General features: G+C 42.6%; 1 protein-coding gene, 10 non-coding genes and 1 pseudogene across 11 annotated transcripts; 1 reads left to right on the forward strand and 11 right to left on the reverse strand.

The window, feature by feature from the left end:
* Positions 1-12,480: 12,480 nt before the first annotated feature.
* On the forward strand, positions 12,481-20,523 carry LOC139379117 (claudin domain-containing protein 1-like). Its single transcript, XM_071121947.1, has 4 exons — positions 12,481-13,357; positions 13,496-13,603; positions 14,082-14,219; positions 16,554-20,523. The coding sequence occupies exons 1-4, from the start codon at positions 13,066-13,068 to the stop codon at positions 16,772-16,774; spliced, it is 759 nt and encodes a 252-aa protein (XP_070978048.1). The 5' UTR covers positions 12,481-13,065; the 3' UTR covers positions 16,775-20,523.
* LOC139379244 (N-acyl-aromatic-L-amino acid amidohydrolase (carboxylate-forming) A-like) lies at positions 20,389-23,922 on the reverse strand (annotated as a pseudogene).
* Positions 23,923-30,949: 7,027 nt separating this feature from the next.
* Positions 30,950-31,036, reverse strand: trnay-gua (transfer RNA tyrosine (anticodon GUA)). Its single transcript is given in 2 exon segments — positions 30,950-30,985; positions 31,000-31,036. It is a non-coding gene; the product is annotated as a tRNA-Tyr (tRNA).
* Positions 31,037-32,974: 1,938 nt separating this feature from the next.
* On the reverse strand, positions 32,975-33,061 carry trnay-gua (transfer RNA tyrosine (anticodon GUA)). The gene is given in 2 exon segments: positions 32,975-33,010; positions 33,025-33,061. It is a non-coding gene; the product is annotated as a tRNA-Tyr (tRNA).
* Positions 33,062-35,673: 2,612 nt separating this feature from the next.
* On the reverse strand, positions 35,674-35,760 carry trnay-gua (transfer RNA tyrosine (anticodon GUA)). Its single transcript is given in 2 exon segments — positions 35,674-35,709; positions 35,724-35,760. It is a non-coding gene; the product is annotated as a tRNA-Tyr (tRNA).
* A 1,938-nt stretch (positions 35,761-37,698) lies between these two features.
* trnay-aua (transfer RNA tyrosine (anticodon AUA)) lies at positions 37,699-37,785 on the reverse strand. The gene is given in 2 exon segments: positions 37,699-37,734; positions 37,749-37,785. It is a non-coding gene; the product is annotated as a tRNA-Tyr (tRNA).
* A 2,599-nt stretch (positions 37,786-40,384) lies between these two features.
* On the reverse strand, positions 40,385-40,471 carry trnay-aua (transfer RNA tyrosine (anticodon AUA)). The gene is given in 2 exon segments: positions 40,385-40,420; positions 40,435-40,471. It is a non-coding gene; the product is annotated as a tRNA-Tyr (tRNA).
* Positions 40,472-42,395: 1,924 nt separating this feature from the next.
* On the reverse strand, positions 42,396-42,482 carry trnay-gua (transfer RNA tyrosine (anticodon GUA)). The gene is given in 2 exon segments: positions 42,396-42,431; positions 42,446-42,482. It is a non-coding gene; the product is annotated as a tRNA-Tyr (tRNA).
* Positions 42,483-45,750: 3,268 nt separating this feature from the next.
* Positions 45,751-45,837, reverse strand: trnay-aua (transfer RNA tyrosine (anticodon AUA)). The gene is given in 2 exon segments: positions 45,751-45,786; positions 45,801-45,837. It is a non-coding gene; the product is annotated as a tRNA-Tyr (tRNA).
* A 1,924-nt stretch (positions 45,838-47,761) lies between these two features.
* trnay-gua (transfer RNA tyrosine (anticodon GUA)) lies at positions 47,762-47,848 on the reverse strand. Its single transcript is given in 2 exon segments — positions 47,762-47,797; positions 47,812-47,848. It is a non-coding gene; the product is annotated as a tRNA-Tyr (tRNA).
* A 1,263-nt stretch (positions 47,849-49,111) lies between these two features.
* On the reverse strand, positions 49,112-49,198 carry trnay-gua (transfer RNA tyrosine (anticodon GUA)). The gene is given in 2 exon segments: positions 49,112-49,147; positions 49,162-49,198. It is a non-coding gene; the product is annotated as a tRNA-Tyr (tRNA).
* A 6,582-nt stretch (positions 49,199-55,780) lies between these two features.
* On the reverse strand, positions 55,781-55,867 carry trnay-gua (transfer RNA tyrosine (anticodon GUA)). Its single transcript is given in 2 exon segments — positions 55,781-55,816; positions 55,831-55,867. It is a non-coding gene; the product is annotated as a tRNA-Tyr (tRNA).
* Positions 55,868-60,948: the final 5,081 nt, after the last annotated feature.

Consider the following 60,948-nt stretch of genomic DNA (forward strand, 5'->3'; position numbering starts at 1 on the left):
TCAGGAAAGGCAAAGGTTTGTAAACGGGTCAGAGTCAGGCAGGTACAGAAAGGCAGGCAGGCTCAGGGTCAGGGCAGGCAGAATGGTCAGAACCGGGAAAACTAGGAAACAGAACTTGAAAAAAGCAGGGAGATGGGAAAATACGCTGGTAAGATCTGACAAGATGAACTGGCAACAGACAAACAGAGAATACAGGCATAATTACACTGAGGATAATGGGGAAGATGTGTGACACATGGAGGGGGGTGGAGACAAGCACAAAGACAAGTGAAACAGATCAGGGTGTGACAAATATGGGCCTATCAGAGTGGCCAACCATAAAGAAATATGGAGAAAAAGCATCCCATAATATTTTAACATGTAAATAGCTGTTATTTCATTCAGCCTACAGTAGCATCCAATGTGTGGTGATCGATGTAGGCCTACATTCCATTAGACTTGAAAAAAACATCCAGGCTTGACCTTTAACCTGTTGATCCACTTGTCCTTCAGACAAGGAGGTGACTGAAAATGTTGTTGTGTTGTTTGATGCAAGAAACCACTTTAACAAAATAAAATGCATTATTATTCCCATACCACTATTACGGAGAATCAGACACAATATGCTATTCTCTGCCTATTGGCTACTTAGTTTATTCAAGCCAGTCTCAATATACAACACTGCTCCTTCAAGACAAAGAAAATATTGTTAACTGACTCGCTTTTCAAAGATGTCCAGAAATGTACACGTTTTGTGCTCTTTTCGGAAGCAATCACTCCCCTACTGCTGACTACAAATGATCTAAAGTTGGGCTAATAACTCACTAACTAGCAAAGGATATGAACAAAATGTGCACATGGCTAAATGCAGCTCTCGCTTTGATCTCAAAACAAGCGCATCTACTCACGACCGCTCATGCTGTAAACACAGTCCAGTTCAAAGTAAATGACACAGAACCATATAGGTTAATGGTCTATTTAATTAAAAACAGTACTCTGGCAAAAATGTTTGTTCAGTAAGCCCAAAACATTATCACTGCATAATGGCTTTGCTTGAATAGCCAATGCTGAGCAAATTTTGAATAAAGCTATATAATCACGATGGTAATAGATCAAATCAAATCAAATTTATTTATATAGCCCTTTGTACATCAGCTGATATCTCAAAGTGCTGTACAGAAACCCAGCCTAAAACCCCAAACAGCAAGCAATGCAGGTGTAGAAGCACGGTGGCTAGGAAAAACTCCCTAGAAAGGCCAAAACCTAGGAAGAAACCTAGAGAGGAACCAGGCTATGTGGGGTGGCCAGTCCTCTTCTGGCTGTGCCGGGTGGAGATTATAACAAAACATGGTCAAGATGTTCAAATGTTCATAAATGACCAGCATGGTCGAATAATAATAAGGCAGAACAGTTGAAACTGGAGCAGCAGCACAGTCAGGTGGACTGGGGACAGCAAGGAGTCATCATGTCAGGTATTCCTGGGGCATGGTCCTAGGGCTCAGGTCCTCCGAGAGAGAGAAAGAAAGAGAGAATTAGAGAGAGCATATGTGGGATGGCCAGTCCTCTTCTGGCTGTGCCGGGTGGAGATTATAACAGAACATGGCCAAGATGTTCAAATGTTCATAAATGACCAGCATGGTCAAATAATATTAAGGCAGAACAGTTGAAACTGGAGCAGCAGCACAGCCAGGTGGACTGGGGACAGCAAGGAGTCATCATGTCAGGTAGTCCTGGGGCATGGTCCTAGGGCTCAGGTCCTCCGAGAGAGAGAAAGAGAGAAGGAGAGAATTAGAGAACGCACACCTAGATTCACACAGGACACCGAATAGGACAGGAGAAGTACTCCAGATATAACAAACTGACCCTAGCCCCCCGACACATAAACTACTACTGCAGCATAAATACTGGAGGCTGAGACAGGAGGGGTCAGGAGACACTGTGGCCCATTCCGAGGACACCCCCGGACAGGGCCAAACAGGAAGGATATAACAGATAGATCCGTTGTTGTATTACTTGTGAGGCACAGCTGTGTCAGCATACATTTAAGAACTTAAACATGAACTCATGGAAGAGTGGCGGAGTGGGGGAACATCTCACAGCAATAACAGGCAAATCTGATGGAGTCCATATGGAGGAGATGCACTGCAGTACCTAATGCAGCTGGTGGCCACACCAGATACTGACTGTTACTTTTGATTTTGACCCCTTCTTTGTTCAGGGACACATTTTTCCATTCCTGTTAGTCACATGTCTGTGGAACTTGTTCAGTTTATGTCTCAGTTGTTGAGTCTTGTTATGTTTATACAAATATTTACACATGTTACATTTGCTGAAAATAAATGCAGTTGACAGTGAGAGGACATGTTTCTTTTTTTTGCAGAGTTTGTATTTCATATTGTCAGAACCCAACAATATGTTCTGAGCTATCTTAAGATATGTTATGAATGCTTTCAAACAGGTTTTCATTAAGGATCTGTCTGTACTTTTCTCCATTCATCTTTCCCTTGTTCCTGACTAGTCTCCCTGTCCCTGCCGCTAAAAAACATCCAAACAGCATGATGCTGCTACCACCATGCTTCACCGTAGGGATGGTGCCAGGTTTCCACCATGCTTCAGCGTAGGAATGATATTCGCCAGATGATGAGCGGTGCCTGGCGTGACGCTTAACATTCAGGCCAAAGAGTTAAATCTTGGTTTCAGCAGACCAGAGAATATTGTTTCTCACAGTCTAACAGTCCTTTAGGTGTCTTTTGGCTGAGGAGTGTCTTCCGTCTGGCCACTCTTCCATAAATACCTAATATGTGTAGTGCTGTGGAGATGGTTGTCTATCTGGAAGATTCATCCATCTCCAAAGAGGAACTCTGGAGATCTGTCAGAGGGACCATCGGGTTCTTGATCACCTCCCTTACCAAGGCCCATCTCCCCCGTCTGCTGAGTTTGGCTGGGTGGCCTGCTCTAGGAAGAGTCTTGGTGGTTCCAATCTTCTTCCATTTAAGAATGATGGAGGCCACTGTTTTCTTGGGGACCTTCAATGCTGCAGACATTTTTTGGTACCCTTCCCTAGATCTGTGCCTTGACACAATCCTGTCTTGGAGCTCTACGGACATTTCCTTCGACCTATTGGCTTGGTTTTTGCTCTGACATTCACTGTCAACCATATGGACAGGTGTGGGCCTTTCCAAACCCTGTCCAATCATTTGAATTGACCACAGGTGGACTCCAATCAAGTTGTAGAAACATCTCAAGGATGATCAACGGAAACAGGATTCAACCATCTCAAATTACAACAGATTCTCATACTCCGTCAGATGCAACTGGTTCATCAGAAACAGAGGCCAAAGATGTTACTCATCATGAATCCTCCTCCACTACTACTACGCCAAAGATGTTACTCATCCTGAATCCGCCTCCTCTACCACCACTACCAGATGCTCTTATAACCCCATTATCCCAATATCTTATGGGTAGCATCAATCTCCACCAAAGTCAGAGATTGATTTCTGCAGTGGCAACTACAGATGCCCATAAATCCACAGTATCTAGGGTTCCCACACCCAGTTCTGACGAAAACATGACAAAGCCTTTAGCCTGGACAGAAAAATACTGACTAGTCAACGCTTGTAAATGCCTTGGACACTACACAGGCAAGCAATGCCATCTTGACAGGAGGTGGTAGAATGAACACTGCTATTGTCAACAAAACGTCACAGTGCAACTTTCCCGGCCTTTAGTATATATTTATTTATATTTTTTAAAATAAATCTAACATTAAAACATACAATCTACCTGCAGCGAAGCCACTCAACATTTACACCACATTGTCATCCAACAGACTCCCATCCAGAGTTCGGCAGGCAAGAAAATGGCCTTGCCGAAATCCCCCCCCCCCCTTCTAATTTCCTTAATTTTGTCCCTAGAGTGAAATACTTTATGTGTCACACATCAGAGTCAATTACTTTCTATAGAACAAACTTCACGTTAGGATAGGCAACCGAAATTATATTATAATTATATTATATATCAACACATACACCCTGAACCATGGAATCGGTACATGGAATCGGTACACCAACTATTTTGCAATCTGTATGGCACAACTGTCAACATCCTGGTCCTCGTGTGAAACTGGATGCTATTTTTATTCCTCCACCAGTTTTGTTCCTTTAAATTATGCAGACAGACCAGTTTCCTACCTCCTCCCACTGCCAGCTGCCTCCTCCATTTATAAGCAATGCTGTAATCAATTGGTTGCAATCTTAGATTGATCAGACCTTCACATACAATTCTGATAACTCCATGAAAGACGTAACTTTACCATTCCAATTTACAATATAATTAAAAAACAAAATACCCTTTTCAAACATATTTTCCATAAATAAAAATAAACATAAACATAAAAACACATAAATTCAGCCCCTGGGAATTTGGCAACAGACGATATATCATATCTACAACCTCTGCTTTAAATTCCCAATATCTGCTATTGGTAAATGAAGCTGTCACCGGAGTAATGTGTAATTGTGTTGTTGATTTTTAATCCCCTTTTCAGAAGTCAACTATAGATTTGATCAACTCAAAGTCCAAAACTGCAGACTCTGTGAACACATTAAAAAAAATACAGTCTCCAACATTTTTTGGTATTTTATTATGATCCCCATTAGCTGTTGCAAATGTAGCAGCTACACTACCTGGGGTCTGCACACAAAACATTAAACATGACTTAATACAAAACATTGATACACAAGAACAGCTCAAGGCACACGTAGCCTACATATCAATACATACACACAAACTATCTCGGTCAAATAAGGGAGAGGCGTTGTGCCGTGCGTGAGGTGTTGCTTTATTCGTTTTTTTTATTAAACCAGGTTTGCTGTTTACTTGAGAAATATGAGATGGTAGGGAGTTCCATGCAAAAATGGCTCTATATAATATTGTACTCTTTCTTGAATTTAATCTGGATTCAGGGGCTTTGCAATGGCCCCTGGTGTCATGTCTGCTGGGGTAAGTGTGTGTGTGTCAGAGCTGTGTGTATGTTGACTATTCAGACAATTTGGGATTTTCAAAACATTCATGTTTCTTTTTTTCTTTAATTTGTTTGTTAACATTAATGTTATACAAAGAAGAAGTGATGCAGTCAGTCTCTACCCAACTCTTAGCCAAGAGAGACTGGCATGTATAGTATTTATTTCAGCCCTCGGATTACATTGGGCCAGCTGCAGTTAAACTAGGTCTTTCCTTGCAGCACTCGACCAGACGACTGGACAATAATCAAGATAAGACAAATCTAGAGCTTCCAGAACTTGCTTTTTGGAGTGTGGTGTCAAAAATGCACAGTATCTCTTTATTACGGACAGACCTCTCCCCATCTTACAACCATTGAATCTATATGTTTTGACCATGACAGTTTACAATCTAAGGTTACGCCAAGTAATTTTGTTTCCTCAACTTGTTCAACAGCCACACCACTTATTACCAGATTCAGCTGAGGTCTAGAACTTCGGGAATTATTTTTACCAAATACAATGCTCTTAGTTTTAGAGATGTTCAGGACCAGTTTATTACTGGCCACCCATTCCAAAACAGACCTCAACAGATTTTTAAGCGTTTTAGCGACTCCATTAGCTGTGGTTGCTGATTCATATATGGTTGAATCATCAGCATACATGGACACCCATGCTTTGTTTAATGTCAGTGGCAGGTCATTGGTAAAATCAGAAAAGAGTAGAAGGCCTAGAGACATGCCCTGTGGTACTCCACATTTTACATGTGTGACATTAGAGAAGCTTCCATTAAAGAATGAGCTGGCAGCAAGCTTATAGGTCTGCTTTTAGAACCAGTAAGGGCTGCTTTACCACTCTTGGGTAGCGGAATTACTTTTGTTTCCTCCCAGGACTCTGGACAAAGACATTCCTCTTGGCTCAGATTAAAGATATGACAGATAGGAGTGGCTGTAGAGTCAGCTACCATCCTCAGTAGCTTTCCATGTAAGTCATCAATGCCAGGAGGTTTGTAATTATTGATCGATAACAATAATTTGTCTACCTCTCCCACACTAACTTTACAAAATTCAAACCTGTGACGCTTTTCATTTGTTATTTGTTTATTTATGCATGAATATGATGGCTCACTGTTCGCTGTTGGCATTTCCTGCCTAAGTTTACCCACTTTGTCAATAAAGTAGTCATTAAAATAATTGGCAACATCAAATGTTTTTTTGATGAATAAGCCATCTGATTTGATGAAAGATGGAGTTGAATTTGTCTTTCTGCCCATACGTACTCAAATGTTTTTTTCCCATCATTCTTTATATCATTGATCTTTGCTTCACAATACAGTTTCTACTTATTTTTGTTGAGTTTAGTCACATAATTTCTCAATTTGCAGTAAGTCACCCAGCCAGAATTATTAGCCACTCCTTTTGCCCCATCTCTTTCATCCATACAGGTTTTCAATTCCTCATCAATCCATGGAGCCTTAACAGTTCTAACAGTCAGTTTCTTTAACAGGCGCATGTTTATCAATACTTGGAAGAAGTAATTTCATAAATTCATTAAGTGCAGTGTCTGGATGCTCAGACCAACAAATATTTTTTAACATCATCCACATGAGTCACAGCTAAATCTTTTGTATGATCTCTTGTACACTATTTTAGCTACTGCTGTTGGAATTTTGACTTTCCTGGATATAGCCACTATATTATGGTCACTGTATCCAATGGGTACAGATACAGCTTCAGAACAAAGTTCTACCGTATTAGTAGAAATGTGATTGATATATCTGGATGATCTTGTTTCTGTAGTGTTTGTAAACACCCTGGTAGGTTGATTAATAACCTGAACCAGATTAGAGACACTTGTTAAAGTGAGAAGCTTTGTCTAAGCAGACAGCTTGATGAAAACCAGTCATTATGTAGGTCCCCAAGAAAGTAGACGTCTCGGTTTACATCACATACACTATCAAGCATTTCACACATATTATTTAGATACTGACAGTTCACACTTGGTGGCCTATAGCAACACCCCAAAAGAAAAGGCTTTAAATGTGCCAAGTGAACCTGCAACCACAACACTTCAATAACACTTAAAATAAGATCCCGCTCCTTATCAGACCTCAGGGTAAGACCCAGATAAAGACAGTTCGAAGTGACAAAAGTTTATTACAAAAACAGGGGGCAGGCAAATGACAGATAAAGGGCAGGCAGAGGTCAGTAATACAGAGCAGAGTCCGAAAGGTACAGAACAGTAGGCAGGTTCAGGGTCAGGGCATGCAGGCAGAGCTCAGTAATCCAGGTCTGTGTCACAAGGTACAGGCAGGCTCAGAATCAGGGCAGGGAGAATGGTCAAAACCGGGGAAAAGACTAGAGAGACTAGAGAGAAAACCAGGAGTACAGGAAAAATGCTGGTAGGCTTGATGAGACAAGACGAACTGGCAACAGACAAATCGAAAACACAGGAGATATACGTAACTCCAAATAAGAGCAACACAGTGTCACACCCTGATCTGGTTCACCTGTCCATGTGATTGTCTCCACCCCCTCCAGGTGTCACTTATTATCCCCGGTGTATCCTTGTGTTTCCTGTCTTTCTGTGCCAGTTCGTCTTGTTTGCCAAATCAACCAGCATTTTCCCTTGCTCCTATTTTTCCCAGTCTCTCTTCGTTTCTAGTCCTCCTGGTTTTGGCCCTTGCCTGTCCTGACTCTGAACTCGGCTCCCTGACTACCAGCCTGCCTATCCCCTTCTACTGTTTTTGGACTTGGATCTGGTTTCTGACACCTGCCTGGCCTGACCTCGAGGCTACCTGATGTCTGGTACTGTTTGGAGTCTGACCTGGTTTATGAACTCTGGCCTGTCCCTGACCTGCCTTTGCCTACTCACTTTGTTATAATAAATATCGGAGCTAACATCTGCCTCCTGTGTCTGCATTTGGGTTTCGTCTTGTGCCCTTATAGTACAAACTGGCCATGACAGACCCAGCAGACTTGGACCAGCTCCGTCTCGTTGTTTCCCTGTAGGGAGCCCCCATTGAGAGGCTTGAGGTGCTGCTTCTGGACCTTTTGGAAGGGCTTTGCTCCCTGACAGGAACGCCACGACCAACGGTTCAAGGCGATAATGAAGCAAATCAGTGAAGACGCTCATAGGCAGCACGCCACATCTGAGACCTACCAACCACCCAGTAACCTTCCTACTAGTGGTGGATTGGTTCAACCTACCCCGGCTCCCTGAGAGCCCGAATTACCTCCTCCGGAACGTTATGCAGGTGATTCTGGTACCTGCCAGGCATTCCTTTCCCATTGCTCTCTCATCTTCGATCTCCAGCCCTCTTCATTCCCATCGGACTGATCGAAGATAGTGTATTTAATCATGCTAATGTCTGGAAATGCGCTCTCTTGTGCAACGGCTGTGTGGGAGCAGCAATCCTCTGTGTGCCAGTGCTTGGAGGAATTCATGGTAGCAGTGAGAAAGGTTTTCGATTCTCTGGTGCCCGGGAGGGAGGTGGCTTGAAAACTACTGCAGGTATATCAGAACTCCCGTAGTGTGGCAGACTATGCAGTAGATTTTCGCACATTGGCCGCCGAGAGTTCCTGGAATCCGGAGGCTCTGTTCGACACCTTCCTCCTTGGACTGTCTGTGGCAGAAACTCCATTGACTGAGAGAAAAACAGTTACTTGCAACCCCTATTACCTCTTTGACAAAAATCTCTGCTTTGCCCAAAATGGGGGGGGGGGGGGGGGGGGGTACTAAGCTAAAATATGTAATTGTTTTAAGATGGTGATACCATGTATCATTTAGCTATTTGATTTTGAATTGTAAAACCACTTCAAATATAATTCAACGCGAGCTGCCCAGTGACACGAGCCTACCAGACGGGCTAAAGCACTTCTATGAGGGGTCCGAGGCAAGCAACACTGAAACATGCATGAGAGCACCAGCTGTTCTGGATGACTGTGTGATAACGCTTCCGTAGCCAATGTGAGTAAGACCTTTAAACAGGTCAACATTCACAAGGCCGCAGGACCAGACACATACTCCAACACCATAGTCCCCTCTAAGCTCATCACCAAGCTAAGAACCCTGGGACTAAACACCTCCCTCCCAACACATCTTCGACAGTGATCCTCAACACGGAACCCCTTTAGGGGTGCATGCTCAGTCACCTACTCTACTCCCTGTTCACCCATGACTGCATGGCCAAGCAAGACTCCAACAACATCATTAAGTTTGCCGACGACACAACAATGGTAGGCACAACAATGGTAGTCACCAACAACGACGAGACTATAGAGAGGTCAGAGACCTGGCAGTGTGGTGCAAGGATAACAACCTCTTCCTCAACATGATCAAGACAAAGGAGATGATCATGGACTACAGGAAAACGAGGGTTGAGCACGCCCCCATTCTCATTGACGGGGCTGTAGTGGAGCAGGTTGATAGTTTCACATTCCTTGATGTGCACATCACCAACAAACTAACATGGTCCAAACACACCAAGACAGTCGTGAATAGGGCACAACAAAACCTATTCCCCATCGGGGGACTGAAAATATTTGGCATGGGTCCTCAGATCCTCAAAAGGTTCTACAGCTGCACCATCGAGAGCATCCTGACGGGTTGCATCACTGCCTGGTATAGTAACTGCTCGGCCTCTGACCGCAATACCCTACAAATGGCAGTGTGTACGGCCCAGTACATCACTGGGCCATCCAGGACCTCTATACCAGGCGGTGTCAGAGGATGGCCCAGCCACCCTAGTCATAGACTGTTCTCTCTGCTACCTCATGGCAAGTGGTACCCGAGCGCCAATTCTAGGTCCAAGAGGCTTCTAAAAAACGTCTACCCCCAAGCCAAAAGACTCTTGAACCTCTAATCAAGTGGCTACCCATATTATTTGCATTGATCCCCCCCCCCCACCTCTTTCATGCTCTTGCTACTCTCTGTTTATTATCTATGAATAGTCACTTTAATAACTTTACCTACATGTACATATTACCTCAATTACCTCGACTAACCTATTGCCTCGCACATTGACTCTGTACCGGTACCCCCTGTATATAGCCTCCACATTGACTCTGTACCGGTACCCCCTGTATATAGCCTCCACATTGACTCTGTACCGGTACCCCCTGTATATAGCCTCCACATTGACTCTGTACCGGTACCCCCTGTATATAGCCTCCACATTGACTCTGTACCGGTACCCCCTGTATATAGCCTCCACATTGACTCTGTATCGGTACCCCCTGTATATAGCCTCCACATTGACTCTGTACCGGTAACCCCTGTATATAGCCTCCACATTGACTCTGTACTGGTACCCCCTGTATATAGCCTCCACATTGACCCTGTACCGGTAACCCCTGTATATAGCCTCCACATTGACTCTGTACCGTAATACCCTGTATATAGCCTCGCTATTGTTATTTTACTGCTGCTCTTTAATTACTTATTTGTTACTTTTATTTATTTTTTTATTTAATTTTTTTAGGAAAACTGCCTTGTTTGGTTAAGGTCTTGTAAGTTAGCATTTTACTGTGAGGTCTACTACACCTGAGGTATTCAGCATTTCACTGTGAGGTCTACTACACCTGTTGTATTCAGCATTTCACTGTAAGGTCTACTACACCTGTTGTATTCAGCATTTCACTGTAAGGTCTACTACACCTGTTGTATTCAGCATTTCACTGTAAGGTCTACTACACCTGTTGTATTCGGCGGATATGACAAATACAATTTGATTTGATTTGTATGTGACCAATAAAATTTGGTTTGATTTGATTGGTTTGATTTAGTCCTTCGGAGATTGTTGAATTTATACATCAGGTGATGAAGGAACTGAAAAGAAGACTGGAGAGACACTTTAAATTAGATGCTGCCAACTTTACATTTGTAATGTTTAGTGGATGAATTTGTATTGTAATTTAATACTCATGCCTGGATTCTAGGACATCTGATTTTATACAATAGGTGCAAACTAACTGTGACAAAAGTAGTGTTTTTCATGTGTTACTTTTACATTGTATTTATTGATTGACAACCCTAATGTCACAATATGCTTTCTGTTTTGCTCCAGCCTAATGACTTTGACACGGATGTAGATAACAGGTGCTGGTAGTTAAAAGGAATGCATCAACACGACACCTTAGATATTAGACAAGGAACAGATTGGTCACCATTACCTCATATCACATTACCTTTTAAAAGTGCCCACAGTCAAGATGAATTAATCTAAGGGTGCACCACGGATTCTAAGACAAACTACTCCTGAACTTCTGAATATTGCACTATAGATACTGAATACAGATAACTTGGTGTAGCTCTAGTCATATATGTATTACGAAATTATAAAATCAACCAATAACACATTTCAGAATCAACAGAATTATTTATTTTTACACCTGTATTTAACCAGGCAAGTCAGTTAAGAACAAATTCTTATTTTCAATGACAGCCTAGGAACACTGCCTGTGCAGGGAAAGAACGACATTGTACCTTGGGGATTTGAACTTGCAACCTTCCGGTTACTAGTCCAACGCTCTAACCACTAGGCTACCCTGCCGCCCCTACACTCTAACCACTAGGCTACCCTGCCGCCCCTACACTCTAACCACTAGGCTACCCTGCTGCCCCTACACTCTAACCACTAGGCTACCCTGCTGCCCCTAATAATGGGTAAGTATTTGAATTTTCATTATAATAAGCCACATTTGTACAATTTTTCTTTTTTTTTCTTCTCACTTTGAAATACATTTTCTGTCAATCATATAGAAAAGGGTCCTTATGCATTATTTCAGTACAATACCTTTGAAACGATACATGGTTATTTCATAGAATATGGTTTACCAAGGAAGGTAGTGGTGCTATTATAACAATCAGTTGTGCTTTGCAACTGTTCTCTATTGAATTTACAAGGCATATTCCTAAAGTCACGAGTGACACGTCACACAGCCGCTAAAGGACCCGAAAGGCAACTAATTGCAGCAGTCAGTCCTAAAACTTAAACCCTCACTCTGCAAAATCAACACCAACCTGCATCAGTTCCTAGACAAAAACGTTTTTATTTATTTTGTCATATTTGAGTTGAGGTTAAAGGTAAAATTATTCAATTCAGTTCATATATATATTCAGTTCATATCTCATTTCCATATAGTTATGTGTATCGTAACCTATCTTCTCTATAGGAGTAGGATATTCTATTTTATTCAATAATTTAGATTATTAGACATTTTCAAGAAAATAATTGTAGGTCTAGGCCTAAAAATGTATGGTTTAAACTTGAATTTAAATCATTTACACAAAATGCAAACGGGGCGCATTGGGCGCCGATGACGTAAAACGTCGATTAAGGCAGACCCCCGCACCTCTCTGATGGAGCGGAGTTGGGTTAAATGCGGGGGTGGGTCGACTTTAGTCAACAGTCGGCTTCGTTAGCCTCACTACTCAGACACTGTCTCCGAGCTATGAGTAAAACTATAATACCCAGCATTCCACTGCCGCCTGCCGGAAAAGGAAAACGCATGGATGTATGTGTTTACAATCTTTCTTAACAAGCTTAAGTTCGCAGGTGCTGTTCCTCATGAAACAAGTGTAGGCGATACCGGCAAGAGAAAATAATGACACATTTATTATTTGCTACTGCTCATTTAGTATGATATAACAGTATGTGTTTGTTTTGTACTTGTACAACAGGCGGGGTAGCCAAATAATCTGTCGCATCGTCAGGCCACCCACCCACCATATGCAGCAGTGATTTTTAAGAAGTGGGACAAGCGAACAGATGGCGCATCTAGGCTGCGCGCGACAGGGACACCTACAGTGTTGAAACAGTGTTGGATATGAACAAGGCAGCTAGTAAAGGCGTATTTTATGTAGTCTACATCTATGCCATTTCTGAGTGGATTGGATAATATTACATCGCAGGATTTCCTCCTGAATCGTTGCTTGAGCCTGCCTACTCTACTTTGGCGCGGGTATTGGAAAACACGCAGTGACAGGGCCATCGCCACCGGTAGCTATAATCAGAGAGGAAGAAGCGAAGTGAAGCTTTTGCTATAATCTCCTATTTGACGCCTCTCTCAGTTGGTAAACAATGGTTGACAACCGTTATGCCACGGCTTTGGTTATCAGCTGTGTGCTCAGCGTGCTGGCTACGGTGTACCTGTCTGTAGCGGTTGGGACGCAGCACTGGTACCAGTACACTAGTCCCCCGGTGCGCGGCGAGGCCAACGTATCCGAACTGCGGTCGCTGCATGATGAATTCATGGACGGGGAATTCGATGAGAAGACCTACAGCGACACGCTCTTCCGTCTCAACGGGACCATAGGCCTCTGGTGGCGCTGCGTTCTGGTGCCATCTCATACCCACTGGTACAAGGAGTCGGGTATGTACAACCTAATCTCCTCCCATAAACTCAGTCAACACGGATTTCCTCAAAACAATTTGTTGATCCAATCCATGGTTTTATCAGGGCATGATTTATGCTTTTTTTTTTCTCTCTCAATTTCTTCTTCTGTTTCAGATCCAAAGATGGTGATGAAGTGTGTTAGCTTCACGTTAACACAGCAGTTTACCCCAAAGTACAAAGAGCCAGGGAACCACAACAGTGGAGAGGACATGCTGCGGACCTGTAAGCCTGTATTGATTTATTTTGCAAATTACAATGTATTGATCTGTTACCTCACCCAGCTTCTGTGATATGCTATGCTATGCTCAATGCCTTGTGCCTTAATTATGCTATGCTATGCATGCTCAATGCCTTGTGCCAGGGGTCACCAACTCCAGGCCTGGAAAACAATTGGGGTGTGCAAGCTTTTGTTCCAACACAATATGAACACAATTGATTCACCCGGTATCTCTCCAGAACCGGAGTTGGATCACCCTTTATCTCTCCAGAACCGGAGTTGGTTCACCCTGGTTTATGCCCACATTGTGTGATTTGCATTATGCAATGCATAACTAACTTATACCTGGCGTCTGTGATATTCAATAATAGACACAGTATGATTGTATGCACTTGGATGCTCATGCTTTTCTATCTGAATTGTGTGTGAGAGTTTTAACTGCTTGCCTATTGAGTTCTAACTTGGATCCCTATCTGTGTACAGACCTGTGGAGGTGCCAGTTCCTACTGCCATTAATCTCCTTAGGTCTGGTGGTGCTGGCAGGCTTGATAGGGTTCTGTGCCTGCCTCTGCCACAGTCTCACCCCCACCCTGGGCGTAGGAATGCTCCACCTACTGGCTGGTGAGAGATTTATTAAACATTGTGTTGTTCTTATCATTCTCTTCTTAAGCAATAAGGCCCATGTGGGTGTGGTATATGGCCAATATACCACGGCTAAGGGCTGTTCTTAGATACGATGCAACGCGGAGCCTTTGCCGTGGTATATTGGCCGTATACCGCAAACCCAGAGGTGCGTTATTGCTATTATAAAGTGATTACCAATGTAATTAGAGCAGTACAAATAAATGTTTTGTCATACCTGTGGTATACGGTCTGATATACCACAGCTGTCAGCCAATCAGCATTCAGGGCTTGGACCACCCAGTTTATAATAAGTTGTACTCTTCTTCATTGTTTCCAGAAGGGCATTTCAGTGCTAGGCACCATGGCTATTGACCACAACTTTGCTCTACTATAGTGGAATAGTGAATTCTATAGCTGTCGCATACACTAGTCCAGCTTTTCCCAAACTCGGTCCTGGGGACCACATCGTTGTGCACGTTTTGGTTTTTGCCTTTGCACTACACAGATGATTCATATAACTGACTGTTCATCGTCTATTTCTAACAGAAATTTGTTTCCTGTGGCACTAATTCCAAAATGTTTTGGGACACTGTAAAGTCCATGGAGAATGAGAGCACCTCCTCCCAGCTGCCCACTGCACTGAGGACAGGAAACACTGTCACCACTGATAAATCTACGATTATCAATAATTTCAATAAGCATTTTTCTACGGCTGGCCATGCTTTCCACCTGACTACACCTAACCCAGCCAACATCTCAGTACTCCCTGCAGTAACTTGCCCAATCCTTTTTTGCAACAAATCCTCCTTCACTCATGCTGCCAAACTTACCCTAGTAAAACTGACTATCCTACCAATCCTTGACTTCAGCGATGTCATTTACAAAATAGAAAACTCTACTAAGCAAACTGGATGTAGTCTATCACAGTGCCATCCGTTTTGTCACCAAAGCCCCATATACAGTGCCTTGCGAAAGTATTCGGCCCCCATCATTGATTGATGGGAAGATGGATGGAGCCAAATACAGGACCATTCTGGAAAAAAACCTGATGGAGTCTGCAAAAGACCTGAGACTGGGACGGAGATTTGTCTTCCAACAAGACAATGATCCAAAACATAAAGCAAAATCTACAATGGAATGGTTCAAAAATAAACATATCCAGGTGTTAGAATGGCCAAGTCAAAGTCCAGACCTGAATCCAATCGAGAATCTGTGGAAAGAACTGAAAACTGCTGTTCACAAATGCTCTCCATCCAACCTCACTGAGCTCGAGCTGTTTTGCAAGGAGGAATGGGAAAAAATGTCAGTCTCTCGATGTGCAAAACTAATAGAGACATACCCCAAGCGACTTACAGCTGTAATCGCAGCAAAAAGTGGCGCTACAAAGTATTAACTTAAGGGGGCTGAATAATTTTGCACGCCCAATTTTTCAGTTTTTGATTTGTTAAAAAAGTTTGAAATATCCAATAAATGTCGTTCCACTTCATGATTGTGTCCCACTTGTTGTTGATTCTTCACAAAAAAATACAGTTTTATTTCTTAATGTTTGAAGCCTGAAATGTGGCAAAAGGTCGCAAAGTTCAAGGGGGCCGAATACTTTCGCAAGGCACTGTACAACACCCACCCGTAGCATGGGCTCCAGCAGGTATATTTCACTGGTCAGCCCCAAAGCCAGCACTTCTTTTGGCCGCCTTTCCTTCCAGTTCTCTGCTGCCAATGACTGGAACTAATTGCAAAAATCACTGAAGCTGGAGTCTTATATCTCCCTCTCTAACTTTAAGCATCAGCTGTCTGAGCAGCTTACCGATCACTGAACCTGTACACAGCCAATCTGTAAATAGCCCACCCGACTACCTCATCCCCATATTGTTATTTACCCTCTTGCTATTTTGCACCCCAGTATCTCTACTTGCACATCATCATCTGCACATCCATCACTCCAGTGTTAATGCTAAGTTGTAATTATTTCACCTCTATGGCCTACCTCCCTACTCTTCTAAATTTTCCAACACTGTACATATATTTTTCTGTAGTGTTATTGACTGTACGTTTGTTTATGTGTAACTCTGTGTTGTTTTTGTGCTGCTTTGCTTTATCTTGGCCAGGTCGCAGTTGTAAATGAGAACTTGTTCTCAACTAGCCTACCTGGTTAAATAAAAGTGGGGAAAAAACCAACATGCAGCTTTCCTTGAGATCATGTTTTAAGACTCACCATTGATACTGCAATAGTTGAAGGAAAAAGTCATCCTTGATTTCTTTTAGAAATATACAACAATTGCATATACCTGACCCCCACCCCTCCTCCCTCTCTTCCTCCTGCTCTCCCTGAAGGGCTGTGTACTCTAGCCACAGTGTGCTGTTACCTGGCAGGAATGGATCTCCTCCACAGGGTCTCTGTGCTGCCAGACAAGGTGGACGGCTCCCTGGGCTGGTCGCTCTACCTGGCCCTCATCTCATCCCCACTGCACATGATGGCTGCCGCTCTCCTGGTGTGGGCGGCACGCAGCCACAGTCAGAACTACTACCGCATGACTGCCTACAGGGTAGCATAGAGACCAGGCCTGCTGGTGCCTGACTATCTGTTTTTATATAGGCACATTTCCAAATCAAAACCATAATTCCAACCACATGATACTTGTTGATCTTGAAATAACTGAATAAGAATATAGAAAATGCTAATCTTTGCCCTCTGATAGGCTACTGGGATTTTCACCCTATTGCTTTTCACACAGTTGCTTATCCAATCATTTCAGATCTATTAAAGTGCCTAGTGTAAGGGTGAGGGAGTTGAAATTGGGAAACAGTGTGACCCAGAACAAAATGTACCATTGGTTAGACCAACAAGCATATAATTGTTTATAATAGACTTTCCAAACCGTAACCAGCCACAGTCAGAGATGCTTCCATTCGACTTTCATATGTACTAGCAAGAGATATTATTGGCCCATGTTTGGAAAACCAAACCGTTCTGAAAGAAATATGTTTATGGTGATTTTAGTCCAAACATTTGATTACAGTACCAGTCAAAAGTTTGGTCACACCGACTCATCCCAGGGTTTTCTTATTCTACATTGTAGAAAAATAATGAAAACATCAAAACTATCAAATAACACATATGGAATCATGTAGTAACCAAAAAAGTGTTAAAACAAATCAAAATATATTTTCAATTTTAGATTCTCAAAAGTAGCCACCCTTTGCCTTGATGACACCTTTGCACACTCTTGGCATTCTCTCAACCAGCTTCACCTGGAATGCTTTTTAAACAGTCTTGAAGGAGGTCCCGCATATGCTGAGCAGTTGTTGGCTGCTTTTCCTTCACTCTGCGGTCCAACTCATCCCAAACCATGTCAATTGGTTTGAGGTCAGGTGATTGTGGAGGCCAGGTCATCTGACGCAGCACTCCATCACGCTCCTTCTTGGTCAAATAGCCCTTCACAGCCTGGAGGTTGTGTTGGGTCATTGTCCTGTTGAAAAACTAATTATACTCCTACTAAGCTCAAACCAGATGGGATGGCGTATCGCTTCAAAATGCTGTGGTAGCCATGCTGGTTAAGTGTGCCTTGAATTCTATATCAATCACAGTGTCACCAGCAAAGCACCACCACACCTCCTCCTCCATGCTTCACGGTGGGAACCACACATGCGGAGATCATCCGATCACCTACTCTGCGTCTCACAAAGACATGGCGCTTGGAACCAAAAACATTTGGACTCATCAGACCAAAGGACAGATTTCCACCGGTCTAATGTCCATTGCTCGTGTTTCTTGGCCCAAGCAAGTCTCTTCTTATTATTGGTGTCCTTTAGTAGTGGTTTCTTTGCAGCAATTCAACCATGAAAGCTTGATCCACATGGTCTCCTCTGAACAGTTGATGTGTAGATGTATCTGTTACTTGAACTCTGTAAAGCATTTATTTAGGCTGCAATTTCTGAGGCTGGTAACTCTAATGAACTTATCCTCTGCAGCAGAGGTAACTCTGGGTCTTCCTTTCCTGTGGTGGTCCTCATGAGAGCCAGGTTCATCATAGTGCTTGATGGTTTTTGGTTTTCGGATTTACTGACCCTCATATCTTAAAGTAATGATGGACTGTCGTTTCTCTTTGCTTATTTGAGCCGTTCTTGCATAATATGGACTTGGTCTTTTACCACATAGGGCTGTCTTCTGTATACCACCCCTACCTTGTCACAACTGATTGCCTCAAACACATTAATAAGAACAGAAATTCCTCAAATAAACTTTTATGGCACACCTGTTAATTGAAATGCATCCCAGGTGACTACCTCATGATGCTGGTTGAGAGAACGCCAAGAGTGTACAAAGCTGTCATCAAGGCAAAGGGTAGCTGCTTTGAAGAATATCAAATATGTTTTCAACACTTTTCTGGTTACTACATGATTCCATATGTGTTATTTCATAGTTTTGATGTCTTCACTATTATTCTACAATGTAGAAAAATAGTAAAAAAATAAATAAAAACCCTTGAATGAGTAGGTGTGTCCAAACTTTTGACTGGTACTGTATTTCAAATTGTATTTCAACCTTAGAAGAACCTGGACATAGCCAGGACAAATGGAAAAATATAAGCTACAAATATTTCCTTTTGAGTGACAATCTATAGAAAGTTACATATTGTTTGTAGTGGTTGTGTTTGGATATTTTGTAAGTCATTTGTTGATTTTTTTTTAAGAGATTTGTTTTGTTTAGTCTTTTTATCAGGAGTATTATTTTGATTGATTTGTAAGATTCTGCAGAACTTCATAGGAATGTATTACCCCCACCTTACAGCTAGGTTAATAGTGGACAATGTCACTTTGTTACGAAGGTTCTGTTTTGTACACATGACGTTACATTCCGTTGTAGACTATTGCTCACTATTGACTAGATGTGGTTACTTTGATTTATGTTGCATTTTTACATAGTGTTACTTTTTTTTGTTATTTATGTTTTTTTGGGTTTTACTTAATTTATTCATTTTTACATCACCTACAAATGCCACTTCTAATGGCATAGGTTTGTATTTATAATCTCAAAGAAATGCGAAGATTAAACTGTGAACTGTTAATACTAATTTATTATGTCAAGAATGTATTTAATGTCGTATGAAAAAATGGTAATGATCCTTTTTCTTCGAATACTAGTTATTTTTGGATCCTATTTTTAAATGCTTTGCAACGAATGAATTATTCATAGGCCTGGGTATTTAATCTGTATTTGGTCTACAATGTTTTAATTAACTGTTTGCAAGTGTATATTAATGTCTGACAAATACCCTGATCAACCCTTGACCGTCAAGAAGAATAGAGTAGTTGTAAACATGTTCATTTAAATTGTGTGTCCATAAGGTCTGCATGTATTCATATACATGATATGACAGCAGTCAATGTTTCATGAAAACGTATGCGTTATGAAAGGTAAGATTTATGAAAGAATGTGGACTTAAAAGTAGCTGATGAGTCAAGCTTTTTTCAAAATGATGTCGATTCTTTCTTTCTTTTTTTTCAATATTTAAAACAAATGGTTCTAACCATATTTTCTGCCTGGCAAATGCAAATCAAACAAATGTTTTTTTTCTCCCATCTTCCCTGCCTCAAATGTAGTTCATATGGCAAATTACATGGTATGTATGTGCTTCAGTAAATCTATTGTGAATGTATTTTTTTTTATCTCCCAAGAGATATCCTGGAGTAGCGAGCAAGTGTGGAAAATGTTGAATTGTGAGCTGATGATGTCATACTAAGTTAGTGTGTGTGCTTGTGTATTGAAGCGTTTATCAGCAAATGCTGTCGTTTCAGTAAAGGATTTTATTTTTACACTTTGGAAGTTCATAACAGTTGAACAATGTGTCTCACTTGACCTTATTCCTGAGGTGTGTTTTGAATCTACTGTTCATATCAATAACTTGAAATTAGCTCCGATTTGTATTGTCCGTTTGGTTAGTCACTCTCCTCTCCATATTCCATTAGCTTCTGATAGCCTTCGTCCATCTCCTCTTCCTCCTCAATTTCTTCCTCTTTCTTCTGGCGCACTTTTTCCACTTTCCCTTATTCTATTTCACTCTCCAACCAGATGGACGGTATCCCCACACTTCTCTGTCTTGCCAGGGAGAGAGCTATGCCCTTCTCATAGTATGCACATTCATTAATGAAGAATGGATAGAGAGGCTCAGTACTTTCGTGTCTCTCCGGAGGAAACCTTGAACAAAAGGTCAAGTTAAACAATTTAAAGGCAAAACTACCAAATTATAATTATGTGTATGTGAACTTCTGACCCACTGGGAATGTGATGAAATAAATAAAAGCTGAAATAAATCTTTCTCTCTTACTATTATTCTGACATTTCAGGTTCTTAAAATAAAGTGGGGATCCTAACTGACCTAAAACAGGGAATATTTACTAGGATTAAATGTCAGGAATTGTGAAAAACTGGGTTTAAATGTATTTGGCTAAGGTGTATGTAAACTTCCGACTTCAACTGTAGCTCCAACAGTGCAGTAATACCTAACAATACAAGACGATACACACAAATCCCCCCCCCCTCCCCTTAAGAAATTAAGAAATACCAGAAGGAGCTATCACAACATTGACATACAGAGAGATGCCACCAGACCACTAAGGCTGTTTGACCACCCTGGCAGTAAAGAAGGCCACCTCCTTATTTACTCACCAAAGCCGTCCTTGCCTACAGACGAGAGAGAGAGAGAGAATACTCTTCCTTGAGGGTCGAAGTGAATGACCCTCACAGGGATGTAAGACATCTTTTTTTTCCCTCTGTGAAAAAAAAAACCAATGTGTCAATCCCAACAGTGGTAAGCCTGACAGAAATCACCTCAGCATTACAATGTGGGTGAGATCATAGGAATCTCAGATCTTATTTCTACTGTGATTGTGTGTATCAACAAAATATATCTGGTTCAAAGCACAATGAAGGCTACTATCCAAATTGTTGGAGACAGAGTTAATAAGGGCCAACCTCTTGTTCTACTCTACTGAGTTAAAATATCAAAGGTATCCCTCGTCACCTTTCCTTTATCCATATTGATAGTTTAGAATAGGATATAACTATCCCGTCTTTTCAATCAGCGCAGATCTACTCCAATGAGAAAATGCATTACAAACGATTTGTCTCCATCTCCTCTTTGAGTATCTGTTGAGGATCATTTGCTCTGATACCCTGCAGGTATCTGTAGACGTGAAGAAAGATCCAATCGCAGTCCGAGTAGGCGATGAGGCACAGGCCCATGTTAGCGGTAGTGTTGTGAAGGTCAAACACCAGGTCCATTGACTCTGGACTGCCTTTAGGACTTAGCAAGGAGTTTAGCTCCTGGGACCTCATAGGGGGTTTTGTCTGTCACAGGGCCACTAAGAGGGAGAGAAGCAGGATGAATCAGGGCCTAGCCTTTTGGGGCCCCAATGCACCTCACAGCAAAACATTATTTCCTACATAATTTCTTAAATTTCTACCCATTTTGAACCAGTGTTCATTGCTATGCTGGTTGCCTGGCTCTATTTTACCTCGTAGAGAACGAGGGAAGTTCTAGTTCTATTTCATCTCATAAACGTTCGATCAGTCCGCGCAAAATTATTACCTCAGAATTGCTCTCCAGGGACAGTGTTTTTGACGATAACAACCTGCTGACTACCTTCAGAGGATCGAAAAAAATGGAAAGTGAACACTCTTTCTTTGCCATATATTTGTCTTTATATAAGTAAATATTGTTAAATAGAAAGAAATCATTTTAACTGTTTTTAGATTGACGTTGCTACTGTACTTATTTAACTCAGCCTGCCTAGTCAGCTAGCCAGCTCGCTAGCCAGACAGAATTTTTTAGGTAACGGTAACTAGCTAACGTATATACTGTAACTGTTATTGTAGCTTTCTGTTTGTATCTTGCTTACACTTCAATGGCATCCCTCGAGGAGATTTTTTTTAAATCTTTCCATCCAGGCAAAGTACTATGAAGGCACTACTGATCTCGACAGGCGCAACATTCAGAGAAATTCACAATACAGGGTAATGTTAACTTTTATAATAAACTGAGTGGTTAGAGCCCTGAATGCTGACTCGCTGACAGCCGTGGTATATCAGACGGTATACCACGGGTATGACAAAACATTTATTTTTACTGCTCCAATTACGTTGATAACCAGTTTAATAATAGCAATAAAGCACCTCCTGGGTTTGTGGTATACGGCCCATATACCATTACTAAAGGCTGTGTCCAGGCACTCTGCGATGCGTTGTGCATAAGAACCTTTAACCGTGTTATATTGCTTTATTGCTTAATTAGAAAACTGGAAGGATTTAACTACGTATGTACAACAATTTTTTCAAAAAACATTTTCCATCTAGCTAGTTGGTAACCTACATTTTGCTAGCTATACATCTAGTTCAGTGGGGGCTACTGAGGGGAGGACGGCTCATAATAATGTCTGGAGTAAATGGAGTGGTATCAAACACGTGGTTTCCATGTTGATACCATTCCATTGACTCCATTCCAGCCATTATTATGAGCTGTCCTCCCCTCAGCAGCCTCCACTGGTGTAGTTACATGTCTATCATATTGAGGTATTGTTACAGGAATTATATTAGTATATTAGTTTTAATACCCAATTAAAATTAAACACGGTCAATTCCTAAGACTTTGTAAGACTCTTATTTGCATAAAATGGACAGAGACCAGTCTCAAAATCTATCAGCAGCGTTTATTCTCGAGAGTACTGCCCATGATACATTTTACCACAGGTTATAAACTGAAAATGACGTCATTAGTTTTCGTACTACCCCGTCTCATCTCCGCTCCAGTACAATGTCTGTATGGTTCTAAAGATTTATGACCAGAGCCAAGGTCTGCCTGTGTAGATAAGCATTCTAGCCAGTCATTTCTACCAAGGAACAGACAGTCATTGACAGTCATTGTTCTAATTCTTGATTATATTTACACACATTATACTCAGTACTAGGATTATAAAGAAAATTCATACATATACAGTAACATAATAGTATTCTGATTAGTCAGTCCTGATTGAAATGTATACATAATTAGTCATTATTGATAAAAATTCCCTTAACAGGTACAGTGCCTTGCGAAAGTATTCGGCCCCCTTGCACTTTGCGACCTTTTGCCACATTTCAGGCTTCAAACATAAAGATATAAAACTGTATTTTTTTGTGAAGAATCAACAACAAGTGGGACACAATCATGAAGTGGAACGACATTTATTGGATATTTCAAACTTTTTTAACAAATCAAAAACTGAAAAATTGTGCGTGCAAACAGAGATTCAGATCTGTCTCCATGTATCTCTGACATTGCTGAACGGTCACGGGTTGTACATCACGGTCACCACAGACACATGATCGTCCTCCTCAACTTTCGTCTTCCTCTTCGGCCGCTGTCTCACCAGGTACACTCCTGACAGCTCGTTTGCAAGGGTACCACCACACACTGCAACGCGGGACACAGTCAGCAACACCAACTCCCTTCCTTCCGTCTAAAGGATGGCAGAATTACATTATAACAAATTACTTAAAATATCATTTTAACAGCATCAACCACACTTAGAAATGTCACCTGTACTATCAGTATCCTGTTTCTTGATACTGTAGCTCACTAGCTTGGTGTTACAGTTACAGACTAGTGCAAATATATTCGGCTGCCTTGTACCCACACCTCACAGTGAATTCTAGTTCTGTCATTCCCGCCTGTTAGTTGTTCTCCAGTGGGAGGTATCAAAGACAAAAGCTTGGTGACGTAGCAGGTAAACAATACCAACAAACAGTATAGCGGCAGAAATCCATAAGAAATCATGGGTTCAAATTCTCACCTTGGCTTCCTTTCCTGTCCTGCGGCAAGGTGTTGGGCCAACTACTCTCACCGTGAATGTTTAACCTTTGAACTTTCCCTATAATTAAATCCCCAAACACTGAATGGTTTGAAATTAAGTGAATGTCTGGAAGGGCTGAATCTTGATTGAGATTTACAGATATTGAAACCTTACATAATACGTAAACCGGTGTGTAGATCCGTCCTTCACAAAGATACATTTAACTATTCTTTTTTTTAAAGGATTTCACACTTCTTACCCTTGCTGTTATTTTTCCCTTCCCTCTCTCCTTTGGTTCACCACTCCCACCCTCTCTCTGGCTGTCATGCAGTTTCACTGATTCAGCACTCATCCCTCCCTCTCTCACTCTCCCTATCAATGGTAATGTACAGACTGCGCCGGCCTGTATTATGTTGTGAAATAAATTCATTAAAAATCCTACTATGTGATTTACTGGATTTTTTTCCCTCATTTTGCTAAATACAACTGTAAAGCAACTCGTAAATAATTGATTCGTGTAGAGATAATGGCATATGATACAATGGTGAAGAAAATACAATCATTATATTTTTAGACAGTACAGTGGGGCAAAAAAGTATTTAGTCAGCCACCAATACTTATTTTCCACCATATTTTGCTAATAAATTCATAAAAAATCCAACAATGTGTTTTTCTGGATTTTTTTTCTCATTTTGTCTGTCATAGTTGAAGTGTACCTATGATGAAAATTACAGGCCTCTCTCATCTTTTTAAGTGGGAGAACTTGCACAATTGGTGGCTGACTAAATACTTTTTTGCCCCATTGTATATTCTCACCCATCTACACACAATACCCCATAATGACACAGTGAAAACATGTTATGTAATTTTTGGGGCAAATTTAGAGAAATTTGAATATAGAAATAACAAATTTAGATAAGCATTCTCACCCCTGAATCCATACATGTTAGAATCACCTTTGTCCAGCATTGAGTCTTTCTGGGTAAGTCTCTTAAAGCTTTGCACACCTGGATTGTACAATATTTGCACGTTATTCTTAAAAAAAATCTAGATTGACATTTTCAAGTCTTGCCATAGATTGTCAAGACGGTTTAAACAGTGAGGTACCATCACCAAATTGACATTCTGAAATCAACCCCAATGAGCGATGGAGAGGAACCAGAATCTGTCACGTTCTGACCATAGTTCTTGTGTGTTTTCCTTGTTTTAGTGTTGGTCAGGACGTGAGCTGGGTGGGCATTCTATGTTGTATGTCTAGTTTGTCTTTTTCTTTGTTTGGCCTGATATGGTTCTCAATCAGAGGCAGGTGTTAGTCATTGTCTCTGATTGGGAACCATATTTAGGTAGCCTGTTTTGTGTTGGGTTTTGTGGGTGGTTGTTTCCTGTCTTGTGTTCTCTGCACCAGATAGGACTGTTTTTTTTTTTTTTTTTTGCCACGTTTATTGTTTTGTAGTGTGTTCATGTTGAGTTGCTGTCATTAAATAACCATGGACACTTACGACGCTACGCTTTGGTCCTCTACTTCCCAGGAAGAAAGCCGTTGCAGAATCACTGCCTGGCCATCCCGATGTCATCGGGCCAGTCAATTTCGCATTCCTGCAGTATTTTTGAGCATGTCAAAATCATGATGGTAAATGCTGTGCATTTGCAATATGATTCAACAGTGAAAAACATCACCAAATGGACATGATGAAATCAACACAATGATCGATGGAGAGGAACCACTATCACTGCCCTGCCATCTCGAGTTCATCAGGCCAGTCAATTTTGCATTTCGGTGGTATTTTTGAGCATGACAAATTCGTGATGGTAAATGCCCATTGAAACATATTGCAAATGCACAGTGCATTTGCAATATGATTCATTAGTGAAAAAACATCACCAATTATGAAGTTAATCTGCTGAGTTAAATGGTTTTGTGGGGATTGAACCCAGGTCTACCTACATGAAACAAACACTCTCTTCCGCTGAGTTACATCCCCTTAGATTGGAAGTAGTTGCGTTTGGGAATAGAGAAAGAGTGAGCCGAGGGTGAAGAATGCTGTTTAGCCCCCTCACTACAAGCTGGCTTTTGATCTCTCCCAGTGGTCTATTGGTTAGGATTTGATGCTCTGACTGCTGCACCACGGAATCGATTCCCGGTCAGGGAATTAATTGCTTTTGGGCAAACATAAGGCAAACATCAAAATCTTGAACCAGCAGCCTAAGTACTACCACAATTTCACCTACAGTCCTCCACTCTACCAACTGAGCTATCGAAGGTTGACAGATGCTTCCTAAAGCCATCACCTAGATGGTCAGAAGTTCAGCAGAAGCATATGTTCCCTTTAATAAGTTAATCTGCAGAGTTTGGTGGTTTCGTGGAGATGTGGGAATTCAACCCGGTCTTCCTACCTGAAACAAAGGCTCTCTTCCATTAAACTACATCCCCTGAGATTGCAAGTAGTTGCCTTTGGGAATAGAGAAAAAGTGAGCCGAGGGTGAAGAATGCTCTTTAGCCCCCTCACTGCAAGCTTGCTTTTGATCTCTCCCGGTGGTCTATTGGTTAGGATTTGATGCTCTGACTGCTGCACCACGGAATCGATTCCCGGTCAGGGAATGAATTGCTTTTGGGCAAACATAAGGCAAACATCAAAATCTTGGCACAACTGCAGAAAAAGTTATCCTTGTGTGAACCAGTGACCTTAAGATTGCTGCAATTTCAAGTACTCTCTGCTGCTCTACCAACATTCCTATCGAAGGTCAACAAGTGAAGATTTCAGCTCTCAGGCAATGATCATTTGTTTGTCAAGCACATGTCAAAGTGCACTGCTGTCAAAAAGTTGGCGTAAACCACAAGAAAATATGCAATGCTTCAAGCAGGATTTGAACCAGCAGCCTAAGTATTACCACAATTTCACCTACAGTCCTCCACTCTACCAACTGAGCTATCGAAGGTTGACAAATGCTTCCTAACGCCATCACCTAGATGGTCAGAAGTTCAGCAGAAGCATATGTTCCCTTTAATAAATTAATCTGCAGAGTTTGGTGGTTTCGTGGAGATGTGGGAATTGAACCCGGTCTTCCTACCTGAAACAAAGGCTCTCTTCCATTAAACTACATCCCCTGAGATTGCAAGTAGTTGCCTTTGGGAATAGAGAAAAAGTGAGCCGAGGGTGAAGAATGCTCTTTAGCCCCCTCACTGCAAGCTGGCTTTTGATCTCTCCCGGTGGTCTATTGGTTAGGATTTGATGCTCTGACTGCTGCACCACGGAATCGATTCCCGGTCAGGGAATGAATTGCTTTTGGGCAAACATAAGGCAAACATCAAAATCTTGGCACAACTGCAGAAAAAGTTATCCTTGTGTGAACCAGTGACCTTAAGATTGCTGCAATTTCAAGTACTCTCTGCTGCTCTACCAACATTCCTATCGAAGGTCAACAAGTGAAGATTTCAGCTCTCAGGGAATGATCATTTGTTTGTCAAGCACATGTCAAAGTGCACTGCTGTCAAAAAGTTGGCGTAAACCACAAGAAAATATGCAATCCTTCAAGCAGGATTTGAACCAGCAGCCTAAGTATTACCACAATTTCACCTACAGTCCTCCACTCTACCAACTGAGCTATCGAAGGTTGACAAATGCTTCCTAACGCCATCACCTAGATGGTCAGAAGTTCAGCAGAAGCATATGTTCCCTTTAATAAATTAATCTGCAGAGTTTGGTGGTTTCGTGGAGATGTGGGAATTCAACCCGGTCTTCCTACCTGAAACAAAGGCTCTCTTCCATTAAACTACATCCCCTGAGATTGCAAGTAGTTGCGTTTGGGAATAGAGAAAAAGTGAGCCGAGGGTGAAGAATGCTCTTTAGCCCCCTCACTGCAAGCTGGCTTTTGATCTCTCCCGGTGGTCTATTGGTTAGGATTTGATGCTCTGACTGCTGCACCACGGAATCGATTCCCGGTCAGGGAATGAATTGCTTTTGGGCAAACATAAGGCAAACATCAAAATCTTGGCACAACTGCAGAAAAAGTTATCCTCGTGTGAACCAGTGACCTAAAGATTGCTGCAATTTCAAGTACTCTCTGCTGCTCTACCAACATTCCTATCGAATGTCAACAAGTGAAGATTTCAGCTCTCAGGGAATGATCATTTGTTTGTCAAGCACATGTCAAAGTGCACTGCTGTCAAAAAGTTGGTGTAAGCCACAAGGAAATATGCAATTCTTCTAGCAGGATTTGAACCAGCAACCTAAGGATTCCCACAATTTCAGCTACAGTTCTCCGCTCTACCAACTGAGCTATCGAAGGTTGACAAATGCTTCCTAACGCCATAACCTAGATAGTCATAAGTTCAGCAGAAGCATATGTTCCCTTTAATAAGTAAAACTGCAGAGTTTGGTGGTTTCGTGGAGGTGTGGGAATTGAACCCGGTCTTCCTACCTGAAACAAAGGCTCTCTTCCATTAAACTACATCCCCTGAGATTGAAAGTAGTTGCGTTTGGGAATAGAGAAAAAGTGAGCGGAGTGTGAAGAATGCTCTTAAGCCCCCTCACTGCAAGCTGGCTTTTGATCTCTCCCGGTGGTCTATTGGTTAGGATTTGATGATCTGACTGATGCACCACGGAATCGATTCCCGGTCAGGGAATGAATTGCTTTTGAGCAAACATAAGGCAAACATCAACATTTTGGCACAACTGCAGAAAAAATAATCCTTGTGTGAACCAGTGACCTTAAGATTGCTGCAATTTCAAGTACTCTCTGCTGCTCTACCAACATTCCTATCGAAGGTCAACAAGTGAAGATTTCAGCTCTCAGGCAATGATCATTTGTTTGTCAAGCACATGTCAAAGTGCACTGCTGTCAAAAAGTTGGCGTAAGCCACAAGAAAATACGCAATCCTTAGAGCAGGATTTGAACCAGCGACCTAAGGATTACCACAATTTCAGCTACAGTCCTCCGCTCTACCAACTGAACTATCGAAGGTTGACAAATGCTTCCTAACGCCATAACCTAGATAGTCATAAGTTCAGCAGAAGCATATGTTCCCTTTAATAAATTAATCTGCAGAGTTTGGTGGTTTCGTGGAGATGTGGGAATTCAACCCGGTCTTCCTACCTGAAACAAAGGCTCTCTTCCATTAAACTACATCCCCTGAGATTGAAAGTAGTTGCGTTTGGGAATAGAGAAAAAGTGAGCGGAGGGTGAAGAATGCTCTTAAGCCCCCTCACTGCAAGCTGGCTTTTGATCTCTCCCGGTGGTCTATTGGTTAGGATTTGATGCTCTGACTGATGCACCATGGAATCGATTCCCGGTCAGGGAATTAATTGCTTTTGGGCAAATATAAGGCAAACATCAACATTTTGGCACAACTGCAGAAAAAGTTATCCTCTTGTGAACCAGCGACCTTAAGATTGCTGCAATTTCAAGTACTCTCTGCTGCTCTACCAACATTCCTATCGAAGGTCAACAAGTGAAGATTTCAGCTCTCAGGCAATGATCATTTGTTTGTCAAGCACATGTCAAAGTGCACTGCTGTCAAAAAGTTGGCGTAAGCCACAAGAAAATATGCAATCCTTAGAGCAGGATTTGAACCAGCGACCTAAGGATTACCACAATTTCAGCTACAGTCCTCCGCTCTACCAACTGAACTATTGAAGGTTGACAAATGCTTCCTAACGCCATAACCTAGATAGTCATCAGTTCAGCAGAAGCATATGTTCCCTTTAATGAATTAATCTGCAGAGTTTGGTGGTTTCGTGGAGATGTGGGAATTCAACGCGGTCTTCCTACCTGAAACAAAGGCTCTCTTCCATTAAACTACATCCCCTGAGATTGAAAGTAGTTGCGTTTGGGAATAGAGAAAAAGTGAGCGGAGGGTGAAGAATGCTCTTAAGCCCCCTCACTGCAAGCTGGCTTTTGATCTCTCCCGGTGGTCTATTGGTTAGGATTTGATGCTCTGACTGATGCACCACGGAATTGATTCCCGGTCAGGGAATGAATTGCTTTTGGGCAAACATAAGGCAAACATCAACATTTTGGCACAACTGCAGAAAAAGTTATCCTCGTGTGAACCAGTGACCTTAAGATTGCTGCAATTTCAAGTACTCTCTGCTGCTCTACCAACATTCCTATCGAAGGTCAACAAGTGAAGATTTCAGCTCTCAGGCAATGATAATTTGTTTGTCAAGCACATGTCAAAGTGCACTGCTGTCAAAAAGTTGGCGTAAGCCACAAGAAAATATGCAATCCTTAGAGAAGGATTTGAACCAGCGACCTAAGGATTACCACAATTTCAGCTACAGTCCTCCGCTCTACCAACTGAACTATTGAAGGTTGACAAATGCTTCCTAACGCCATAACCTAGATAGTCATCAGTTCAGCAGAAGCATATGTTCCCTTTAATGAATTAATCTGCAGAGTTTGGTGGTTTCGTGGAGATGTGGGAATTCAACGCGGTCTTCCTACCTGAAACAAAGGGTCTCTTCCATTAAACTACATCCCCTGAGATTGAAAGTAGTTGCGTTTGGGAATAGCGAAAAGTGAGCGGAGGGTGAAGAATGCTCTTAAGCCCCCTCACTGCAAGCTGGCTTTTGATCTCTCCCGGTGGTCTATTGGTTAGGATTTGATGCTCTGACTGATGCACCACGGAATTGATTCCCGGTCAGGGAATGAATTGCTTTTGGGCAAACATAAGGCAAACATCAACATTTTGGCACAACTGCAGAAAAAGTTATCCTCGTGTGAACCAGTGACCTTAAGATTGCTGCAATTTCAAGTACTCTCTGCTGCTCTACCAACATTCCTATCGAAGGTCAACAAGTGAAGATTTCAGCTCTCAGGCAATGATCATTTGTTTGTCAAGCACATGTCAAAGTGCACTGCTGTCAAAAAGTTGGCGTAAGCCACAAGAAAATATGCAATCCTTCGAGCAGGATTTGAACCAGCGACCTAAGGATTACCACAATTTCAGCTACAGTCCTCCGCTCTACCAACTGAGCTATCGAAGGTTGACAAATGCTTCCTAACGCCATAACCTAGATAGTCATAAATTCAGCAGAAGCATATGTTCCCATTAATAAATTAATCTGCAGAGTTTTGTGGTTTCGTGGAGATGTGGGAATTCAACCCGGTCTCCCTACCTGAAACAAAGGCTCTCTTCCATTAAACTACATCCCCTGAGATTGAAAGTAGTTGCGTTTGGGAATAGAGAAAAAGTGAGCGGAGGGTGAAGAATGCTCTTAAGCCCCCTCACTGCAAGCTGGCTTTTGATCTCTCCCGGCGGTCTATTGGTTAGGATTTGATGCTCTGACTGATGCACCACGGAATCGATTCCCGGTCAGGGAATGAATTGCTTTTGGGCAAAAATATGGCAAACATCAACATTTTGGCACAACTGCAGAAAAAGTTATCCTCGTGTGAACCAGTGACCTTAAGATTGCTGCACTTTCAAGTACTCTCTGCTGCTCTACCAACATTCCTATCGAAGGTCAACAAGTGAAGATTTCAGCTCTCAGGCAATGATCATTTGTTTGTCAAGCACATGTCAAAGTGCACTGCTGTCAAAAAGTTGGCGTAAGCCACAAGAAAATATGCAATCCTTAGAGCAGGATTTGAACCAGCGACCTAAGGATTACCATAATTTCAGCTACAGTCCTCCGCTCTACCAACTGAACTATTGAAGGTTGACAAATGCTTCCTAACGCCATAACCTAGATAGTCATCAGTTCAGCAGAAGCATATGTTCCCTTTAATGAATTAATCTGCAGAGTTTGGTGGTTTCGTGGAGATGTGGGAATTCAACGCGGTCTTCCTACCTGAAACAAAGGCTCTCTTCCATTAAACTACATCCCCTGAGATTGAAAGTAGTTGCGTTTGGGAATAGAGAAAAAGTGAGCGGAGGGTGAAGAATGCTCTTAAGCCCCCTCACTGCAAGCTGGCTTTTGATCTCTCCCGGTGGTCTATTGGTTAGGATTTGATGCTCTGACTGATGCACCACAGAATTGATTCCCGGTCAGGGAATGAATTGCTTTTGGGCAAACATAAGGCAAACATCAACATTTTGGCACAACTGCAGAAAAAGTTATCCTCGTGTGAACCAGTGACCTTAAGATTGCTGCAATTTCAAGTACTCTCTGCTGCTCTACCAACATTCCTATCGAAGGTCAACAAGTGAAGATTTCAGCTCTCAGGCAATGATCATTTGTTTGTCAAGCACATGTCAAAGTGCACTGCTGTCAAAAAGTTGGCGTAAGCCACAAGAAAATATGCAATCCTTCGAGCAGGATTTGAACCAGCGACCTAAGGATTACCACAATTTCAGCTACAGTCCTCCGCTCTACCAACTAAGCTATCGAAGGTTGACAAATGCTTCCTAACGCCATAACCTAGATAGTCATAAGTTTAGCAGAAGCATATGTTCCCTTTAATAAATTAATCTGCAGAGTTTTGTGGTTTCGTGGAGATGTGGGAATTCAACCCGGTCTTCCTACCTGAAACAAAGGCTATCTTCCATTAAACTACATCCCCTGAGATTGAAAGTAGTTGCGTTTGGGAATAGAGAAAAAGTGAGCAGAGGGTGAAGAATGCTCTTAAGCCCCCTCACTGCAAGCTGGCTTTTGATCTCTCCCGGTGGTCTATTGGTTAGGATTTGATGCTCAGACTGATGCACCACGGAATCGATTCCCGGTCAGGGAATGAATTGCTTTTGGGCAAACATAAGGCAAACATCAACATTTTGGCACAACTGCAGAAAAAGTTATCCTCTTGTGAACCAGTGACCTTAAGATTGCTGCAATTTCAAGTACTCTCTGCTGCTCTAACAACATTCCTATCGAAGGTCAACAAGTGAAGATTTCAGCTCTCAGGCAATGATCATTTGTTTGTCAAGCACATGTCAAAGTGCACTGCTGTCAAAAAGTTGGCTTAAGCCACAAGAAAATATGCAATCCTTCGAGCAGGATTTGAACCAGCGACCTAAGGATTACCACAATTTCTCCTACAGTCCTCCGCTCTACCAACTGAGCTATCGAAGGTTGACAAATGCTTCCTAACGCCATAACCTAGATAGTCATAAGTTCAGCAGAAGCATATGTTCCCTTTAATAAATTAATCTGCAGAGTTTGGTGGTTTCGTGGAGATGTGGGAATTCAACCCGGTCTTCCTACCTGAAACAAAGGCTCTCTTCCATTAAACTACATCCCCTGAGATTGAAAGTAGTTGCGTTTGGGAATAGAGAAAAAGTGAGTGGAGGGTGAAGAATGCTCTTAAGCCCCCTCACTGCAAGCTGGCTTTTGATCTCTCCCGGTGGTCTATTGGTTAGGATTTGATGCTCTGACTGATGCACCACGGAATTGATTCCCGGTCAGGGAATTAATTGCTTTTGGGCAAACATAAGGCAAACATCAACATTTTGGCACAACTGCAGAAAATGTTATCCTCGTGTGAACCAGTGACCTTAAGATTGCTGCAATTTCAAGTACTCTCTGCTGCTCTACCAACATTCCTATCGAAGGTCAACAAGTGAAGATTTCAGCTCTCAGGCAATGATCATTTGTTTGTCAAGCACATGTCAAAGTGCACTGCTGTCAAAAAGTTGGCGTAAGCCACAAGAAAATATGCAATCCTTCGAGCAGGATTTGAACCAGCTACCTAAGGATTACCACAATTTCAGCTACAGTCCTCCGCTCTACCAACTAAGCTATCGAAGGTTGACAAATGTTTCCTAACGCCATAACCTAGATAGTCATAAGTTCAGCAGAAGCATATGTTCCCTTTAATAAATTAATCTGCAGAGTTTTGTGGTTTCGTGGAGATGTGGGAATTCAACCCGGTGTTCCTACCTGAAACAAAGGCTATCTTCCATTAAACTACATCCCCTGAGATTGAAAGTAGTTGCGTTTGGGAATAGAGAAAAAGTGAGCGGAGGGTGAAGAATGCTCTTAAGCCCCCTCACTGCAAGCTGGCTTTTGATCTCTCCCGGTGGTCTATTGGTTAGGATTTGATGCTCTGACTGATGCACCACGGAATCGATTCCCGGTCAGGGAATGAATTGCTTTTGGGCAAACATAAGGCAAACATCAACATTTTGGCACAACTGCAGAAAAAGTTATCCTCTTGTGAACCAGTGACCTTAAGATTGCTGCAATTTCAAGTACTCTCTGCTGCTCTAACAACATTCCTATCGAAGGTCAACAAGTGAAGATTTCAGCTCTCAGGCAATGATCATTTGTTTGTCAAGCACATGTCAAAGTGCACTGCTGTCAAAAAGTTGGCGTAAGCCACAAGAAAATATGCAATCCTTAGAGAAGGATTTGAACCAGCGACCTAAAGATTACCACAATTTCAGCTACAGTCCTCCGCTCTACCAACTGAACTATTGAAGGTTGACAAATGCTTCCTAACGCCATAACCTAGATAGTCATCAGTTCAGCAGAAGCATATGTTCCCTTTAATGAATTAATCTGCAGAGTTTGGTGGTTTCGTGGAGATGTGGGAATTCAACGCGGTCTTCCTACCTGAAACAAAGGCTCTCTTCCATTAAACTACATCCCCTGAGATTGAAAGTAGTTGCGTTTGGGAATAGAGAAAAGTGAGCGGAGGGTGAAGAATGCTCTTAAGCCCCCTCACTGCAAGCTGGCTTTTGATCTCTCCCGGTGGTCTATTGGTTAGGATTTGATGCTCTGACTGATGCACCACGGAATTGATTCCCGGTCAGGGAATGAATTGCTTTTGGGCAAACATAAGGCAAACATCAACATTTTGGCACAACTGCAGAAAAAGTTATCCTCGTGTGAACCAGTGACCTTAAGATTGCTGCAATTTCAAGTACTCTCTGCTGCTCTACCAACATTCCTATCGAAGGTCAACAAGTGAAGATTTCAGCTCTCAGGCAATGATAATTTGTTTGTCAAGCACATGTCAAAGTGCACTGCTGTCAAAAAGTTGGCTTAAGCCACAAGAAAATATGCAATCCTTCGAGCAGGATTTGAACCAGCAACCTAAGGATTACCACAATTTCACCTACAGTCCTCCGCTCTACCAATTGAGCTATCGAAGGTTGACAAATGCTTCCTAACGCCATAACCTAGATAGTCATAAGTTCAGCAGAAGCATATGTTCCCTTTAATAAATTAATCTGCAGAGTTTGGTGGTTTCGTGGAGATGTGGGAATTCAACCCGGTCTTCCTACCTGAAACAAAGGCTCTCTTCCATTAAACTACATCCCCTGAGATTGAAAGTAGTTGCGTTTGGGAATAGAGAAAAAGTGAGTGGAGGGTGAAGAATGCTCTTAAGCCCCCTCACTGCAAGCTGGCTTTTGATCTCTCCCGGTGGTCTATTGGTTAGGATTTGATGCTCTGACTGATGCACCACGGAATCGATTCCCGGTCAGGGAATTAATTGCTTTTGGGCAAACATAAGGCAAACATCAACATTTTGGCACAACTGCAGAAAAAGTTATCCTCGTGTGAACCAGTGACCTTAAGATTGCTGCAATTTCAAGTACTCTCTGCTGCTCTACCAACATTCCTATCGAAGGTCAACAAGTGAAGATTTCAGCTCTCAGGCAATGATCATTTGTTTGTCAAGCACATGTCAAAGCGCACTGCTGTCAAAAAGTTGGCTTAAGCCACAAGAAAATATGCAATCCTTCGAGCAGGATTTGAACCAGCGACCTAAGGATTACCACAATTTCACCTACAGTCCTCCGCTCTACCAACTGAGCTATCGAAGGTTGAGAAATGCTTCCTAACGCCATCACCTAGATGGTCAGAAGTTCAGCAGAAGCATATGTTCCCTTTAATAAATTAATCTGCAGAGTTTGGTGGTTTCGTGGAGATGTGGGAATTCAACCCGGTCTTCCTACCTGAAACAAAGGCTCTCTTCCATTAAACTACATCCCCTGAGATTGAAAGTAGTTGCGTTTGGGAATAGAGAAAAAGTGAGCGGAGGGTGAAGAATGCTCTTAAGCCCCCTCACTGCAAGCTGGCTTTTGATCTCTCCCGGTGGTCTATTGGTTAGGATTTGATGCTCTGACTGATGCACCACGGAATCGATTCCCGGTCAGGGAATGAATTGCTTTTGGGCAAACATAAGGCAAACATCAACATTTTGGCACAACTGCAGAAAAAGTTATCCTCGTGTGAACCAGTGACCTTAAGATTGCTGCAATTTCAAGTTCTCTCTGCTGCTCTACCAACATTCCTATTGATGGTCAACAAGTGAAGATTTCTGCTCTCAGGGAAAGATCATTTGTTTGTCAAGCACATGTCAAAGTGTACTGCTGTCAAAAAGTTGGCGTAAGACACAAGAAAATATGCAATCCTTCGAGCAGGATTTGAACCAGCTACCTAAGGATTGCCACAATTTCAACTACAGTCCTCCGCTCTACCAACTGAGCTATCGAAGGTTGACAACTGCTTCCTAACGCCATCACCTAGATGGTCAGAAGTTCAGCAGAAGCATATGTTCCCTTTAATAAGTTAAACTGCAGAGTTTGGTGGTTTCGTGGAGATGTGGGAATTCAACCCAGTCTTCCTACCTGAAATAAAGGCTCTCTTCCATTAAACTACATCCCCTGAGATTGAAAGTAGTTGCGTTTGGGAATAGAGAAAAAGTGAGCGGAGGGTGAAGAATGCTCTTAAGCCCCCTCACTGCAAGCTGGCTTTTGATCTCTCCCGGTGGTCTATTGGTTAGGATTTGATGCTCTGACTGATGCACCACGGAATCGATTCCCGGTCAGGGAATGAATTGCTTTTGGGCAAACATAAGGCAAACATCAACATTTTGGCACAACTGCAGAAAAAGTTATCCTCGTGTGAACCAGTGACCTTAAGATTGCTGCAATTTCAAGTACTCTCTGCTGCTCTACCAACATTCCTATCGAAGGTCAACAAGTGAAGATTTCAGCTCTCAGGCAATGATCATTTGTTTGTCAAGCACATGTCAAAGTGCACTGCTGTCAAAAAGTTGGCTTAAGCCACAAGAAAATATGCAATCCTTCGAGCAGGACTTGAGCCAGCGACCTAAGGATTACCACAATTTCACCTACAGTCCTCCGCTCTACCAACTGAGCTATCAAAGGTTGACAAATGCTTCCTAACGCCATAACCTAGATAGTCATAAGTTCAGCAGAAGCATATGTTCCCTTTAATAAATTAATCTGCAGAGTTTGGTGGTTTCGTGGAGATGTGGGAATTCAACCCGGTCTTCCTACCTGAAACAAAGGCTCTCTTCCATTAAACTACATCCCCTGAGATTGAAAGTAGTTGCGTTTGGGAATAGAGAAAAAGTGAGCGGAGGGTGAAGAATGCTCTTAAGCCCCCTCACTGCAAGCTGGCTTTTGATCTCTCCCGGTGGTCTATTGGTTAGAATTTGATGCTCTGACTGATGCACCACGGAATCGATTCCCGGTGAGGGAAGGAATTGCTTTTGGGCAAACATAAGGCAAACATCAACATTTTGGCACAACTGCAGAAAAAGTTATCCTCGTGTGAACCAGTGACCTTAAGATTGCTGCAATTTCAAGTACTCTCTGCTGCTCTACCAACATTCCTATCGAAGATCAAAGAGTGAAGATTTCAGCTCTCAGGCAATGATCATTTGTTTGTCAAGCACATGTCAAAGTGCACTGCTGTCAAAAAGTTGGCGTAAGACACAAGAAAATATGCAATCCTTCGAGCAGGATTTGAACCAGCGACCTAAGGATTACCACAATTTCAAATATAGTCCTCCGCTCTACCAACTGAGCTATCGAAGGTTGGCAAATGCTTACTAACGCCATCACCTAGATGGTCAGAAGTTCAGCAGAAGCATATGTTTCCTTTAATAAGTTAAACTGCAGAGTTTGGTGGTTTCGTGGAGGTGTGGGAATTGAACCCGGTCTTCCTACCTGAAACAAAGGCTCTCTTCCATTAAACTACATGCCCTGAGATTGAAAGTAGTTGCGTTTGGGAATAGAGAAAAAGTGAGCGGAGGGTGAAGAATGCTCTTAAGCCCCCTCACTGCAAGCTGGCTTTTGATCTCTCCCGGTGGTCTATTGGTCAGGATTTGATGCTCTGACTGATGCACCACGGAATCGATTCCCGGTCAGGGAATGAATTGCTTTTGGGCAAACATAAGGCAAACATCAACATTTTGGCACAACTGCAGAAAAAGTTATCCTCGTGTGAACCAGTGACCTTAAGATTGCTGCAATTTCAAGTACTCTCTGCTGCTCTACCAACATTCCTATCGAAGGTCAACAAGTGAAGATTTCAGCTCTCAGGCAATGATCATTTGTTTGTCAAGCACATGTCAAAGTGCACTGCTGTCAAAAAGTTGGCGTAAGCCACAAGAAAATATCAAATTCTTCGAGCAGGATTTGAACCAGCTACCTAAGGATTACCACAATTTCAACTACAGTCCTCCGCTCTACCAACTGAGCTTTCGAAGGTTGACAAATGCTTCCTAACGCCATAACCTAGATAGTCATAAGTTCAGCAGAAGCATATGTTCCCTTTAATGAATTAATCTGCAGAGTTTGGTGGTTTCGTGGAGATGTGGGAATTCAACCCGGTCTTCCTACCTGAAACAAAGGCTCTCTTCCATTAAACTACATCCCCTGAGATTGAAAGTAGTTGCGTTTGGGAATAGAGAAAAGAAGAATGCTCTTAAGCCCCCTCACTGCAAGCTGGCTTTTGATCTCTCCCGGTGTTCTATTGGTTAGGATTTGATGCTCTGACTGCTGCACCACGGAATCGATTCCAGGTCAGGGAATGAATTGCTTTGGGGCAAACATAAGGCAAACATCAACATTTTGGCACAACTGCAGAAAAAGTTATCCTTGTGTGAACCAGTGACCTTAAGATTGCTGCAATTTCAAGTTCTCTCTGCTGCTCTACCAACATTCCTATTGATGGTCAACAAGTGAAGATTTCTGCTCTCAGGGAAAGATCATTTGTTTGTCAAGCACATGTCAAAGTGTACTGCTGTCAAAAAGTTGGCGTAAGACACAAGAAAATATGCAATCCTTCGAGCAGGATTTGAACCAGCTACCTAAGGATTACCACAATTTCAACTACAGTCCTCCGCTCTACCAACTGAGCTATCGAAGGTTGACAACTGCTTCCTAACGCCATCACCTAGATGGTCAGAAGTTCAGCAGAAGCATATGTTCCCTTTAATAAGTTAAACTGCAGAGTTTGGTGGTTTCGTGGAGGTGTGGGAATTGAACCCGGTCTTCCTACCTGAAACAAAGGCTCTCTTCCATTAAACTACATCCCCTGAGATTGAAAGTAGTTGCGTTTGGGAATAGAGAAAAAGTGAGCGGAGGGTGAAGAATGCTCTTAAGCCCCCTCACTGCAAGCTGGCTTTTGATCTCTCCCGGTGGTCTATTGGTTAGGATTTGATGCTCTGACTGATGCACCACGGAATCGATTCCCGGTCAGGGAATGAATTGCTTTTGGGCAAACATAAGGCAAACATCAACATTTTGGCACAACTGCAGAAAAAGTTATTCTCGTGTGAACCAGTGACCTTAACATTGCTGCAATTTCAAGTACTCTCTGCTGCTCTACCAACATTCCTATCGAAGGTCAACAAGTGAAGATTTCAGCTCTCAGGCAATGATCATTTGTTTGTCAAGCACATGTCAAAGTGCACTGCTGTCAAAAAGTTGGCTTAAGCCACAAGAAAATATGCAATCCTTCGAGCAGGACTTGAGCCAGCGACCTAAGGATTACCACAATTTCACCTACAGTCCTCCGCTCTACCAACTGAGCTATCAAAGGTTGACAAATGCTTCCTAACGCCATAACCTAGATAGTCATAAGTTCAGCAGAAGCATATGTTCCCTTTAATAAATTAATCTGCAGAGTTTGGTGGTTTCGTGGAGATGTGGGAATTCAACCCGGTCTTCCTACCTGAAACAAAGGCTCTCTTCCATTAAACTACATCCCCTGAGATTGAAAGTAGTTGCGTTTGGGAATAGAGAAAAAGTGAGCGGAGGGTGAAGAATGCTCTTAAGCCCCCTCACTGCAAGCTGGCTTTTGATCTCTCCCGGTGGTCTATTGGTTAGAATTTGATGCTCTGACTGATGCACCACGGAATCGATTCCCGGTGAGGGAAGGAATTGCTTTTGGGCAAACATAAGGCAAACATCAACATTTTGGCACAACTGCAGAAAAAGTTATCCTCGTGTGAACCAGTGACCTTAAGATTGCTGCAATTTCAAGTACTCTCTGCTGCTCTACCAACATTCCTATCGAAGATCAAAGAGTGAAGATTTCAGCTCTCAGGCAATGATCATTTGTTTGTCAAGCACATGTCAAAGTGCACTGCTGTCAAAAAGTTGGCGTAAGACACAAGAAAATATGCAATCCTTCGAGCAGGATTTGAACCAGCGACCTAAGGATTACCACAATTTCAAATATAGTCCTCCGCTCTACCAACTGAGCTATCGAAGGTTGGCAAATCCTTACTAACGCCATCACCTAGATGGTCAGAAGTTCAGCAGAAGCATATGTTTCCTTTAATAAGTTAAACTGCAGAGTTTGGTGGTTTCGTGGAGGTGTGGGAATTGAACCCGGTCTTCCTACCTGAAACAAAGGCTCTCTTCCATTAAACTACATGCCCTGAGATTGAAAGTAGTTGCGTTTGGGAATAGAGAAAAAGTGAGCGGAGGGTGAAGAATGCTCTTAAGCCCCCTCACTGCAAGCTGGCTTTTGATCTCTCCCGGTGGTCTATTGGTCAGGATTTGATGCTCTGACTGATGCACCACGGAATCGATTCCCGGTCAGGGAATGAATTGCTTTTGGGCAAACATAAGGCAAACATCAACATTTTGGCACAACTGCAGAAAAAGTTATCCTCGTGTGAACCAGTGACCTTAAGATTGCTGCAATTTCAAGTACTCTCTGCTGCTCTACCAACATTCCTATCGAAGGTCAACAAGTGAAGATTTCAGCTCTCAGGCAATGATCATTTGTTTGTCAAGCACATGTCAAAGTGCACTGCTGTCAAAAAGTTGGCGTAAGCCACAAGAAAATATCAAATTCTTCGAGCAGGATTTGAACCAGCTACCTAAGGATTAGCACAATTTCAACTACAGTCCTCCGCTCTACCAACTGAGCTTTCGAAGGTTGACAAATGCTTCCTAACGCCATAACCTAGATAGTCATAAGTTCAGCAGAAGCATATGTTCCCTTTAATGAATTAATCTGCAGAGTTTGGTGGTTTCGTGGAGATGTGGGAATTCAACCCGGTCTTCCTACCTGAAACAAAGGCTCTCTTCCATTAAACTACATCCCCTGAGATTGAAAGTAGTTGCGTTTGGGAATAGAGAAAAGAAGAATGCTCTTAAGCCCCCTCACTGCAAGCTGGCTTTTGATCTCTCCCGGTGGTCTATTGGTTAGGATTTGATGCTCTGACTGCTGCACCACGGAATCGATTCCAGGTCAGGGAATGAATTGCTTTGGGGCAAACATAAGGCAAACATCAACATTTTGGCACAACTGCAGAAAAAGTTATCCTTGTGTGAACCAGTGACCTTAAGATTGCTGCAATTTCAAGTTCTCTCTGCTGCTCTACCAACATTCCTATTGATGGTCAACAAGTGAAGATTTCTGCTCTCAGGGAAAGATCATTTGTTTGTCAAGCACATGTCAAAGTGTACTGCTGTCAAAAAGTTGGCGTAAGACACAAGAAAATATGCAATCCTTCGAGCAGGATTTGAACCAGCTACCTAAGGATTACCACAATTTCAACTACAGTCCTCCGCTCTACCAACTGAGCTATCGAAGGTTGACAACTGCTTCCTAACGCCATCACCTAGATGGTCAGAAGTTCAGCAGAAGCATATGTTCCCTTTAATAAGTTAAACTGCAGAGTTTGGTGGTTTCGTGGAGATGTGGGAATTCAACCCGGTCTTCCTACCTGAAACAAAGGCTCTCTTCCATTAAACTACATCCCCTGAGATTGAAAGTAGTTGCGTTTGGGAATAGAGAAAAAGTGAGCGGAGGGTGAAGAATGCTCTTAAGCCCCCTCACTGCAAGATGGCTTTTGATCTCTCACGGTGGTCTATTGGTTAGGATTTGATGCTCTGACTGTTGCACCACGGAATCGATTCCCGGTCAGGGAATGAATTGCTTTTGGGCAAACATAAGGCAAACATCAACATTTTGGCACAACTGCAGAAAAAGTTATCCTCGTGTGAACCAGTGACCTTAAGATTGCTGCAATTTCAAGTACTCTCTGCTGCTCTACCAACATTCCTATCGAAGGTCAACAAGTGAAGATTTCAGCTCTCAGGCAATGATAATTTGTTTGTCAAGCACATGTCAAAGTGCACTGCTGTCAAAAAGTTGGCTTAAGCCACAAGAAAATATGCAATCCTTCGAGCAGGATTTGAACCAGCGACCTAAGGATTACCACAATTTCACCTACAGTCCTCCGCTCTACCAACTGAGCTATCGAAGGTTGACAAATGCTTCCTAACGCCATAACCTAGATAGTCATAAGTTCAGCAGAAGCATATGTTCCCTTTAATAAATTAATCTGCAGAGTTTGGTGGTTTCGTGGAGATGTGGGAATTCAACCCGGTCTTCCTACCTGAAACAAAGGCTCTCTTCCATTAAACTACATCCCCTGAGATTGAAAGTAGTTGCGTTTGGGAATAGAGAAAAAGTGAGCGGAGGGTGAAGAATGCTCTTAAGCCCCCTCACTGCAAGCTGGCTTTTGATCTCTCCCGGTGGTCTATTGGTTAGGATTTGATGCTCTGACTGATGCACCACGGAATCGATTCCCGGTCAGGGAATGAATTGCTTTTGGGCAAACATAAGGCAAACATCAACATTTTGGCACAACTGCAGAAAAAGTTATCCTCGTGTGAACCAGTGACCTTAAGATTGCTGCAATTTCAAGTTCTCTCTGCTGCTCTACCAACATTCCTATTGATGGTCAACAAGTGAAGATTTCTGCTCTCAGGGAAAGATCATTTGTTTGTCAAGCACATGTCAAAGTGTACTGCTGTCAAAAAGTTGGCGTAAGACACAAGAAAATATGCAATCCTTCGAGCAGGATTTGAACCAGCTACCTAAGGATTACCACAATTTCAACTACAGTCCTCCGCTCTACCAACTGAGCTATCGAAGGTTGACAACTGCATCCTAACGCCATCACCTAGATGGTCAGAAGTTCAGCAGAAGCATATGTTCCCTTTAATAAGTTAAACTGCAGAGTTTGGTGGTTTCGTGGAGATGTGGGAATTCAACCCGGTCTTCCTACCTGAAACAAAGGCTCTCTTCCATTAAACTACATCCCCTGAGATTGAAAGTAGTTGCGTTTGGGAATAGAGAAAAAGTGAGCGGAGGGTGAAGAATGCTCTTAAGCCCCCTCACTGCAAGCTGGCTTTTGATCTCTCCCGGTGGTCTATTGGTTAGGATTTGATGCTCTGACTGATGCACCACGGAATCGATTCCCGGTCAGGGAATTAATTGCTTTTCGGCAAACATAAGGCAAACATCAACATTTTGGCACAACTGCAGAAAAAGTTATCCTCGTGTGAACCAGTGACCTTAAGATTGCTGCAATTTCAAGTACTCTCTGCTGCTCTACCAACATTCCTATCAAAGGTCAACAAGTGAAGATTTCAGCTCTCAGGCAATGATCATTTGTTTGTCAAGCACATGTCAAAGTGCAATGCTGTCAAAAAGTTGGCGTAAGCCACAAGAAAATATGCAATCCTTCGAGCAGGATTTGAACCAGCGACCTAAGGATTACCACAATTTCACCTACAGTCCTCCGCTCTACCAAGTGAGCTATCGAAGGATGACAAATGCTTCCTAACGCCATCACCTAGATAGTCATAAATTCAGCAGAAGCGTATGTTCCCTTTAATGAATTAATGGGTTCGTGGAGATGTGGGAATTCAACGCGGTCTTCCTACCTGAAACAAAGGCTCTCTTCCATTAAACTACATCCCCTGAGATTGAAAGTAGTTGCGTTTGGGAATAGAGAAAAAGTGAGCGGAGGGTGAAGAATGCTCTTAAGCCCCCTCACTGCAAGCTGGCTTTTGATCTCTCCCGGTGGTCTATTGGTTAGGATTTGATGCTCTGACTGATGCACCACGGAATCGATTCCCGGTCAGGGAATTAATTGCTTTTCGGCAAACATAAGGCAAACATCAACATTTTGGCACAACTGCAGAAAAAGTTATCCTCGTGTGAACCAGTGACCTTAAGATTGCTGCAATTTCAAGTACTCTCTGCTGCTCTACCAACATTCCTATCAAAGGTCAACAAGTGAAGATTTCAGCTCTCAGGCAATGATCATTTGTTTGTCAAGCACATGTCAAAGTGCACTGCTGTCAAAAAGTTGGCCACAAGAAAATATGCAATCCTTCGAGCAGGATTTGAACCAGCAACCTAAGGATTACCACAATTTCACCTACAGTCCTCCGCTCTACCAACTGAGCTATCGAAGGTTGACAAATGCTTTCTAACGCCATCACCTAGATGGTCAGAAGTTCAGCAGAAGCATATGTTCCCATTAATAAGTTAATCTGCAGAGTTTGGTGGTTTCGTGGAGATGTGGGAATTGAACCCGGTCTTCCTACCTGAAACAAAGGCTCTCTTCCATTAAACTACATCCCCTGAGATTGCAAGTAGTTGCGTTTGGGAATAGAGAAAAAGTGAGCGGAGGGTGAAGAATGCTCTTAAGCCCCCTCACTGCAAGCTGGCTTTTGATCTCTCCCGGTGGTCTATTGGTTAGGATTTGATGCTCTGACTGATGCACCACGGAATCGATTCCCGGTCAGGGAATGAATTGCTTTTGGGCAAACATAAGGCAAACATCAACATTTTGGCACAACTGCAGAAAAAGTTATTCTCGTGTGAACCAGTGACCTTAACATTGCTGCAATTTCAAGTACTCTCTGCTGCTCTACCAACATTCCTATCGAAGGTCAACAAGTGAAGATTTCAGCTCTCAGGCAATGATCATTTGTTTGTCAAGCACATGTCAAAGTGCACTGCTGTCAAAAAGTTGGCTTAAGCCACAAGAAAATATGCAATCCTTCGAGCAGGACTTGAGCCAGCGACCTAAGGATTACCACAATTTCACCTACAGTCCTCCGCTCTACCAACTGAGCTATCAAAGGTTGACAAATGCTTCCTAACGCCATAACCTAGATAGTCATAAGTTCAGCAGAAGCATATGTTCCCTTTAATAAATTAATCTGCAGAGTTTGGTGGTTTCGTGGAGATGTGGGAATTCAACCCGGTCTTCCTACCTGAAACAAAGGCTCTCTTCCATTAAACTACATCCCCTGAGATTGAAAGTAGTTGCGTTTGGGAATAGAGAAAAAGTGAGCGGAGGGTGAAGAATGCTCTTAAGCCCCCTCACTGCAAGCTGGCTTTTGATCTCTCCCGGTGGTCTATTGGTTAGAATTTGATGCTCTGACTGATGCACCACGGAATCGATTCCCGGTGAGGGAAGGAATTGCTTTTGGGCAAACATAAGGCAAACATCAACATTTTGGCACAACTGCAGAAAAAGTTATCCTCGTGTGAACCAGTGACCTTAAGATTGCTGCAATTTCAAGTACTCTCTGCTGCTCTACCAACATTCCTATCGAAGATCAAAGAGTGAAGATTTCAGCTCTCAGGCAATGATCATTTGTTTGTCAAGCACATGTCAAAGTGCACTGCTGTCAAAAAGTTGGCGTAAGACACAAGAAAATATGCAATCCTTCGAGCAGGATTTGAACCAGCGACCTAAGGATTACCACAATTTCAAATATAGTCCTCCGCTCTACCAACTGAGCTATCGAAGGTTGGCAAATCCTTACTAACGCCATCACCTAGATGGTCAGAAGTTCAGCAGAAGCATATGTTTCCTTTAATAAGTTAAACTGCAGAGTTTGGTGGTTTCGTGGAGGTGTGGGAATTGAACCCGGTCTTCCTACCTGAAACAAAGGCTCTCTTCCATTAAACTACATGCCCTGAGATTGAAAGTAGTTGCGTTTGGGAATAGAGAAAAAGTGAGCGGAGGGTGAAGAATGCTCTTAAGCCCCCTCACTGCAAGCTGGCTTTTGATCTCTCCCGGTGGTCTATTGGTCAGGATTTGATGCTCTGACTGATGCACCACGGAATCGATTCCCGGTCAGGGAATGAATTGCTTTTGGGCAAACATAAGGCAAACATCAACATTTTGGCACAACTGCAGAAAAAGTTATCCTCGTGTGAACCAGTGACCTTAAGATTGCTGCAATTTCAAGTACTCTCTGCTGCTCTACCAACATTCCTATCGAAGGTCAACAAGTGAAGATTTCAGCTCTCAGGCAATGATCATTTGTTTGTCAAGCACATGTCAAAGTGCACTGCTGTCAAAAAGTTGGCGTAAGCCACAAGAAAATATCAAATTCTTCGAGCAGGATTTGAACCAGCTACCTAAGGATTAGCACAATTTCAACTACAGTCCTCCGCTCTACCAACTGAGCTTTCGAAGGTTGACAAACGCTTCCTAACGCCATAACCTAGATAGTCATAAGTTCAGCAGAAGCATATGTTCCCTTTAATGAATTAATCTGCAGAGTTTGGTGGTTTCGTGGAGATGTGGGAATTCAACCCGGTCTTCCTACCTGAAACAAAGGCTCTCTTCCATTAAACTACATCCCCTGAGATTGAAAGTAGTTGCGTTTGGGAATAGAGAAAAGAAGAATGCTCTTAAGCCCCCTCACTGCAAGCTGGCTTTTGATCTCTCCCGGTGGTCTATTGGTTAGGATTTGATGCTCTGACTGCTGCACCACGGAATCGATTCCAGGTCAGGGAATGAATTGCTTTGGGGCAAACATAAGGCAAACATCAACATTTTGGCACAACTGCAGAAAAAGTTATCCTTGTGTGAACCAGTGACCTTAAGATTGCTGCAATTTCAAGTTCTCTCTGCTGCTCTACCAACATTCCTATTGATGGTCAACAAGTGAAGATTTCTGCTCTCAGGGAAAGATCATTTGTTTGTCAAGCACATGTCAAAGTGTACTGCTGTCAAAAAGTTGGCGTAAGACACAAGAAAATATGCAATCCTTCGAGCAGGATTTGAACCAGCTACCTAAGGATTACCACAATTTAAACTACAGTCCTCCGCTCTACCAACTGAGCTATCGAAGGTTGACAACTGCTTCCTAACGCCATCACCTAGATGGTCAGAAGTTCAGCAGAAGCATATGTTCCCTTTAATAAGTTAAACTGCAGAGTTTGGTGGTTTCGTGGAGGTGCGGGAATTGAACCCGGTCTTCCTACCTGAAACAAAGGCTCTCTTCCATTAAACTACATCCCCTGAGATTGAAAGTAGTTGCGTTTGGGAATAGAGAAAAAGTGAGCGGAGGGTGAAGAATGCTCTTAAGCCCCCTCACTGCAAGATGGCTTTTGATCTCTCACGGTGGTCTATTGGTTAGGATTTGATGCTCTGACTGTTGCACCACGGAATCGATTCCCGGTCAGGGAATGAATTGCTTTTGGGCAAACATAAGGCAAACATCAACATTTTGGCACAACTGCAGAAAAAGTTATCCTCGTGTGAACCAGTGACCTTAAGATTGCTGCAATTTCAAGTACTCTCTGCTGCTCTACCAACATTCCTATCGAAGGTCAACAAGTGAAGATTTCAGCTCTCAGGCAATGATAATTTGTTTGTCAAGCACATGTCAAAGTGCACTGCTGTCAAAAAGTTGGCTTAAGCCACAAGAAAATATGCAATCCTTCGAGCAGGATTTGAACCAGCGACCTAAGGATTACCACAATTTCACCTACAGTCCTCCGCTCTACCAACTGAGCTATCGAAGGTTGACAAATGCTTCCTAACGCCATAACCTAGATAGTCATAAGTTCAGCAGAAGCATATGTTCCCTTTAATAAATTAATCTGCAGAGTTTGGTGGTTTCGTGGAGATGTGGGAATTCAACCCGGTCTTCCTACCTGAAACAAAGGCTCTCTTCCATTAAACTACATCCCCTGAGATTGAAAGTAGTTGCGTTTGGGAATAGAGAAAAAGTGAGCGGAGGGTGAAGAATGCTCTTAAGCCCCCTCACTGCAAGCTGGCTTTTGATCTCTCCCGGTGGTCTATTGGTTAGGATTTGATGCTCTGACTGATGCACCACGGAATCGATTCCCGGTCAGGGAATGAATTGCTTTTGGGCAAACATAAGGCAAACATCAACATTTTGGCACAACTGCAGAAAAAGTTATCCTCGTGTGAACCAGTGACCTTAAGATTGCTGCAATTTCAAGTTCTCTCTGCTGCTCTACCAACATTCCTATTGATGGTCAACAAGTGAAGATTTCTGCTCTCAGGGAAAGATCATTTGTTTGTCAAGCACATGTCAAAGTGTACTGCTGTCAAAAAGTTGGCGTAAGACACAAGAAAATATGCAATCCTTCGAGCAGGATTTGAACCAGCTACCTAAGGATTACCACAATTTCAACTACAGTCCTCCGCTCTACCAACTGAGCTATCGAAGGTTGACAACTGCTTCCTAACGCCATCACCTAGATGGTCAGAAGTTCAGCAGAAGCATATGTTCCCTTTAATAAGTTAAACTGCAGAGTTTGGTGGTTTCGTGGAGATGTGGGAATTCAACCCGGTCTTCCTACCTGAAACAAAGGCTCTCTTCCATTAAACTACATCCCCTGAGATTGAAAGTAGTTGCGTTTGGGAATAGAGAAAAAGTGAGCGGAGGGTGAAGAATGCTCTTAAGCCCCCTCACTGCAAGCTGGCTTTTGATCTCTCCCGGTGGTCTATTGGTTAGGATTTGATGCTCTGACTGATGCACCACGGAATCGATTCCCGGTCAGGGAATTAATTGCTTTTCGGCAAACATAAGGCAAACATCAACATTTTGGCACAACTGCAGAAAAAGTTATCCTCGTGTGAACCAGTGACCTTAAGATTGCTGCAATTTCAAGTACTCTCTGCTGCTCTACCAACATTCCTATCAAAGGTCAACAAGTGAAGATTTCAGCTCTCAGGCAATGATCATTTGTTTGTCAAGCACATGTCAAAGTGCAATGCTGTCAAAAAGTTGGCGTAAGCCACAAGAAAATATGCAATCCTTCGAGCAGGATTTGAACCAGCGACCTAAGGATTACCACAATTTCACCTACAGTCCTCCGCTCTACCAACTGAGCTATCGAAGGTTGACAAATGCTTCCTAACGCCATCACCTAGATAGTCATAAATTCAGCAGAAGCGTATGTTCCCTTTAATGAATTAATGGGTTCGTGGAGATGTGGGAATTCAACGCGGTCTTCCTACCTGAAACAAAGGCTCTCTTCCATTAAACTACATCCCCTGAGATTGAAAGTAGTTGCGTTTGGGAATAGAGAAAAAGTGAGCGGAGGGTGAAGAATGCTCTTAAGCCCCCTCACTGCAAGCTGGCTTTTGATCTCTCCCGGTGGTCTATTGGTTAGGATTTGATGCTCTGACTGATGCACCACGGAATCGATTCCCGGTCAGGGAATTAATTGCTTTTCGGCAAACATAAGGCAAACATCAACATTTTGGCACAACTGCAGAAAAAGTTATCCTCGTGTGAACCAGTGACCTTAAGATTGCTGCAATTTCAAGTACTCTCTGCTGCTCTACCAACATTCCTATCAAAGGTCAACAAGTGAAGATTTCAGCTCTCAGGCAATGATCATTTGTTTGTCAAGCACATGTCAAAGTGCACTGCTGTCAAAAAGTTGGCCACAAGAAAATATGCAATCCTTCGAGCAGGATTTGAACCAGCAACCTAAGGATTACCACAATTTCACCTACAGTCCTCCGCTCTACCAACTGAGCTATCGAAGGTTGACAAATGCTTTCTAACGCCATCACCTAGATGGTCAGAAGTTCAGCAGAAGCATATGTTCCCATTAATAAGTTAATCTGCAGAGTTTGGTGGTTTCGTGGAGATGTGGGAATTGAACCCGGTCTTCCTACCTGAAACAAAGGCTCTCTTCCATTAAACTACATCCCCTGAGATTGCAAGTAGTTGCGTTTGGGAATAGAGAAAAAGTGAGCCGAGGGTGAAGAATGCTCTTAAGCCCCCTCACTGCAAGCTGGCTTTTGATCTCTCCCGGTGGACTATTGGTTAGGATTTGATGCTCTGACTGATACACCACGGAATCGATTCCCGGTCAGGGAATGAATTGCTTTTGGGCAAACATAAGGCAAACATTAACATTTTGGCACAACTGCAGAAAAAGTTATCCTCGTGTGAACCAGTGACCTTAAGATTGCTGCAATTTCAAGTACTCTCTGCTGCTCTACCAACATTCCTATCGAAGGTCAACAAGTGAAGATTTCAGCTCTCAGGCAATGATCATTTGTTTGTCAAGCACATGTCAAAGTGCAATGCTGTCAAAAAGTTGGCGTAAGCCACAAGAAAATATGCAATCCTTCGAGCAGGATTTGAACCAGCAATTTAAGGATTACCACAATTTCACCTACAGTCCTCCGCTCTACCAACTGAGCTATCGAAGGTTGACAAATGCTGCCTAACGCCATAACCTAGATAGTCATAAGTTCAGCAGAAGCATATGTTCCCTTTAATGAATTAATCTGCAGAGTTTGGTGGTTTCGTGGAGATGTGGGGAATTGAACCCGGTCTTCCTACCTGAAACAAAGGCTCTCTTCCATTAAACTACATCCCCTGAGATTGAAAGTAGTTGCGTTTGGGAATAGAGAAAAAGTGAGCGGAGGGTGAAGAATGCTCTTAAGCCCCCTCACTGCAAGCTGGCTTTTGATCTCTCCCGGTGGTCTATTGGTTAGGATTTGATGCTCTGACTGATGCACCACGGAATCGATTCCCGGTCAGGGAATGAATTGCTTTTGGGCAAACATAAGGCAAACATCAACATTTTGGCACAACTGCAGAAAAAGTTATCCTCGTGTGAACCAGTGACCTTAAGATTGCTGCAATTTCAAGTACTCTCTGCTGCTCTACCAACATTCCTATCGAAGGTCAACAAGTGAAGATTTCAGCTCTCAGGCAATGATAATTTGTTTGTCAAGCACATGTCAAAGTGCACTGCTGTCAAAAAGTTGGCGTAAGCCACAAGAAAATATGCAATCCTTCGAGCAGGACTTGTACCAGCGACCTAAGGATTACCACAATATAACCTACAGTACTCCGCTCTACCAACTGAGCTATCGAAGGTTGACAAATGCTTCCTAACGCCATAACCTAGATAGTCATAAGTTCAGCAGAAGCATATGTTCCCTTTAATAAATTAATCTGCAGAGTTTGGTGGTTTCGTGGAGATGTGGGAATTCAACCCGGTCTTCCTACCTGAAACAAAAGCTCTCTTCCATTAAACTACATCCCCTGAGATTGAAAGTAGTTGCTTTTGGGAATAGAGAAAAAGTGAGCAGAGGGTGAAGAATGCTCTTAAGCCCCCTCACTGCAAGCTGGCTTTTGATCTCTCCCGGTGGTCTATTGGTTAGGATTTGATGCTCTGACTGATACACCACGGAATCGATTCCCGGTCAGGGAATGAATTGCTTTTGGGCAAACATAAGGCAAACATCAACATTTTGGCACAACTGCAGAAAAAGTTATCCTCGTGTGAACCAGTGACCTTAAGATTGCTGCAATTTCAAGTACTCTCTGCTGCTCTACCAACATTCCTATCGAAGGTCAACAAGTGAAGATTTCAGCTCTCAGGCAATGATCATTTGTTTGTCAAGCACATGTCAAAGTGCACTGCTGTAAAAAAGCTGGCGTAAGACACAAGAAGATATGCAATCCTTCGAGCAGGATTTGAACCAGCAACCTAAGGATTACCACAATTTCACCTACAGTCCTCCGCTCTACCAACTGAGCTATCTAAGATTGACAAATCCTGCCTAACGCCATAACCTAGATAGTCATAAGTTCAGCAGAAGCATATGTTCCCTTTAATAAATCAATCTGCAGAGTTTGGTGGTTTCGTGGAGATGTGGGAATTCAACCCGGTCTAACTACCTGAAACAAAGGCTCTCTTCCATTAAACTACATCCCCTGAGATTGAAAGTAGTTGCGTTTGGGAATAGAGAAAAAGTGAGCGGAGGGTGAAGAATGCTCTTAAGCCCCCTCACTGCAAGCTGGCTTTTGGTCTCTCCCGGTGGTCTATTGGTTAGGATTTGATGCTCTGACTGATGCACCACGGAATCGATTCCCGGTCAGGGAATGAATTGCTTTTGGGCAAACATAAGGCAAACATCAACATTTTGGCACAACTGCAGAAAAAGTTATCCTTGTGTGAACCAGTGACCTTAAGATTGCTGCAATTTCAAGTACTCTCTGCTGCTCTACCAACATTCCTATCGAAGGTCAACAAGTGAAGATTTCAGCTCTCAGGCAATGATAATTTGTTTGTCAAGCACATGTCAAAGTGCACTGCTGTCAAAAAGTTGGCGTAATCCACAAGAACATATGCAATCCTTCGAGCAGGATTTGAACCAGCGTCCTAAGGATTACCACAATTTCACCTACAGTCCTCCGATCTACCAACTGAGCTATCCAAGGTTGACAAATGCTTCGTAACGCCATAACCTAGATAGTCATAAGTTCAGCAGAAGCATATGTTCCCTTTAATAAATTAATCTGCAGAGTTTGGTGGTTTTGTGGAGATGTGGGAATTCAACCCGGTCTTCCTACCTGAAACAAAAGCTCTCTTCCATTAAACTACATCCCCTGAGATTGAAAGTAGTTGCGTTTGGGAATAGAGAAAAAGTGAGCGGAGGGTGAAGAATGCTCTTAAACCCCCTCACTGCAAGCTGGCTTTTGATCTCTCCCGGTGGTCTATTGGTTAGGATTTGATGCTCTGACTGATGCACCACGGAATCGATTCCCGGTCAGGGAATTAATTGCTTTTGGGCATACATAAGGCAAACATCAACATTTTGGCACAACTGCAGAAAAAGTTATCCTCGTGTGAACCAGTGACCTTAAGATTGCTGCAATTTCAAGTACTCTCTGCTGCTCTACCAACATTCCTATCGAAGGTCAACAAGTGAAGATTTCAGCTCTCAGGCAATGATCATTTGTTTGTCAAGCACATGTCAAAGTGCACTGCTGTCAAAAAGTTGCCTTTAAGCCACAAGAAAATATGCAATCCTTCGAGCAGGATTTGAACCAGCGTCCTAAGGATTACCACAATTTCACCTACAGTCCTCCGATCTACCAACTGAGCTATCCAAGGTTGACAAATGCTTCCTAACGCCATAACCTAGATAGTCATAAGTTCAGCAGAAGCATATGTTCCCTTTAATAAATTAATCTGCAGAGTTTGGTGGTTTTGTGGAGATGTGGGAATTCAACCCGGTCTTCCTACCTGAAACAAAGGCTCTCTTCCACTAAACTACATCAGCAGTGCACTGCTGTCAAAAAGTTGGCGTAAGCCACAAGAAAATATGCAATCCTTCGAGCAGGATTTGAACCAGCTACCTAAGGATTACCACAATTCCACCTACAGTCCTCCGCTCTACCAACTGAGCTATCGAAGGTTGACAACTGCTTCCTAACGCCATAACCTATATAGTCATAAATTCAACAGAAGCATATGTTCCCTTTAATGAATTAATCTGCAGAGTTTGGTGGTTTCGTGGAGATGTGGGTATTTAACGCGGTCTTCCTACCTGAAACAAAGGCTCTCTTCCATTAAACTACATCCCCTGAGATTGCAAGTAGTTGCCTTTGGGAATAGAGAAAAAGTGAGCCGAGGGTGAAGAATGCTGTTTAGCCCCCTCACTGCAAGCTGGCTTTTGATCTCTCCCGGTGGTCTATTGGTTAGGATTTGATGCTCTGACTGCTGCACCACGGACTCGATTCCCGGTCAGGGAATGAATTGCTTTTGGGCAAACATAAGGCAAACATCAACATTTTGGCACAATTGTATAAAAAGTTAACCTTGTGTGAACCAGTGACCTTAAGATTGCTGCAATTTCAAGTACTCTCTGCTGCTCTACCAACATTCCTATTGAAGGTCAACAAGTGAAGATTTCAGCTCTCAGGGAAAGATCATTTGTTTGTCAAGCACATGTCAAAGTGCACCGCTGTCAAAAAGTTGGCCACAAGAAAATATGCAATCCTTCTAGCAGGATTTGAACCAGCGACCTAAGGATTCTCACAATTTCACCTACAGTCCTCCACTCTACCAACTGAGCTATCGAAGGTTGACAAATGCTTTCTAAAGCCATCACCTAGATGGTCAGAAGTTCAGCAGAAGCATATGTTCCCTTTAATAAGTTAATCTGCAGAGTTTGGTGGTTTCGTGGAGATGTGGGAATTGAACCCGGTCTTCCTACCTGAAACAAAGGCTCTCTTCCATTAAACTACATCCCCTGAGATTGAAAGTAGTTGCGTTTGGGAATAGAGAAAAAGTGAGCGGAGGGTGAAGAATGCTCTTAAGCCCCCTCACTGCAAGCTGGCTTTTGATCTCTCCCGGTGGTCTATTGGTTAGGATTTGATGCTCTGACTGATGCACCACGGAATCGATTCCCGGTCAGGGAATGAATTGCTTTTGGGCAAACATAAGGCAAACATCAACATTTTGGCACAACTGCAGAAAAAGTTATCCTCGTGTGAACCAGTGACCTTAAGATTGCTGCAATTTCAAGTACTCTCTGCTGCTCTACCAACATTCCTATCGAAGGTCAACAAGTGAAGATTTCAGCTCTCAGGCAATGATCATTTGTTTGTCAAGCACATGTCAAAGTGCAATGCTGTCAAAAAGTTGGCGTAAGCCACAAGAAAATATGCAATCCTTCGAGCAGGATTTGAACCAGCGACCTAAGGATTACCACAATTTCACCTACAGTCCTCCGCTCTAGCAACTGAGCTATCGAAGGTTGACAAATACTGCCTAACGCCATAACCTAGATGGTCATAAATTCAGCAGAAGCATATGTTCCCTTTAATAAATTAATCTGCAGAGTTTGGTGGTTTCGTGGAGATGTGGGAATTCAACCCGGTCTTCCTACCTGAAACAAAGGCTCTCTTCCATTAAACTACATCCCCTGAGATTGAAAGTAGTTGCGTTTGGGAATAGAGAAAAAGTGAGCGGAGGGTGAAGAATGCTCTTAAGCCCCCTCACTGCAAGCTGGCTTTTGATCTCTCCCGGTGGTCTATTGGTTAGGATTTGATGCTCTGACTGCTGCACCACGGAATCAATTCCCGGTCAGGGAATGAGTTGCTTTTGGGCAAACATAAGGCAAACATCAAAATTTTGGCACAACTGCAGAAAAAGTTAACCTTGTGTGAACCAGTGACCTTAAGATTGCAGCAATTTCAAGTACTCTCTGCTGCTCTACCAACATTCCTATTGAAGGTCAACAAGTGAAGATTTCAGCTCTCAGGGAAAGATCATTTGTTGAGCGGAGGGTGAAGAATGCTCTTAAGCCCCCTCACTGCAAGCTGGCTTTTGATCTCTCCCGGTGGTCTATTGGTTAGGATTTGATGCTCTGACTGATGCACCACGGAATCGATTCCCGGTCAGGGAATGAATTGCTTTTGGGCAAACATAAGGCAAACATCAACATTTTGGCACAACTGCAGAAAAAGTTATCCTCGTGTGAACCAGTGACCTTAAGATTGCTGCAATTTCAAGTACTCTCTGCTGCTCTACCAACATTCCTATCGAAGGTCAACAAGTGAAGATTTCAGCTCTCAGGCAATGATCGTTTGTTTGTCAAACACATGTCAAAGTGCACTGCTGTCAAAAAGTTGGTGTAAGCCACAAGAAAATATGCAATCCTTCGAGCAGGATTTGAACCAGCGACCTAAGGATTACCACAATTTCACCTACAGTCCTCCGCTCTACCAACTGAGCTATCGAAGGTTGACAAATGCTTCCTAATGCCATAACCTAGATGGTCAGAAGTTCAGCAGAAGCATATGTTCCCTTTAATAAGTTAATCTGCAGAGTTTGGTGGTTTCGTGGAGATGTGGGAATTCAACCCGGTCTTCCTACCTGAAACAAAGGCTCTCTTCCATTAAACTACATCCCCTGAGATTGCAAGTAGTTGCCTTTGGGAATAGAGAAAAAGTGAGCCGAGGGTGAAGAATGCTCTTTAGCCCCCCACTGCAAGCTGGCTTTTGATCTCTCCCGGTGGTCTATTGGTTAGGATTTGATGCTCTGACTGCTGCACCACGGAATCGATTCCCGGTCAGGGAATTAATTGCTTTTGGACAAACATAAGGCAAACATCAAAATCTTGGCACAACTGCAGAAAAAGTTATCCTCGTGTGAACCAGTGACCTTAAGATTGCTGCAATTTCAAGTACTCTCTGCTGCTCTACCAACATTCCTATTGATGGTCAACAATTGAAGATTTCAGCTCTCAGGGAAAGATCATTTGTTTGTCAAGCACATGTCAAAGTGCACTGCTGTCAAAAAGTTGGCGTAAGACACAAGAAAATATGCAATCCTTCGAGCAGGATTTGAACCAGCGACCTAAGGATTACCACAATTTCACCTACAGGCCTCCGCTCTACCAACTGAGCTATCGAAGGTTGACAAATGCTTCCTAACGCCATCACCTAGATGGTCAGAAGTTCAGCAGAAGCATATGTTCCCTTTAATAAGTTAAACTGCAGAGTTTGGTGGTTTCGTGGAGATGTGGGAATTCAACCCGGTCTTCCTACCAAAATAAGAATATATTCTTAACTGACTTGCCTAGTTAAATAAAGGGTTCAATAAATTACAAAATAAAAGACAAGATATGGGCCGTGTATTACTTTTCCGTATGGGGCTGTTGTCCCCGACGCAACCACTAGATGGCGCTTTAGGTCTACTTCATCTAGCCACAACGGTACAAACATTAACAAACTGTCTGTTGCAACAGATCATCAATATCAAAGTGTTGTAAAAAGGCATCGGTGCACTTTGAAAACACACAACCCTCCCGGTTTTTCAACTGGTCATTCAGTACAGCACCGTATCCGTTCAATTGAACATTTTCTTATGTTTTTTTTATTTTTTTGTGTACTGAACGCAGCCCTGTTGTTCATTCGCGTATGTGCCCACTCATTGGCTGGAATGGTCCCAGCTGATCTTGCCTGCCTTCCATTGTTAGATCGGTCACGCGACCAGTGGTGTACCATTATTAAGGGCAGTGTTTTGAGCCCCAAATTTTGGCATAAAAAGAATATATATAGAATATAGAATATATATATATATGTATTTATTATTTTGGGGTGGGCGGTGGGGCTTACCTGTTTTGCATGTTATTTTGGCATTAAATAAAAGTTCAATGTTTATGGCCAAATCCCCACAACGCTACGTAAACAACTCTGAATCATGGATTACAGTTTATCCTGGCCCATGGACTACTTTCAGGGTAAGGTGTAAAAAAAAGTTAACTATCCCTTAATTGAATTTACAAATCAATCATTGCAATTAGGGCATTAATCAATCAATCAATTAGGGCATCAATCAATTAGGCCACCAATCAATCAATGAGGGCTTCAATCAATCAAGTATGGCACCAATCAATTAATTAGGGCACTAATCAATCAATTAGGGCATTATTAGGATTTATTATTAAACTGAATCTGATAAGCTTTTGACATTGAGGATTTTTCCTTTTTTTATTTATTTTTTTACTTTGAGCCCAAATCCAACCCCTGACTGTTCTATGCACTCTTTATCTTCTAGTTGTTGCTTTCCCTCCACAGATGCTGTCATGAAGCGCTTCCTGGGTGAAACACAGGAATAAGTGGGAACGGCTTAAAACAGTAAAATGGCTGAATTGAGAAGCGATGAGATAAAAAAAAGATATATAATAATGAATAGGATAAAATTTAAGTTTAGTGCTTTGTGTCATTTGTTGTTTTATTACCATGACTACAAGTACACTATATACAGTATACAAAAGTATGTGGACACCCCTTCAAATTAGTGGATTCAGCTATTTCAGCCACACCATAGCTGACAGGTGTATAAAATCGGGCACACAGCCATACAATCTCCATAGACAAACATTGGCAGTAGAATGAAGAGCTCAGTAACTTTCAACGTGGCACCGTCATAGGATGCCACCTTTCCAACAAGTCAGTTCAAATTTCTGCCCTGTTAGAGCTGCCCCGGTCAACTGCTGTTATTTTGAAGTGGAAACATCTAGGAGCAACAACAGCTCAGCCGCGAAGTGGTAGGCCATACAAAATCACAGAATGGGACCGCCGAGTGCTGAAGCGCATGGTGCGTAAAAATCACCTGTCATCAAAATCATCACACTCCAAACTGCCTCTGGAAGCAACGTCAGCACAATAACTGTTTCTTCGGGAGCTTCATGAAATGGGTTTCCATGGCCGAGCAGCCGAACACAAGCCTAAGACCATCATGCGCAATGCCAAGCATTGGGGTGTAAAGCTCGCTGTTGGATTCTGGAGCAGTGAAAACGCGTTCTCTGGAGTGATGAATCACGCTTTACCCTCTGGCAGTCCGACGGACCAATCTGGGATTGGCGGATGCCAGGAGAACGCCTGCCCCAATGCATAGTGCCAACTGTAAAGTTTGTGGAGGACGAATAAGGGTCTGGGGCTGTTGTTCATTGTTTGGGATAGGCCCCTTAGTTTCAGGGAAAGCATCTTAATGCTACAGCATACAATGACATTCTAGATGATTCTGTGCTTCCATGGACACCTGCTCGTCAAACAGCTCATTCCAAAACCATGGCCATTAATATTGAGTTGGTCCGACCTTGGCTGCTATAACATCCTACAGTCTTCTGGGAAGGCTTTCCACTAGATGTTGGAACATTGCTGCAGGGACTTGCCCCATAAAATGCCTGTAATTTGATAAACGGCATCGGGCACATGGATTGGAACATGTGCTTTGGTCAGATGACATGAAAATAGAGTTCTTTGTCCACGCACAGAAGTGGTGGGTTTGGCTTTGAAATTAGAACGCATGAGCATTCTCTCTATGCTTCAAACACTAGTACTGCCAATGGGGGCGGTGTTGCAATCTACTGGATAGCCTGCAGAGTTCTGTCTTACTATCCAGGTCTGTATCCAAACAGATCGAGCTTCTACTTTTAAAAATGCACCTTTCCAGAAACAAGTCTCTCACCGTTGCCGCTTGCTATAGACCACCCTCTGCCCGCAGCTGTGCCCTGGACACCATATGTGAATTGATTGCCCCCCATCTATCTTCAGAGCTCGTGCTGCTAGGTGACCTAAACAGGGACATGCTTAACACCCTGGCCATCCTACAATCTAAGCTTGATGCCCTCAATCTCAAACAAATTATCAATGAACCCATCAGGTACAACCCCAAATCCGTAAACACGGGCACCCTCATAGATATCATCCTAACCAACTTGTCCTCCACCACCAAAACCAAGTCTTCCTTTGGTCACCTTTCCTTCCAGTTCTCTGCTGCCGATGACTGGAACAAACTGCAAAAATCACTGAAGCTGGAGACTCGTATCTCCCGCACTAGCTTTAAGAACCAGCTGTCAAAGCAGCTCACAGATTACTGCACCTGTACGTAGCCCATCTGTAAATAGCCCATCCAAATACCTCATCCCCATACTGTATTTATTTATCTTGCTCCTTTGCACCCCAGTATCTCTACTTGCACATTAATCTTCTGCACATCTACCATTCCAGTGTTTAATTGCTATATTATAATTACTTCGCCACCATGGCCCATTTATTGCCTTACCTCCCTTATCCTACCTCACTTGCACACACTGTGTATATACTTTGTCTACTGTATTATTGACTGTATGTTTGTTTATTCCATGTGTAACTCTGTGTTGTTGTATGTGTCGAACTGCTTCGCAGTTGTAAATAAAGGTGAAATATATATATTTTTTAAATAGTAAATCTGTAATGGCCTGAAAGGGACCAATCATGGTAGAGAAGCATCACATACTATCTGTGGCATAAGAACTGTAAAATTGTTGCACTTTAAAGACAAGATACTGGTACTTAATGGAGATAATCAAAAATATCCAAATGCTTTTCTTCCAGGGAAGACCAACTAAACTGCACTTTCTACTATCAGTAGTAAAACAAGCAGATGTAACACTATTCAAGTACATGTTGGCAAAGTGGCTTGTGTGTTTGTGTCTGTGGTAGAACGTTATTCTATCAGGGGTTGGCCTCAACTCAGAATTTTTAAATTGACTCTCATTCAACTCGTAATTTGAAATTGGAATTGAATTGGCCACACCCCACAGGATGTAGAATTTGAGTTTGAGTGACAGAAAGTGGATTTTAATTCAGTGCAATTCAAATTATTTCCACTCAGTCATAGAACATGAGAGTTTCATTGAATCTGACAGGTCACACCTCCAGATAACAAATAATATATAACTTTTCTCTGGAAACAATATTCATATACTCTTTTAACTTTAGTGCTTATAATAGCCAATTATATATCCACCAAAAATGTCATTTGTTTGGCTTCTTTTTGAAGGCCCTCCAGGGTAAACTTGAGGGTTAAACTAATGCATTCTGGGAATGTAGTATTTCCCCCATATTGAACAAGTGATTAGTGAAATATACCCAGCTAGCACATTTGGTTCCTTGGAGGTCAAATAATAATAATCACAGGCAGAACAGTTGAAACTGGAGCAGCAGCACGGCCAGGTGGACCGGGGACAGCAAGGAGTCATCATGCCAGGTAGTCCTGAGGCATGGTCCTAGGGCTCAGGTCCTCCGAGAGAGATAGAGAAAGAAAGAGAGACTGGTTCTGGGTTCTCCCATTGGTTCTAGGAACAAAGCCATAAGTTCCCTGACCAGTAAAACAGATCTTTTTTTTTGGTCAGAAGTGAAAAACGTGTCTGTTTTAGGGAACGCTAACTTTTATGTTGCAGACAGGTTCTGAAAATGTTTTACTGTGGTTCCCTGAAAGTTTTCCTGAAAGGTTTTATTAAGACCAGAAATTATTTTCATAAGACTATTTTC

The sequence above is a fragment of the Oncorhynchus clarkii genome, chromosome 21 (genome assembly GCF_045791955.1).
Source record: "Oncorhynchus clarkii lewisi isolate Uvic-CL-2024 chromosome 21, UVic_Ocla_1.0, whole genome shotgun sequence".
Taxonomy (NCBI): domain Eukaryota; kingdom Metazoa; phylum Chordata; class Actinopteri; order Salmoniformes; family Salmonidae; genus Oncorhynchus; species Oncorhynchus clarkii.

Bases quoted from the DNA above. Each gene is read 5' to 3' on its own strand.
- LOC139379117 (XM_071121947.1), top strand. From the start codon at position 13,066: ATGGTTGACAACCGTTATGCCACGGCTTTGGTTATCAGCTGTGTGCTC. The intron at 13,358-13,495 runs GTATGTACAACC...CTTCTGTTTCAG, and splicing joins CCACTGGTACAAGGAGTCGG to ATCCAAAGATGGTGATGAAG. The intron at 14,220-16,553 runs GTGAGAGATTTA...CTCTCCCTGAAG, and splicing joins AATGCTCCACCTACTGGCTG to GGCTGTGTACTCTAGCCACA.